Source organism: Rhinolophus ferrumequinum, chromosome X, assembly GCF_004115265.2.
Source record: "Rhinolophus ferrumequinum isolate MPI-CBG mRhiFer1 chromosome X, mRhiFer1_v1.p, whole genome shotgun sequence".
Classification (NCBI taxonomy): domain Eukaryota; kingdom Metazoa; phylum Chordata; class Mammalia; order Chiroptera; family Rhinolophidae; genus Rhinolophus; species Rhinolophus ferrumequinum.
The window spans coordinates 83772356-83844444 of record NC_046284.1 but is presented as its reverse complement, the minus strand read 5'-3'; the positions used below and the strand labels follow the sequence as shown (position 1 = coordinate 83844444).

Here is a 72089-nt window from a genome sequence, read left to right as displayed (position 1 = left end):
CAATAACAGAAAGATACGTAAACAATCCCAAACTACTTGGAGATTAAACATCTAAATAACATGAGTTAAAGAAGATGCATCAAGAGAACTTTAAAAATATTTTGAACTAAATGAAAATGAAAATATAACTTATTTTTTTAATTAAAGTTTATTGGGTGACAATGGTTAGTAAAGTTACAAAGGTACAACTTATTAAAATGTGTGGGATTCACTGAAAGCAGTGATTAGAGACAATTTATAGCACTGAATGCATATATTAGAAAAGAAGAAAGACCTGAAATCAATAATCTAAGTCTCCACCTTAGGAAACTAGAAAAAGGAAAGCAAGTCATATCCAAAGAAAAAAAGAAAATAATAAAACTTAGAGTAGAAATTAATGAAATTTAAAACAGAAAACCAATAGAGAGAAAATCAACAATATCAAATTCTGTTTTTTGAAAAGGTCAATAAAATTGACCTGGCTAAACAGCTAGCCAGGTTAACTACTAAGAAAAAAAGAGAGAGACAAAACCAAAATCACAAATATCAGAAATGAAAGAGTGCACATCACTACTGATCACATGGACACTAAAAAGAAAATAAAGGAGTATTATGGATAACTGTGCCCACCAATTTGATAACCTAGGTAAAATGGAACAATTCTTCGAAAGACACTATCTACCAAAAGTCACACAAGGAGAAATACATAATCTGAATAGACCTACATCTATTAAAGCAATTGAAGCAATAATAAATAGATTTCTAAAACAACATTTCTAAAATGTTGGGTTCACTGGTGAATTTTACCAAACATTTAAGGAAGAAATTATGCCAAATCTCTACAATCTTTCTCAGAAAATAGAAGCAAAGTTACTACTTCCTAATTCATTCTATGAGTCGAGCAATACCTTAACACCAAAACCAAACAGGAAATGGGAACACAGGTCAATACCTCTCATGAACATAGATGCTCAACAAAATACTAGAAAATTGAATCCAATAATATATAAAAAGAATTATACACGACAGCCAAGTGGGATTTATTCCAAGTATGCAAGGCTGGTTCAACATTTACAAATCAGTTAATATAATCCACACATCAAAAGTTTAAAGAAGAAAAATCCTATAAGCATATTAATATATGCAGAAAAAGCATTTGAAAAATCCAACATGCATTTATGATAAAAACTTTCATCAAACTAGGTAGAGAGGGAAATTTCCTCAACTTGATAAAGAATATCTACAAAATCCCAGCTAACATACTTATTAACAAGAAACTAGATGCTTTCCCCCCTAAGATGAGCATATCCACTATCACCTCTCTTACTTAACTTTGTACTGGAAGATCTAGCAAACAGAAGAAGACCAAAAGAAAAAAGAAAAGAAAGACATAAAGGCAAATAAAAGGTATACTGTTTGGGAAGGAAGAAATATATCTGTCTTCAGTCGCAGATGACATGATTGTCTATACAGAAAATTCCAAAGAATCAACAACCACACACACACACACACACACACACACACACACACAAAAGTCCTAGAACTATTAAGCGATTATAACAAGGTTGCAGGATACAATGTTAATATACAAAATTCAATTGCTTCTTAAATACATACAATGAACAATTTGAATTTGAAGTTAAAAATAAACACCATATACAATAGCATCCCCCTAAAATGAAATGCCTAGGTATAAATCTAACAAAATAAGCACAATATCTATATGAGAAAAACTACAAAACTCTGATGAGAGATCAAAGAACTAAATAAATGAAGAAATATTCCATGTACACATATAGAAAGAACCAATATTATCAGGATGTCAGTTTTTCCCAACTTAGCCTTTAATTCAATGTAATCCCAATCAAAGTAACAGCAAGTTATTTTGTGGATATCGACAAACTGATTCTGAAATTTATATGGAAAGGCAAAAGACCAGAATTGTCAACATAATATTAAAGAAGAACAAAGTTGGAGGACTGACACTACCCAACTTCAAGGTTTACTATAAACCCACTGTAAACAAGACAGTATAATATTAGCAAAATAATAAACGAATCGATCAATGGAACAGAAGAGAGATCACAGAAATACACCCATACAAATACAGTCAACTGATCTTTGATAAAGGAGCAAAGGCAATTTAATGAAGAAAGGACAACCTTCTTAGAAAAATGATGCAGGAACAACTGGATATCCACATGTAAAATAAATGAATGTAGACACAGACTTTATATCTTTTACAAAAATTAACTCAAAGTGGATCATAGATCTAAATGCAAAATAAAACTACAAAATTCGTAGAAGATAACATAGAAGAAAAATCTAGGTGATCTTGGGTTTGGCAATTACAATACCAAATGCATGATCCATGAAAGAAAAAACTGATAACTTAGACTTAATTAAAATTAAAAACTTGTGCTCTCTAAAACACAATCTTTTTTCGCCCCCTTCTTCCGCCTCCTCCCCGCCAACTCCAGGTTCAAGCCGTTGTTTCTCGGTCTAGTTGTGTAGAACACAGCTCCCTGGCCCATGCTAGTGTTATAAGCCTTGGGCTTCCACAGTGAAGTCAACCGGCAGCTCACTGGCAGCTCTGGCTGCTCACCGCAGCCCAGCTCCAGGGATAGCCATTGTTCACAATCTTAACAGTAGAGGGCGCAGCTTACTGGCATGTGGGAATCGAACCAGCCATTTCAGTGTTTGGAGCAGGGCACTCCAACCACCTGAGCCATCGGGCCGGCCCCTAAACACAATCTTAAGAGAATGAAAGGACACGGCAAAGACTGGGAGAAAATCTTTGCAAATCACATATACATACAATAAAGGACTGGTATCCAAAATATACAAAGAAAAACTAAACAATAAGAAAACAAACAACCCAATTAAATATAGGCAACAGATGAACAAATATCTTACCAACCAAAATGATGGCAAGTAAACGTGTAAAAAGATGCCCAAGATCATATTTACTCAGGGAATTGCAAATTAAAACAACAATGAGAAACCACTACAAACCTATTAGAATAGCTAAAATCCAAAACACTGCCAAATCCTGGCAAGGATGTGGTGTAACAGGAATTCTCATTCATTACTGGTGAGAATGGAAAATAGAACAGCCAATTTGAAAGACAGTCTGGCAGTTTCTTACAAAACTACACATAACCATACAGTATGATCCATCAATTGAACTCTTTGGTATTTACCAAAATGAGTTGAAAAATATATCTACACAAAAATCTGTACATGAATGTTTATACCAGCTTTATTCATAATTGCCAAAACTTGGAAGTAACCAGAATATCCTTTAATAAGTGAATGAATAAACAAATTGTGGTGTATCTATATAATGGAATATTATTCAATAATAAAAAGAAGTGGGCTCGGCCGGGCCGGTGGCTCAGGCAGTTGGAGCTCCATGCTCCTAACTCCGAGGGCTGCAGGTTCGATTCCCACATGGGCCAGTGGTCTCTCAACCACAAGGTTGCCGGTTCAACTCCTTGAGTCCCGCAGGGGATGAAGGGCTCCGCCCCTGCAACTAAGATTGAACACAGCATCTTGAGCTGAGCTGCCTCCCGGATGGCTCAGTTGGTTGGAGCGTGGCTCTCAACCACAAGGTTGCCAGTTTGATTCCTCGAGTCCCGCAAGGGATGGTGGGCAATGCCCCCTGCAACTAAAGATTGAACATGGCCCCTTGAGCTGAGCTGCCACTGAGCTCCTGGATGGCTCAGTTGGTTGGAGCGTGTCCTCTCAACCACAAGGTTGCCGGTTCGATTCCCGCAAGGGATGGTGGGCTGCACCCCCTGCAACTAGCAATGGCTGCTGGACTTGGAGTTGAGCTGTGCCCTCCACGGCTAAGATTGAAGGGACAACAACTTGACTTGGAAAAAACGTCCTGAAAGTACACACTGTTCCCCAATAAAGTCCTGTTTCCCTTCCCCAATAAAATCTTAAAAAAAAAAAAAGAAGTGGGTTATCAAGCCACAAAAAGACATGGAGGAACCTTAAATAAATATTGCTAAATGGAAGACGCCAATCTGAAATGACTACATACTGTATGATTCCAACATGACATTCTGGAAAAGGCAAAATTGTGGATCAGTGTAAAAAGATCAATGGTTGCAAGGAGTTGGCAGAAGAGAGAGGGAGGGAGGGAGGGATGAATATATAAGTGGAGCACAGGGGATTTTTAGGGCAGTGAAACTATTCTGTATGATACTGTAATGATGAATACATCTAATACATTTGTAAAAACCCATAGAAATGTCTAACACAAAGAGTAAACCTTAATTATAACCTACAGACTTGAGTTATTCATAATATATTGATATTGGCTCAAAAATAATAACAAATGTACCACATAAATACAAGATGTTAGTAATAGAGGAATGGGGTTGTGAGGGAGTATATGGGGACTCTTTAATTTCTGCTCATGTTTAGGTAAACCTGAAACTGCTCTAAAAAGTCTATTAAAATTTTAAAATAAAATAAAAAAAACAATTTACTTCAATATAATATCTCCTCTGAGATAGTGGTAAAAAAAAACTTTCATGCATTCCACAAATTATGAGTATCTGCTATCTTCCTGGCACCATTCTCTCTATTCCTAGGTTTCCCAGTCTGAAAAGGGGGGTGATAACAACAGCACTACCTAATAAATAATGAGAATTTAGGAATTTTGAACTGGCATCATCTTCTCTGTTCCTAGTGTCCACTGTGCTTACTTTTGTCATTGTTCTCCTGATAATAATCCAGAAATTACCGGTCTCTGTGTATCTATGTTCATTAATCTGAGAAGTCATTGAAAAGTGGGACACAGCCTGCGTCATATGTGTCCCCATAATTTGGCACATAGTCTGGAACCCAGTGTCCAGCAGGTGCCCAGTAAACATTCATTGTATAATAATCATGTGGATGACCCATGATCTGATGATAATCACCCAATAAAATATATCTGTTATTTTATGATCAATTTCTTCACTGGGAAAACTCCATGATAAATCAATGAATACAGGCTATCACAGTACTCAGTTTACCTTCGTTTAGAGAAAGTTTATGTACTTGATCAGTGCTATGTTTTTTTTAAAAAAAATCTAGTACCAGCACATTCTGGACTTTTTAATGTACAATTTCATAATTTACATGGGATAGTCTGTTATCCTCTGAGTCTATGATTTGACCTTACAGTTGGACTTCACTTGGTAATTCTCTGAAAACTTATCAAATACAGGACGTGGAGTACAGCATAGGGAATAGTCAACGGAATTGTAACAGCTATATACGATGTGAGGGGTGTAAATGTCTAACTATTACATTGTTTTGTACACCTGAAGCTAATAAAAAAATGATTACTTGTTCACATGGTTTCTCAAGTAGTTTTTATTTTCTTTCTTTTTCTTGGAGAAACAGTTAAATGAATATGTGTCTGACAATTATTTTATTTCACAGAGAAAAGATATATTTCATTCAGGTTTACAGTGATAGGAACAAGGATGTCAATTCAAAGAAGAAAGTAATGGTCATGTACAGGTGAACACTCCAATCTTAACAAGAAAGAGACAGCTCTCCCACCTTTATCATGATTTTGGAATAGCCCTTCTCTGTCCATTTATCTGGTCCACTTCGTCTGTGTCCCTCCTTAGAATTCCCACTATAGTCTATACAGATTTCTATTTCAGAGCCTATAGTTTCTTTCTTGTTCCTAATCATTTACCTGTCTGCCTCCAACACAAGATTGTGAAATCCATGATTATGATAGACCAGGCTGCATTGGTCTTTGCATATCCAGGGAACAGAATATTTCTAAAAATATGGGGAGCATAAGTGAGTAGTTGCTGTTATAGCAAATTAATATTTTTATAGAGACCACAGATGAAAAAGAAAACAGCCACTTTCAATAGGGACTTGATAGAGCAAATGCTATTTTGTAGGCATCATTTCTATGACTTTTGAGATCAGGTTCCAAGCAAACTCCTAGGAAACTGTGAGGCTTTCTGGGAGAATCTCATCGACAAAAAAAGTTTCAGCAGCCTCACCTGGCATTTAGCAATACTCTCTTTATAAAGCCTAACTTAATGTAGTTTTTTCAGCAGTACCTCAGTCAATCATTTATGTAATATAAGGTTTGGATTTACTTGCAAAATCTACATTAATATTTCTTAATAATTTAATTTATATTGTATCATCGTTTACTCAAATAAATTCAATGAAAAAAAATTGTGTATCACTATTAAAAGTACAAAACACACATTATGTGCTATGGTAAGTATTTTTAAAAATGAATTCAATGAAATACAAAAATTATAAAAGTTTAAAAATTAAGCATATGAATAACAAACTGAATTAATTTTACTTTTACCAAGCAGTCTGTAAATACTATGTCATTTCATCTTCATAACTATATTTTGAACTTTGTGTACCATTCAATTTATCTTGGTTGCCACCATTTGTCTGAGTGACACTCTGGAAACCGCAAACTTAGACAAAAGAACAAGCACTTTGAAATTAGACAGACTTGGGCGTTAATCTTAATACTTGCCATCTATAGCTAATCAACCTTGTAAATTATAAATATGCCCACTACTCTACATTACAGAGGATGAAAAAACAAGTAAAGCAATTAGCACAGTGCCTGAAGAGCAGCAACACTAAAAAATACCAGCTAGTATCACTGCCATTATGGTTCAATAACTAAACTCAATAACATTGACATTTTTAGATAACATTTTCCATGCATTTTCTCAGATGTTTGAATCCATCTTTTATTGGCAAGAACATTTAGTCTCAGGGAAATTAAGTGATTCATTTTCTTGTGGATTCTACTTCCTAATTTCCCCCCCCTTAATCCCCAGCCTATATCCCATTCTACTTCCAGCCATTATGCACTATACCAAGTTCCCTGAACCCAACAAGCTCTCTCTCACCTCCATATCCACTCTCTCTTCTGTGCACATACATGCTGGATGATTCAACACTTGTTAATTAATCAAGCATTCATTTCTCCGCAATCTTAAATTTTATGCATCCCCTGGTGCATTGTCTGTCTATTCACATTAGACTGAAATATCGATGAGAGTAGGGGATCTGACTATTGCACTCACAGCCTATAGCAAGTAACCCACAAATATCTGTTAGATTAATTACCTGATCCTTGAACCAATCTTGGATATGCAGTCTGGAGCATATGGGGCTCCAACTCCAACTTGAACTCTGGGTAACATGGAAACTGGACAAGTTAATCTTTCTGGGAAGGCCTATCATCCAAAGAGGCCAATACAACCAAGACTCAGGCTTCTAGAGTCAAACCAGGATGTAATTCTTCCCCATCTCTTAGTAGTTGTATGACTTTGGGGATGCTGCTCTACTTTTTAGAGCCTTGGTTTCTTCCTCTCATTAGTTATCTTAATGAGATACTTGGAATTGCTTAACACTTTCATTCATTCATTCGGCATACATTTATTGAATGTCTCCTATCCAATAGACACAGTTTTAGGTGTTGAGCCTTATTCATAAACAAGTTATAGCTATCAGATCACAGTCTGATGAATGAAGCAGACAAATAACTGTTTACAGCACAGTGCTGTTAGAGCCATTATCAGGGAAGAACAGGGTACTAGCAGCAGTGGTTGTAGGAGTAGCTGATGCTCTTCACTTCATGTTGTTTGTTTCTAATATTAAAGTCCTGTCAGTCGCCAAGGCCTGAGGCCTGCTTCTGGAATCATTCTTCATGTTCCCATTTTGCAAGTTCTGGGATGCTGTTGAGCTGGCCTTGACTTGAAAAGGCTAATGGTGTAATCCTGAGGTTCCCCAGAGGTGGGTCTTATTGACAATCAGAAGTATTTGATAGTAACGATAATTATGATAAAATCGCTACCACTTGATTTCAAACGGACTTACAGATTCTCATTTTACTCACTGGGTTATAATCCATTGTTATACTCATTCAGAAATTGTCCCATTTAAAAAAAATACTTCTCTGCCAAGCACATTCCTAAATGACTTCAGTACTGCATTTAAATCTTACAAGATACCTATGACAAAAACACTACCTTTATGCCAATTCCACGTCTTGTGTAACTGAAGTTAAGGCAAATACAGAAGATTGCAAAGTCATACTACCAGTAGAGAATGGTGGTTAAAAGCACTCAATACTCAATACCATTCTACACCAAAAGAAACAAAGGATCCTTGAGAAAATGGTTGATTCCAGGATTAGAACAGGGAAAGTACGAAAGGAGCCAGAAACATCTTCCTGTACCAAAAAAGTGTTCAAAGAAAAATGGGGACATATCAAAAGGATACAGAATCAAGATTCAAAGGGATTCCACTAACCAAATCTGGGCAAGTTTTAACATCAAAATAAATCATGATGGTAATGAGTTAACATATATATATATATATATATATATATATATATATATGTTAGTATATATAATATATATATATATACATAATATATATGTATGTATCCATGAGCCCATACTGATATAAATGGAGACATTGCTAATTAATAAATGAGTGTGAGAGAAAAGGTCTTTACTATAGACTAACTCCATCTAGTAAACAGGGGAAAATGATGGTGTTAGAAACACGTAAGTTTTCAACCATCATATATTAATGATTTAATGCAAAATTCATCAATGGATGATAGAACAGGATATACCCATAGTCTATCTCCCCACAAAATATTTAAGTGAACTACAGGAAAATATTAACTTTACATTGGAGTAGCCTGGTGAATACAACCTCAACCAAGTGGTGAAGTAAACATCACCAATTACACAATAAATAAATATCTTATGCCAACTGATATAATGCACTTTTCATTATATCATGAAGAAAAGTTATATCATTATATCATGAGAAGGATATATATCACTTTTGTGGTATTCCTCGCAAAAAAAAAAAAATTTATAACCTGAATCTAACATGAGGATAGAAAATCAGGCAAACCCAAACTGAGAGACAGTCTAGTGAATGACCCATGCTTTTCAAAGCTGTTATGATCATGCAAGATAATAAGCTGGAGGACTTGTTCCAGACTAGAGAAGACTAGAGTGAAATAATAACTAAATATAATGCATGATATTGGAATAGATAGGACAGAAAATTACAAAATTTCTCATGAATGACATTGTTAATTGGTCACACTTGAATGAGGTCTGTAAATGAGACACACAATAGTACTGTATTAATGTTAATTTCCTGATTTTGATAATTGTACTATGCTCATGCAAGCAGATATCCTTGTTCTCAGGAAGGTACACTACATTATTTAGGGGAAAAAGGACATGTCTGCAGCTTACTCTCAAATGGCTTAGAAAAAACTTATATGTATTTGCATCTGTGTGTGGTGTATGTGTTAAGAGGAAAAAGAAAGACGGAAGAAGGAAGGAGAGGGAGAGAGAGAGAGGAAGAGAGAGAACAAATATGTAAAATGTTTACAATAGAAGTATTTGGGTGAAAGATAAACGGGTGTTCCTTGTACTATTCTTGCAACTTTTATGTAAATTTGAAATTATTGCTAAAGTAAAAGAATCTCCCCAACAAAAAGTAATGTGGGTCGTGGATACTGACTGAGATAAATTCCTGGCTACTTCATTTATTGGCTGTGTCATCACAGAAAAATTAACCTCTGAATTCAAGGTTTTTGAGCTGTACGTAGGGATAATCATTGAACCCTCCTAACTCCTAGAGCCATGGTAAGAATTACATGAGATTATCTCAGACATAGGAAATACTCATTAAAAATTAAGGCACTCTGATGTTTTTGATTATTTTTAAAGTCTGTAAAGTACATCATTAACCTAGACATTTGTGGTCCCCAGTACTCAGATCTAACTGTGTCACTGAGGTGCCCGCCAGGGGTCAGACTACATGCGCTTGTGGGGGCATACAGTGCTCAGTAAAAGGTAGCTTCCATCCTGACGGTAATTATTAATCCCAACATTTCTGATCATAATATCTAGCCTCTTACCGCTCCATTTAGCTGCTTAAGTGTGTTCCTGAGGCCAAACCAATCCTCACATTAACATCTAGAATGTACTAAAGTCACCAGACTTGTGCATCATGCCGTCGACATTGTTCAGGGAGAAGTGAATTATCGTTCACCCTTCTGACTAGCACAGTCAGTGTATCACAGTAGCGGTATCTATCACTTATTGAGAGGCTACAAAGTTCCAAAGTTCCAAATACAACAACCCTGGGGAGTAGGTTTTTAATTTATCTCTATTTTTGAAGTAAATACACAGGCTCAGAGACATAGACAGACCTGCCTCAGATCACAAAGCCAGTAAGTTGGCACGTGGAGTATGGAGTATGGCAAAACCCATGCCTTGCTAACCTGAGCTGTCTTCAGTTCTACCAGTGTACACGATCATTAAGCATCATCTTCCCAACTAGTCTCTCTCATCACTGAAGGTGGAGAACACCATTTAGCTCTCATGCATACCCCGGTATCTAAGCACTCAGTAGGTACCCAAGTACCTACTCAGGAAGAGAGTTGGTCTCTTTAATCTGGGAGGAGGGTGTGCCTTTAAACATTTCAAGGAGGCTCTAGAAACCAGTCGAATAAGGTGGTTTTCTAAGTGTACACTGAAAACTCAAAGTAAAGATGTAATGCCACGAAGTTAAAGAGAAAACTGAACTAGATAGTTTAGTGTTGTTTACACACCCTGTTTCCCCGAAAATAAGACCTGGCCGGACAATCAGCTCTAATGAGTCTTTTGGAGCAAAAATTAATATAAGACCCGGTATTATATTACATTATATTATATTATACTATACCCGGTCTTATATTAGAGTAAAATAAGACCGGGTCTTATAATAATTCTTGCTCCAAATGACGCATTAGAGCTGACTGTCCAGCTAGGTCTTATTTTCGGGGAAACGTGGTAGCTGGTAAAGCCATGATGTGCAGCAAGGAAGAGATTCTAAACAATGATGAGGATGGTCGCTATCTCTATTGAGGAGGTACAGTTATGGTTAGAGAAGGGGGCATCATGGGCTCTGCAGTTTTAATATTTGATCGCATTGTTTTGGGTGGTGGTGAATAGGTTTTCACTTTATAAGTGTTCATTGTTAATCTCTCTACATGTATTTTACCCATGCATATATTATTACAAAACTGAAACCAACAAAGAGAATAGGAAGGGCCCAGTTCAGAGAAACACCAAGATTTGAATAAAGGTATTAAAATGGCTACATGAAGAAGGTATCAGTCAGAACAAGTTGGTTGGTCAGTAATGAAAGAAAATACTTTTCATGCCCATCCAAGTCCTGTGTGGCGAAGAGAAGTCTCTTCCAAGTGACAGTATGTCTGGTCCCATTGTCAAAGCATTACCTACTGTAAGATGGACATATGGGGTGATACTCACTTCATGGCATTCATTAACAGTGTTTCTATGAAAGATGTCCAGTCTTGCCCCACTCTCTTTCATTCTGGTCTGGATGATAAATGATATGAACTGGTTTGGATGATAAATTATATGATCACACTGCTTAGTTAGGAACACTGATTCTAAAGCCATAGATTCCAGTCCTGGGCTTCTCATTTAAAGCTGTTGTCTTGGACAAATTACTTAATTTCTGTACTTGTTTCTTCATATGAAAATGGAGGTAATCACGGCACGTATCTCAAGGTGTTTTGCTAACCAAATGAGGTAAAGCATTTAAACAGACTACAAAAGGAATTGCTAAATGTGGTAAATATTTCATAAATATTAGGTGCTATTAAATCTGCATGCCATAAGGTGCAAAATTCCCCTCTGCAGCAAAGAATGTAAACTGCTTGCTGATCTATTTTACCTTTTCACACATATAACCTTAAAGGTCATTAGTTACATGCAAGCACAAAAGTGAAATTATTCAGAGCTCCATATTATAGGTAAGAAAACAGGGAAATAGAGCATTGAGCAAAGATACAATAGGAATTTTAAAATAAATGTTAATTTATGGACTGTGTCAATATGCTTGGTGTAATTTGTAATTTTATGTATTGACTTGACTGGGCCCCAGGGTGCTCAGATATTAGGTCAAATATTATTCCTATTTTTCATCTGTGAGGATGTTGTTGATGAGATCAACATTGGAATCGGTAGACTAAGTAAAACAGATTGCCCTCTCGAACGTGGGTGTCCCATATTCAATCCCCTGAAGACCTGAATACAACACAAAAGCTGACCTTCCCTTAAGCAGGAGGGAACCTCTCCTGCCTGACTGCATGAGGCAGGACATTGGCCTTTTCTTGCCTTTGGACTTGAACTGAAAAATTGGATCTTCTTCAGACTCGATCCCAGCAGCTTTTGAACTGGAAGTACACCATCGGCATTCCTCGTTCTCCAGCTTGCTGATGGCAGAGCTTGGGACTTTGCAGCCTGCATAATCACGTGAGCCAATTCCTTATAAAACAATCTCTTTCTGTCTTTCGCTCTGCCTAGATACCCTAGTGTTCTATTCCTCTGGAGAACCCTGACTATAATACATTCGGGAAGGTACAGGCCCTTTGTTGAAGCAAAACTACATGATGACGTGATGTAACTCAATAAAAAGTGGGCAGGATGCTCACAGAAATACACACGATCAGGATCACAAAATAGGGTTTTCATAAATAATTAACTGATGGTTATTAGAAGTTATGGTAGGGGTAGTGAAAACGCGCGGGTGGGGTCCTGACCGGTGGTGGCGGCGGCGGCGGCAGCGGCAAAAAAGGCGATGGCACCCACAGTTCCGGGCACGCAAGGGATCCCATGGCAAAACGAAGAGCACAGAGACCAGGAGGGCCCAGGTTAAGAGGCACAAGATACAATATATCCAGAGACCAACTCCAGACCAAACCACAGTACCACCGGGTTTGACCTACAAGACATACACCCAGAGGGAATTCTCTGCAGGCACAAGAGCCCATAGAGGCCAAACCACATTTAAGTGGTCAACCCTCACGCAGCAGAACACCCTGCGGTGGGCAGAGCCAAGTCTCACAACAAGTCAGCCTAGGAGTTAACCCCACCTACTCACAAGCAAAAAGCAATTAAAGATCTTCTTGAACAGGACAATATACACAACACAAGAGTCACCTTTGAAGCACATGCAGAGGAGAAGAACAAAGTACTGCAAGTCAAATATAAAGGACACATACTACATAAGATAACCTAGCAAGAATGAAGACCTCTAGGGGATCTACCTAATATATCAAAGCAAACACAGAGAGTCAGCCAGAATGGGGAAACAAAGACACACGTCCCAAATAAAAGAACAGAAGAAACCTCCACAATTGGAACCAAATGACGCAGAGGTAACCAACCTTTCAGAGACAGAGTTCAGAACACTGGTGATAAGAACGTTTAAGGAGCTTAGAGAAGACATAAAGAAGGATGTAGAAAATATAACGAACAACCAGTTAGAACTAAAGAACACAATTACCAAAATTAAGAACTCACTTGAAGGAATTACCAGCAGGTTAGATGAAGCAGAGGATCGAATCAGCGACTTAGAAGACAAGGTAGCAGAGATCACCCAAACAGAACAACAGAAAGAAAAAAGAATAAAAAACAATGAGGATGGCTTAAGACACCTCTGGGATAACATCAAGTGCAACAATATATGCATCATAGGAATCCCAAGTGAAGAGAGGAAGCAAGGGATTGAGAACATATTTGAAGTAACAATGTCCGAAAACTTCCCCAACCTGATGACGGAAACCAACATACAAGCCCAGGAAGTGCAGAGAGTTCCAACCAGGATAAACCCAAACAGGTCCACACCAAGACACATTATAGTTAAAATGGCAAAGCTTAAAGACAAAGAGAGAATCCTAAAAGCAGCAAGAGAAAGACTGAGGGTTACATACAAGGGAACTGCCATAAGACTATCAAATGACTTTTCTACAGAAACATTGAAGGCCAGGAGGGAGTGGCAGGAGATACTCAAAGTGATGGAAAACAAAGGCCTACAACCTAGATTGCTTTATCCAGCAAGGCTATCATTTAAAGTTGATAGAGAGATAAAGACCTTTCCAGAAAAAAATAACCTAAAGGAATTTATTACCACCAAACCAGCATTGAAAGAAATACTAAAAGGGCTTCTGTAAATAGAAGAAAGATCAAAACAATCTAACTACAAATTTAAAAATGGCAATAACTATGTACCTATCAATAATCACTTTAAATGTAAACGGATTAAATGCTCCAATCAAGAGACATAGGTTGGCTGACTGGATAAGAAAGCAAGACCCTTGTATATGCTGGATACAAGAGACTCACCTCAGAACAAAAGATACACTCAGGCTGAAACTGAAGGGTTGGAGTAAGATATTTCATGCAAATGGCAATGAGAAAAAAGCTGGAGTTGCAATACTTATATCTGACAAAATAGACTTTAAAATGAAGAACATATTAAAAGATAAAGATGGGCACTATATAATAATAAAGGGATCGATCCGACAAGAGGACATAACCCTAGTAAACATCTATGCACCCAACATAGGAGCACCTAAATATGTAAAACAGGTACTGACTGACATAAAGACAGAGATCAACAGTAACACTATCATAGTAGGGGACTTCAACACACCTCTGACAACAAGGGACAGATCTTCCAGACAGAAAATCAATATGGAAACAACAGCCTTAAATGATACATTGGACCACTTGGATTTAATCGATATTTTAAGAGCATTTCACCCCAATGCTGCAAAATACACATTTTTCTCAAGCACACAAGGACCATTTTCCAAGATACACCATATCTTAGGCCACAAAACAAGTCTTAATAAATTTAAGAAAATTGAAATCATACCAACTGTCTTCTCTGATCACAGTGCTATGAAATTAGAAATAAACTACAGGAAAAAAAACTGGAACACACACCAATTCATGGAGGCTAAATAACTTATTACTAAATAATGAATGGGTCAAGCAGGAGATCAAGGAAGAAATCAAAAGATATCTTGAGACAAACGAAAATGAAAACACGACGACCCAAAATCTACGGGATGCCGCAAAACCAGTCTAAAGAGGGAAATTCATAGCATTGCAGGCCTACCCAAATAAACAAGAAATATCACTAATCAACAGTTTATCTTCACACTTAAGGGATCTGGAAAAAGAACACCAATATAAGCCCAAAGGGAGCACAAGGAAGGAGATAATAAAGATCAGAGCAGAAATAAATGAAATAGAAACCAGAAAAACAATACAAAAGATCAATGAATCCAAGAGTTGGTTCTTAGAGAAGATAAACAAAATTGACAAACCTTTAGCCAGACTCATTAAAAAAAGAGAGAGAGAGGACCCAAATTAATAAAATCAGAAATGAAACAGGAGAAGTGAAAACAGACACCACAGAAATACAAAAAAATTTAAGAAATTACTATGAGCAACTATATGCCAACAAATTTGACAATCTGGAAGAAATGGACAATTTTCTAGAGGCGTACAACCTTCCAAAGCTAACTCAAGAAGAAACAGAAAACCTGAATAGACTGATTACCACCACGGAAATTGAATCAGTAATCAACAATCTCCCAACAAACAAAAGCCCTGGACCAGATGGCTTTACAGGTGAATTTTACAAAACGTTCAAAAAAGAATTATCACCTATTCTCCTCAAGCTCTTCCAAAAAATCCAGAAGGAGGGAAGACTCCCAAACACTTTTTACGAAGCCACTATCACCCTGATCCTCAAATCAGACAAAGACACCACAAAAAAAGAAAACTACAGGCCGATATCTCTAATGAACATAGATGCAAAAATCCTCAACAAAATATTAGCGAACAGAATTCAGCAATACATTAAAAAGATCATACACCATGATAAAGTGGGATTCATCCCTGCTATGCAAGGGTGGTTCAACATCCGCAAATCAATTAATGTGATACACCACATTAACAAAATGAAAAATAAAAATCACATGATCATATCAATAGATGCAGAAAAAGCATTTGATAAAATCCAACAGCCATTTATGATAAAAACCCTTAAGAAAGTGGGAATAGAGGGATCATATCTCAACATAATAAAGGCCATATATGAGAAACCCACAGCTAACATCATACTCAATGGGGAAAAGCTAAAACCATTCCCCCTAAGATCAGGAACAAGGCAAGGTTGCCCACTATCTCCGCTTCTATTCAACATAGTGCTGGAAGGTCTAGCCACAGCAATCAGACAAGAAAAAGAAATAAAAGGCATCCAAATCGGTAAGGAGGAAGTAAAATTATCATTATATGCAGATGATATGATACTATATAGAGAGAACCCTAAAGACTCCACCAAGAAGCTATTAGAGCTGATAGATGAATTTAGTTAAGTAGCAGGATACAAAATTAATATTCAGAAATCAGTTGCATTTGTATATACCAATAATAAAACATCAGAAGGAGAAATTTAAAAACAATCCCATTTACAATTGCTCCAAAGACTATAAAATACCTGGGAATAAATTTAACCAAAGAAGTAAAAGATCTGTACTCAGAAAATTATAAGACACTGAAGATAGGAATGAAAGAAGATATAAATAGATGGAAACACATATCATGTTCATGGATAGGAAGAATTAATATAGTTAAAATGTCCATACTGCCTAAGGCCAAATACATATTGAACGCAATTCCTATCAAACTACCAACGACGTTTTTCACAGAAATAGAACATATAATCCTAAAATTTATATGGGACCATGAAAGACCCCGTATAGCCTCAGCAATCTTGAGAAATAAGAACAAAGTGGGAGGTATAACAATACCTGACTTCAAATTATACTACAAGGCTACAGTAATCAAAACAGCATGGTACTGGCATAAAATCAGACACATAGATCAATGGAACAGAACAGAGATTCCAGAAATAAATCCATGCCTATATGGCCATTTAATCTACGACAATGGAAGGAAGAATGTACGGTGGGGTAAAGACAGTCTATTCAATAAATGGTGCTGGGAAACCTGGACAGACACATGCGAAAAAATGAACCTGGACCACCTCCTTACACCACATACAAAAATAAATTCAAAATGGCTTAAAGACTTAAATGTAAGATCTGAAACCATAAAATACCTAGAAGAAAATATAGGAAGAAACTTCACAGACATTACCCGGAGTAAGATTTTTACTGATATATCCCCTCGCGTGAGGGAAGTAAGAGAAAAAATAAACATGTGGGATTACATCAAACTAAAAAGTTTTTTCACAGCAAAGGAAACCATCAATAAAACAAAAAGGGATCCTACTGAATGGGAAAAGATATTTGCCAATGATATATCTGATAAGGGATTAATATCACAAATCTGTAAAAAACTCACTCAACTCAACTCCAAAAAAATTTTACAAAACCTTCAGACCCAATTAAAAAATGGGCAGAGGACTTAAGGGAGACATTTTTCTAAAAAGGACATACAGATGGCAAACAGACATATGAAGAAATGCTCCACCTCACTAATCATCAGAGAAATGCAAATAAAAACCACAATGTGATACCACCTCACCCCAGTAAAAATGGCTATCATAAATAAATCAACAAACAACAAGTGCTGGCGCGGATGTGGAGAAAAGGGAACCCTTGTGCACTGTTGGTGGGATTGCAGATTGGTGCAGCCACTATGGAAAACAGTATGGAGGTATCTCAAAAATCTGAAAATGGAACTACCCTATGATCCAGTAATTCCACTCCTAGGTATGTATCCGGAGAAATCCAAAACTCCAATTCAAAAATCTTTATGCACTCCTATGTGTATTGCAGCACTATACACAATAGCCAAGACATGGAAACAACCGAAATGCCCATCGGTAGATGACTGGATTAAGAAACTGTGGTACATTTATACAATGGAGTACTATGCAGCCATAAAGAAGAAAGAAATCTTACCATTTGCAACAACATGGATGGACGTAGAGAACATTATGTTAAGTGCAACAAGTCAGACAGAGAAAGATAAGTACCATATGATCTCACTTATATGCGGAATCTAAAGAAAAGAATAAGTGAATGAACTAATCAGAAACAGTTCTGGAGACAAAGAGGAAAAACTGAGGGTTGCTAGATGGGCGGTGGGGGGTGGGGGTAAGGGGGAAGGTGAGGGGATTAGAAAACAGTCAGTAACCAAAAGATGGCCACGGGGTTTGAAAATTAATCTGGGGAACGTAATCAATAATGTTGTAAAGATTTTGTAGGGTATCCGATTGACACGTGTCCCATTTGGGAGACCATCTCAGGGAAGATGTAGATGCCTGATCACTGCACTGTACACCTGAAGCTGAGCAATAGTGAATGCCAACTATAATATTATATATATATATACGTATATATATATGTATATATAGGTATGTATACATTTACAAGAGGCAGAGTACAGCATTGGGAGTGGAGATAGTGGAAATGTGATGGCTCGGTGCGATGTCAGAGAGATAGTGGATGGGGGGCGGGGTGTCCACAGTGTGAGGGATATAAATGATAAACGTCTAAGTAAAAAAAAAAAACTGATAGACACAGACAATAGTTTAGTGGTTACCAGAGGGTAAGGGGGGTGGTGGGAAATGAGAGTAAGGGGGGTCAAATATATGGTGATGGAAGGAGAACTGACTCTGGGTGGTGAACACACAATGTAATTTATAGATGATGTGATACAGAATTGTACACCTGAAATCTATGTAATTTTACTAACAATTGTCACCCCAATAAATTAAAAAAATAAATTAAAAAAAAAGCATTGTCTTTTAAGTGACTAAAATATAATGGCTTTCTAGACCTGTAAAAAAAAAAAAAAAGTTATGGTAGGCACAATTCTAAAAGTGGCCTCCTGATATTTTTCCACCAGTCTCAGGACTTAGAATGAGTTGCCACAGGCATATGTGTGTTAGGTTACATAGCTAAAGGGATTTTGCAATTGTAATTAAGGTTACTAAACCGTTGGCCTTAAAATAGGGAGATTATCCTGGATTATCCGAAAGAGCCTAATCTAATCACAGGAGCCACTGAAAAGCACACGGTTTTCTCTGGCTAGCAGTAGAAGAGAGAGTTGAAGCAGAAGAAAGACTGGACACAACATTGCTTGAGATGGAGGGAACCACGTGACAAGAGATACGGGCAGCCTCTAGAATCTGACATTGGTCCCTGATGACATCCGCAAGGATGTGGCGTCAGTCCTGCCACCACAGGAGCTGAATCTGCCCATCACCTGAATGAGCTGGGAGGTAGTCCCCCCACCACCACCCCAGAGCCTCCAGGTAAGACCCCAGCCCAGGTGACGCTTTGATTACAGCCTTGTGAGACCCTAAGCAGAGAACTCATTTGATCCATGGCACACATCTGACCCATGGAAACTGTGAAATAATAAATATGTGTTGGTTTAAGTGGTCAAATTTGTGGCAATTTCCGACAATTTCCTATGCAACAATAGAAAACTAACATTTACGTTATTAGTGTATGAATCTGTTGTGGGTAAGATAATTCTCTGTACTATCCAACAACCTACTGAAGAGGATGAGGAACGATTTCTGGCCCGGCCATAACCACGTGTTGCTCTGAGGTGCAAAGTAAATAAGCACGGCCAAAAGCACAGTGCTGATTTCTAACTGTGGAGTGGAGATCAGTTGCAGTATGGAGGCATGAACAGACAGCTTCAAGTGTGACAGCAACAGTGAGAATACTTTCTTACGCTGGTTGCCATAGTCACTGTGAAGGGCTTGGATGCTGGAGCTGCCCATTGTGTCCATGCCCTATAGATAAGGCAGAACATTCAGTTCCAGGGTTCTCCTTGGGGCAACAGCAGACAGGCACAGTCAGGGAAATTGTAGGTAGTAACTCTGAATTAAACTGAAGTAAATTATTATGCAAAATGGTCTGATGTCACAGACATTCTTTGAGGCTTTAGAGTCAGACAGACTGGCTCCAACACTCTGTGATCCTAGCTGCGTTCTAGAAGTCTAATTTATTAATTATGCATGCGGGTGCAGCTGCGTGTGTGTAAAACACCCCCTTGATAGACAATTTTGACAAATCTTTACAGACCACTGGGGTTAGGATCTGCCTGCTTGGTTTTCTTTTTTTTTTTTTTTTTTTTTAATTTATTGGGATGACAATTGTTAGTAAAATTACATAGATTTCAGGTGTACAATTCTGTATCACATCATCCATAAATCACACTGTGTGTTCACCACCCGGAGTCAGCTCCCCTTCCATCACCATACATTTGATCCCCCTCACCCTCATCCCCCACCCCCCAACCCCCTTATCCTCTGGTAACCACCAAATTACGTTCCCCAGATTAATTTTCAAACCAGTGGCCATCCTGTGGTCACCAACTGCCCTCCAATCCCCTCACCCTCCCCCCCACCCCCGACCCCTCCCGCCCATCTAGCAACCCTCAGTTTTTCCTCTTTGTCTCCAAAACTGTTTCTGATTAGTTCATTCACTTATTCTTTTCTTTAGAATCCGCAAATAAGTGAGATCATATGGTACTTATCTTTCTCTGTCTGACTTATTTCGCTTAACATAATGTTCTCTAGGTCCATCCATGTTGTTGCAAATGGTAAGATTTCTTTCTTCTTTATGGCTGCGTAATACTCCATTGTATAAATGTACCACAGTTTCTGAATCCAGTCATCTACCGATGGGCACTTTGGTTGTTTCCATGTCTTAGCTATTGTGTATAGTGCTGCAATAAACATAGGAGTGCATAAAGATTTTTGAATTAAAGTTTTGGGTTTCTCCGGATAGATACCTAGGAGTGGAATTACTGGATCATAGGGTAGTTCCATTTTCAGATTTTTGAGATACCTCCATACTGTTTCCCATAGTGGCTGCACCAATCTGCAATCCCACCAACAGTGCACAAGCGTTCCCTTTTCTCCACATCCGCGCCAGCACTTGTTGTTTGTTGATTTATTGATGATAGCCATTTTGACTGGGGTGAGGTGGTATCTCATTGTGGTTTTTATTTGCATTTCTCTGATGGTTAGTGAGGTTGAGCATTTCTTCATATGTCTATTTGCCATCTGTATGTCCTTTTTAGAAAAATGTCTCTTCAAGTCCTCTGCCCATTTTTTAATTGGATCGTTTGTTTTTTTGGAGTTGAGTTGAGTGAGTTTTTTACAGATTTTTGATATTAATCCCTTATCAGATATATCATTGGCAAATATCTTTTCCCATTCAGTAGGATCCCTTTTTGTTTTACTGATGGTTTCCTTTGCTGTGAAAAAACTTTTTAGTTTGATATAATCCCACATGTTTATTTTTTCTCTTACTTCCCTCGAGCGAGGGTATATATCAGTAAAAATCTTACTCCGGGTAATGTCTGTGAAGTTTCTTCCTATATTTTCTTCTAGGTATTTTATGGTTTCAGATCTTACATTTAAGTCTTTAAGCCATTTTGAATTTATTTTTGTATATGGTGTAAGGAGGTGGTCCAGCTTCATTTTTTTGCATGTGTCTGTCCAGGTTTCCCAGCACCATTTATTGAATAGACTGTCTTTACTCCATCATACATTCTTGCTTCCATTGTCATAGATTAAATGGCCATATAGGCGTGGATTTATTTCTGGACTCTCTATTCTGTTCCATTGATCTATGTGTCTGTTTTTATGCCAGTACCATGCTGTTTTGATTACTGTAGCCTTGTAGTATAATTTGAAGTCAGGTATTGTTATACCTCCCACTTTGTTCTTATTTCTCAAGATTGCCTTTGCTATTCGGGGTCTTTTATGGTCCCATATAAATTTTAGGATTATATGTTCTATTTCTGTGAAAAACGACGTTGGCAGTTTGATAGGAATTGCATTGAATATGTATATTGCCTTAGGCAGTATGGACATTTTAACTATATTAATTCTTCCTATCCATGAACATGATATGTGTTTCCATCTATTTATATCTTCCTTCATTCCTTTCTTCAGTGTCTTATAATTTTCTGAGTACAGATCTTTTACTTCTTTGGTTAAATTTATTCCCAGGTATTTTATAGTCTTTGGAGCAATTGTAAATGGGATTTTTTTTTTAATTTCTCCTTCTGATGTTTTATTATTGGTATATACAAATGCCACTGATTTCTGAATATTAATTTTGTATCCTGCTACTTTACTAAATTCATCTATCAGCTCCAACAGCTTCTTGGTGGAGTCTTTAGGGTTCTCTATATATAGTATCATATCATCTGCAATGATAACTTTACTTCCTCCTTACCAATCTGGATGCCTTTTATTTCTTTTTCTTGTCTGATTGCTGTGGCATGGTTTTCTTTACTAAGCAGCCAGATCACCTTGCATGATCCCTGTAACCAGAGAGCCTCCCACAGTGTGAGGAACATACAGAGTTTCTGACTTTCATCACAGCACCCTATATTCAGTAGCTTCTAGTACCCGTGCATTGTTGGCCTTTCTAATAATCTCTCTGGGCCTCAAATGTCCTCACAGTGGAAGAACTTTTGAAATTCCCCTAGGTTTTGCAAAGACAAAATAACTGATGCACAAAATTCATTTTAAAAATTAGCTGGAGGAATTAATGTATATAAGACTGGTAGTTCGACGAATTGTTTTGGTGAAAATCATAAATATTCAGGAATATGGAGTCAAGTGTGAGGGCCCCAAAACAATGGAATTTTCAGGTACAGCCATGCATGTTACAACTCTCAAGGACTCAGTTCCCTGATCTGACTCCTGCACCCAGTGCTTCTATTCTTTCTCCGTCCCATTCTTTGTCTCCTCTTCCACTTTTCCACTCTGGTACCACAAATGTACCCTGTGGAGACTTCTAATTCAGAAATTACATTTCTTTCCTTCTGTTTGTTTTCTTATGAAATACTGAAGGACTGGGACCTTGTTTTATTTGCTGTTTGCGTATCCTGTATGACGCACACTACAGGAACCATGGTAGGTATTGCAGGAGGTTTGCTGAATTCATTTATTTCACACAGAAACATTGACAGCAAAAACACCCACTTCCAACCTGGAGATAGTACAGTAGATGTTTTCTATATAGCCACTATACACGTGGTTTCTGAGTATCAGGTGCCATGCAAACCCTTCTAGAAGCTAGGAGGTGTTGAAGGACTAGAAATCCGGTTCATTTGTCCATGTGCCTCTACATGGCACATAGTTTTCAACACACAATACGGCTTAAAACAATTCCCAGAACTCAGTCATGTACAGGTTTTCCACTGCAAATTCACCCTTTTGCAAATCAAATTCATCCTTTTGCAGATCAAATTTTTCCACAAAAATGTTTACTTAATCTTTGTAATAAAAATAATTCCAATGTTAAGTTATTGTTAAAATTAAACATTTATTGCCATGTATTTAATAATAAACATAAAATACTTCTTTAACATCAGAAATACTTATTTACTTACATGTAGCTTCATTTATAACGGTTCTCCTGCTGCTGCTCATGGTAATTTCATATACATAGTCATAAAATAATTATGACAATCTGTAGGAGTAATAGTTGTAACGGAATGATTAATAACATCTAGTAAATGTTCATGGTTTGATAGATCAGCCAAAATATTTCTTGCACAGAACTTAATTTTTGAAAAACGAAGGTGCGATCGAAAGTTAATACACCAGCTCCTGTGACCGTGCCAACGTTTAGAGGGTGAAATGTTCCTCTAATTGCAGCAATAAACATTCAGGGAACGCTGTGGCATGAAGTAATTGCACATTCTACGGTTACTTCAAATATTTTTCGCGAACTTCTTCAGAGATTATTGCAGAAATTGGATGAAGATAATCTGGAGGAAGTGTGGTTTGTTTTGGACAATGTAAGCCTCCCCAAAACCCAGGAAGTGCAGGATCTTGTTGGGCAGACAAGACACACTTTATTATTTCTACCACCATACTCTGCAATGATGAACCCCATTGAGGAAGTTGTTTCAAAAATTAAGTCCTGCGCAAGAAATATTTTGGCTGATCCATCAAATCATGAACATTTAGTTAGATGTTATTAATCATTCCGTTGGAACTATTACTCCTACAGATTGTCATAATTATTTTATGAATATGTATATGAAATAACCACGAGCAGCAGCAGGAGGACCGCTACAAATGAAGCTACATGTAAGTAAATAAGTATTTCTGATGTTAAATAAGTATTTTGTTTATTATTAAATACATGCAATAAAACGTTTAATTTTAACAATAACATTGGAATTATTTTTATTACAAAGATTAATAAAACATTTTTGTGGGAAAATTTGATCTGCAAAAGGATGAATTTGATTGGCAAATGGGTGAATTTTGACTGCAAAACCTGTATATGCCTTTCCATACTTGACACCCCCAACCATAATGTTATTATAAACTTAATATTTTATGTAAAGGAAAAGGATTATTTATCATAGTAAAACTCTAAAAATAGAATGATGACATAGCAATGGAATGGAATTTGAAATTTTACATTGGTGATCTTCAAAAAACACTAATTTTTTTTTTCAAAATTTTTTTAGGTGGGTGTGTTGACCAATGCAGGCAATGAGCCATGACAGCAGTTCTTCTAAATCCCAGCTCTGCCACTTCCTAGTGGTGTGATCAGGGGAGAAAGTTACCTATCCTCCTGAGTTTCAGTTTCCTCACTTGTGAAATTGTAATACTAGTATTTATTTACAGGGATTTTATGAAAGTTACCAATGAGACACATAAAATACCTCTTACATAGTAAGCCCTCACAGATTTTTTTGTTCTCTTCTAATATTGTAGTTAAGAAAAAAACAGGATTCCTTCACAAAAATTTTGAGAATTGCATGCATCAGAAAGTTCACTCAAAGCAATAAGTCAAGGATGCTTCCTCTGAGATGTAGGCTGGTAGTAAAAGTGTTAGACCAAAGTTGAAGTGAAGTTTAGAAACTGAGAGTCTAATTGACATCCTATCCTAGGTGATACAGTAATGTATTTTGAGAAGACTGCTAGCAAAACCACTGACTTTCAAACTTTCCTTGAAATAAATAACCCAGAAGAAGATGGAAAAAAAGAAAAGGAAAAGCTGTTTTCCTATCAATCGCGAATTCCAGAGAATGAGGCCAGCTCGAAAGCCATGCTCACAGTCGCTCTACCATGGTGCGTCTTTCCAGAACAGGCTGATTTTATTGGGGGTACCTGAAATCTTACTGTGAAAGAGGGAAATGTAGCCATTTTCCTGACCCCCTTTTCTGATACCAAACATACCTTTTATGTGCCTTGTTGTCTTCATCTAAGGAGCCTGTGAAATCTGTGCAACAGTGTGGTGACCCTGAGAAACCTGTTTTGCCTCTGAGGGACTGGGACTCGTGGTGCTCGGGCCTGTGGGTGCACAGTGTCTTGATAAGCAAAGAATCTTTCCTCCTAGGCTGCTTTGATATCTTTGTGGAAGGGAAGGGCGTCCTGCCAAGAACAGTATTCTCACACAAGGAAACTAGCTCTGCAACAAAGGACTCTCGTCAGCATCCACAATCATCAAAAGTCACAAAAGAGTTGTAAATAACAATTATTTCTGTCCTTCACAAGGACTCTAAATAGTCATCTTTCATCTGCCACAGCAGAAATGTTGAATATACCAACCTTTGTCCAAAGGAGCTGGGAGAGATCTCTGGGACGAAGAGCTTCTAAAATGTTAGGAGATGGGATGAAAATGATGCAGAGCTGTATCAAAGACAAAAGAGCTGGGAGTCAGACAGGACTCCTGAGGGCAAGTTATATGGGGGTCTGTCTACACTGCAGTCCTTAAGCGGTGCTATCGTTGAGGTGCCCTAAGTTTCCACCTCATGTGGCTACCTACTACCTGTCAGATCCTGGGCAGTTTACATAACGGTCTTGATCTCAATATTCTCCCTTAGGAAAATGGAAATATTTCCTTTGAAGGGTTTTTATTAGGATTAAATAAATCCTAATAAAATTAGGATTAAATTAAATTAATTAAGTTAAATTAGGATTAAAGACGATCAATGAAGTGCCCATCATTATGTACTATTAGTTAAAATTAATCTCAACTTTTATACTCACAGAAAGTGAGTCAGACTTCTGGCCCTCAAATGTCTCCCAGCTCACTAGCAGAGTTTTCACGGCAGCTGATACATGCATGGTGCTGACACAGATGACACCTACTGAAATAACTGCAATTGGAAACAGAATGTTTTCCCTATCAGTGTCACTTTCAAAAGATTCATTCATTCATTCATTCATTCATTCACTCACTCATTCAACGAATATTCGGCAGTGCCTTTCCAGCTGTATCAGAAAGTGCCCTGGATATGGGTTGACAGACCAAGGAAACAAGGCCCCTGTCCTCAAGGGTGTCCCAGTGTAGTGGGAGAGACAGACACGTCCATCACATCAACAGATATTGCCTGGACACTACAGTGTTTCCTCAGCAAAGTCCTGGGCTGCTTGAGATATACCAGTGAGCAAGAGACAAAGATCCCTAAGATCGGGTAGCTAGTATTCAAGAAGGAGCTATAGAGGAGCAAGAGATAAGCAACACACATAACAAAGAAGTAAACAACATAGTTAGGTGATAGTGGTGTAAAAAAGAGATAATTTAGGCCAAAGTAAATGGGATCAGGAAAGTGAGTGGGGGTGGTAAAGATGAGTGCACTTAGCAATATGAAGTATGGTGGCCTGGGTAGGGCTCTTTGGGGAGGTGAAAACTGAACAAGGCCTTCATGGGAGGGAGGAAGTTAGCCAGGCCGGTGTGGGTGAAGAACATTCCAGGCAAAGGGTGAGTTAGAGCAAAGGTCCTAAAGAGGGAGTCTGGCTGACATGATCCAGAAACTGCAGTCCAAGGAAACTGGAGATGAGTGACTGAAGGTGAAGCTGGTAGGGGTAAAGTCAAAGAGGAAACAGGACCCAGGTCTTGTAGGACCTTGAAGAGCTGTGTGAGGGTTTAACATTTGACTCTGATGTACAAACAGAGGAGCACTAGAAAGGGTTTAGGTGCAGAATTAGAAGTCTGTACCGGGGACGGCATCAGTGAAAAGGATGACACCGCAGTCAGGGAACTAGAGGTAGTGACCAAAACAGCAAGAGGAATCAGGAAGTGCTGCCTTTTTGAGAGGGTGGAAACATTCACCTGGACTTGACATCTGTCCAACTTTGTGTTCAAACCCTTGACTGCACATCCGTGCCATTACTCAAAAAAATCACAAAATTAGAAGTCCTGTATTCATCCCAAGAGTCATCGATTAATCAAAGAGAAAAAATAGGGAGGTATTTTGAATTCAATCACTTTGTCTTTGAGTAATGTTTTTTTTTACTGAATTACCTAATACAGACCCACTATGAAGCCACTTCTGTGGCTGAGGAAAAAACAGTGTCCAACGTACACGAAGACAAAGAATTTAGGAACACGTAGAGAGTGACCTGAAAGACACAACCCACCAAACCTCCCCAAGTGAAAACATATGTATGGAGCTGCCTATGTGGACTCATATTTCATTTTAATGTCTAATAAACAATTAACAGGTACAATAATAACTATCTTCTGTGATCCACATAATTTCCATCATCCTCTTTCATTCAGCCAACTCCCACGACGATGCTTCTAAGGTTGCTGTCCCTTTCCAATCAGCCTGCTCCTTTCCTAGCTCAGAAAAAAATGCAGAAACATTATCCCAGTCTCGTTGGTCTCAGAGCAGATCCTCAGAGCAGCTTTAGAATATTACATAGAAGCTATGTTCTCCTGGGTGCCTGGATCTTCCAGGCAGGAAAACATGAGACAAGAGGAAGTGTGTACCAAAGCAATGGCATGTGCTGTGCATCTCAGCAACTCTCAACATACGTGAAATCTGTCATAGTGAATGGGAGAGGATGACCTTTGGAGTCAGGCAGACCAAAGTGTGAATCTCAGCTCCATCGCTTACTGCCTTACTTACTTAAACACATCTCAGCCTGTTTCTTAATCTGCTTAAGAGGGATTTTGATACTCATTTTCCAAGTTTGCTGGTAAATAAAAAGTAAGTATGTAAAATAAAACATACCACCAAAACCAAAATCCATGCTGACAATGATGACAAAATCGACTATCTTCTTTTCTCTATCACTTAATTTCATTTGATGCTTGTCGGGGAAAATTGGACTTCAAGTTGTTGAGTAACATGTCAAGGTGACACAGTTCACTGATGGGAATGATACAGGCACTCAGGTGTTCTTTTCACTATTGTGCAAGTGAACATCGAGATGGAAAATACATTTCTCTGAACTGAGTGACTCTTAGCAAATGAACACCTTTCCTAAAAAGTCAACTCTGACCATTATCAATAAATGCCACAAAAAACCATAGCTCTTGATGAAAATAATCCTTTTGACAAGACATGGTGACATTGTGAGGGCACAGGCTATCGAGACAAGAAGACTTTAATTCAAATACAAACTCCACTCTAAGCCTTCTCGTCTATGAAATGGAAATAACTGCCTCCTTAAGATTTAATAGGCTGTCAGTTAAATAGGATACAGGGCTCAACACACGGCCCGGCACATACACTGTACGCAGCAAATATTACATTTTGTAACCTCACCCCTTTCCTACTGACTCCAGGCAAAGTTCAATGTCAACCTCTTCAAGCAGAGGTGAAATTTCTACTGTGAAAAACATTTTGTCTCTCTTTATTTTTGGTTGGATTTTCATGGATGGCAATTAATTGCTGTGTCACATAGCTTTTGATGCATAACAAACCACCCCAAAATTTAGTGACAATCGGTTCACTGTCAGCTTGGGTGAAGGGGATACATGGGCTATGGGCTTCGCATCATCCACCAAGCCCGGGATTCTTCACATTGTTGTCATCTTGTTTGAAGAGCAGCAAGAGAGGGAAAGGAAACCCCAGTGTGCAAGCACTTTTTAATTCTCTGCTTGCTTCACACTTGTCATTGTCCCACTGGACAAAGTTCCATCTCCAAGGCCATGGACAATGTGGGAGGAGATACAGGCAAGCGTGAACGAATTGCAGTTGTTACTGTGACAGGCAACTGTTACAATGGTTCACCAAATCACCTTCTTCATCACTGGAGAAATACTTAACTACAGACAAACCCGGCAGCGGAATGCTAGTCTCTCAAAAACGATTCTGACTCTTCTTTAGAAAAAGTCGTAACTGTCTTGTGCTATTATTAGAATAGGTGAATGATACAATTATTTTATGAAATACTGGGCGGGGGGGAAACTAATTTCAAATTTTCCTTGGCATTGGACTAAACCTGTAAGTTGTGGATCTCTTTATTTAGAAACACACCGTGCATGTCTTTGCTAGTAGGAATCTAGCCCATACCATATTCCATATTATAATGTTGCTATTCCTCTCCCTTCCAGTAAACATGCCCCCAGCAGAGGCATATTGCACAGGCATAATCTGATGTAGAAGTGATGGAATAGGCTAGAAAATGGCCCTAGTGGTGAGACAAGGAGATAGTACCTGGTAATTGTGAAGTAGACTTGTGACATGGCTGGGGCCTGGTTGGATCACCCCTGCCCCCAAACATCAGCCCCATCTCCCAGGTTTGCTAGACTTCCTTTTGATGTATTGAAATCATCTTACAAAACTGAGTACAAGGTTAACATTTTCTACTACAATGTCCTAACCGTATTTTTGGGGATCTGTATAATTTATTTTGGGGTAGTTGATATTTCTACTGTGAATGTCATGATTTCCCCATTCCATTTTCTGTATGAGTATTGCTGGAATACATGAAAGCTCTTGGTATTTTAAATACTAATATTTCACTCTGCCATTTAAAGGAATTTATTTTTTATACCGTTTCTTAGGTGCTTCCCAAGAATTCATTCATACCTGCAAATAATTACAATTTTGTCTTTTTTTACCAAAATGATACTTTTTTTCTCTTTACAATCCCACTACACTGGAAAGAACATCTAAAACAATATTTAATGATATTGGTGATATAGGCATATCTGTCTAGATTCTGATTGTAATGGATTTTATCCTAGTGGTTTATCATTGCTTGTGTGTTTGTGAGTATGGACACACTGAGGAATAACAGCCTGCTAAAATCTATGTGTTTTTAATCATGAGGTATTGCATTCCTTCACATGTTCTTGATCATCCACAGATTGCTAAAATATGGTCAGTAGCAGTGGTGCCTTTATTGGTTGAAGTCATCCCCTGTATGTGTCCACCTTATCATGTCCTTCATATACGACCCATACAGTTTTATCACATTATGCTCTAGACCTTGCAGGTGTCTGTAGCCCCTGGAAACAGGATCATTTTTATGAGCTATTTTGGGTATACATGGAGTGGAGAAGACCCTGGGAAGCTGAAAACTAACTTGTTCTTTAAAAACTGGACTGTATGTTTCATAACTACTTTCCACTTACATTTCAGTCAATTTCTGCTTGATGAAGGAATATGTCATTGGAAGAGTGAGTTTTTGTGATCCTGTTTGCCTGATGCCAGCAGTCTGTTGGTTAGAGAGAGACAAAGATGACTCAGTTGCAATATGGCAAAGTTAGGGGACATCAGAGGTCTTCTCCATAAGGCTACTGTTAGAGCAAGGAAACAATAAAAACCATTTAAAAGGAGAGGGAAGGCTTTAGGTTGTTGAATTTTTGCCTAGAGGAAAGATGGCCTAGAGGACAGGATGACCAAACAGAGAGGACAGAGAACACCAAATGGTCTTGTTGCCATCCCACACCAGGAGACTTCTGAAAATAAAAATGTAGAATATGAAGGGATTTCCATAGCCGTGTTTTCCAAAACCCCAACCAGCACTCTTCCATGAGAGAGAGAAGAGTGGAGATTCTTGGGATTTAATAACGCTCTACTTGGGGTGTTTCTCCAGATGGTGGGTGAATATGACTCTAATGCATTTAGGTGAGGAGCTTACCGATGAGGAAACTGAGGCAGGGGGCGGGTAAGATGTCAACAGGGGTTGAAGAAAAGTGTACGGGCTGTGCCAAGATGTCTGGCTAGATGAAGAACCTGTTGAAGAAATAAAACTGCATGATATGACTCAGCAAAGATTAGGTAAAACTGATCCAAGAATACCGAGGATCCTTTGGACAGATCGGGGCCTCGTTATGAATAAGCCAGTACCATTCATTATGGGTGATGATGAAGATGCACTTGACCCTATTGTGTGGAGAACGACTGCGTGTGTCTCCTGAACCTGGTGGGCGGTGAGGAAACGTCCCGCGGCGCCACAGCCACGTTTCGTTCCAAGGTACACGTGGAAAAGTCCCGGCCCAAGTCACAATGCGGTGAATTTAACTCCACGTGAAGGAGATTCCTAGCTGGAGAGCTGCCGGGCGCCTGCGCGGTGGGCCCCAGGCGCCCGCGCCGCAGGAGCCGCGAGACCCCGACACCCGCCCCCGCCCCTCGCCCTCCAACGGGAACGCGCACGTGGAAAGGGAACGCGAACGCGCACGCGATGGCGCCTCACCTCCCTCTCCCCTGCCGGGGCGGCTGAGAAGGCGACGCGCGCGAGAGCCGCGGGTGGACTGCGTGTAGATCAGCAGTCCCGGGCGGCGGCAGCGGCGGCGGCGGCGGCGGCAGTGCCTCCACCTCCTCCACTCAGGCGTCTGCACTGGCGACCCCCGCCGCGGAGGGGCGGACTGACTGACGTCCTCGCCGGCCGCCCCCGCCCCCGCCCCGCCCCCGCCCCCGCCCCGCCCCCGCCCCAGCTTCTTTTAGGTGCCGGGCTCCCGGGCTGAGGCGCTCGCTTCTGTTTCCCTGCCCCTCGCCGTAGCCCTTTCTGTCCGCAGCACCTCGGCCGGCGGCTGCGGCGGCGACCCGAGCAGAAGCGAGCGTGGGAGCAGGCGGCCTGAAGGATGAAGTGCAAGCCCAACCAGACGCGGACCTACGACCCCGAGGGCTTCAAGAAGCGGGCGGCGTGCCTGTGCTTCCGGAGCGAGCGGGAGGACGAGGTGCTGTTAGTGAGTAGCAGCCGGTACCCGGACCGCTGGATCGTGCCGGGCGGGGGCTTGGAGCCCGAGGAGGAGCCGGGCAGCGCGGCGGTCCGAGAGGTGTTCGAGGAGGCGGGAGTCAAAGGGAAGTTAGGCCGGCTCCTGGGCGTCTTCGAGCAGAACCAAGATCGCAAGCACAGAACGTACGTGTATGTCCTGACTGTCACTGAGATTCTAGAGGATTGGGAAGATTCGGTGAGCATTGGGAGGAAGCGAGAGTGGTTCAAAGTCGAAGATGCGATCAAGGTCCTCCAGTGCCACAAGCCCGTGCATGCCGAATACCTGGAGAAACTAAAGCTGGACGGTTCCGCCACCGGTGGAAACTCCGTGGCCCTGTCCGTGCCGGGGAGCGACCCCTAGTATGTACCGCTCCTGCACAGACCTCTCTGCTTTCCGCCTGCCCTACAACACCTAGTGCCCGCGCACCTCTGGTGACATGTGCGGGCTCCCCGGGGGAGGGAGGCTCCTTTTGTTTCCATGGCAGACCCCTGAATCACGCTTGCAAACTGCCTCAGTTGCGAGGCAGTGTTTTCGGACAATTTGCACGTTTTTCAGATGCTTTTGAAAACCGCTTCTTGGTAGCGCTGTTTGACACAGTTGGGAAAGCCTGAGCCACTTGGGTTTTTCTTTGAAAGTGTCTTAACTGCTCTCCGAACCCTTGTGTGTGTGTGTGTGTGTGTGTGTGTGTGTGTGTGTGTGTGTGCGCGCGCGCGCGCGCGCGCGTGCTCTGTGGTTGGTTGGTTTTGGGGGGTTTTTTTGTTTTGTTTTTTCACATTTCACACGTGTGTGTGTGTGTGTGTGTGAGCGCGCGCTTGTGTGCGCATTTTTGGTACCAGTTTTGTGGTTTGTAGTGAAGGCCTTTAAAATCTGATCACCTTGGTTATGTGGCATCTTTTATTAATTTTTTTTCCGTTTTCTCATTCATGGCGTTAGCCCTTGTCAGCAAGCTCTTTGGTGGGAATTGGTTTAAACAATCAGTTTTGAATTTTTAAAAATGATCGAAGAAATTTGACATTTTGTGCCCTAACTGCACTCGACCATAATTTTGTCTCCAGAAACGTGATCTAATTTGCCCTTTTCAGAAATTTTTGTATTCATATGTAAATAATTTGATACGCAAAAATTGTTCACAACTGGTAATTTTTCACTGCCCACTTGAAATGGCCATTCCCCATATAACCCAAATGTAGTTTAACAAAATGGTACTTTCAAAGTACGTATTTGTCAGGAAGGTATTGTTAGCCATATATATCTTATCATGAAAACTGTATTCATAGAGTATGATGTAGCATGCTGAAATTGCAGCTCTCATTGCCCCTTTCTCAGGACCCTAGAACTACCTTGGTTCTCTCAATATAAACTAGTTTTTGAAAGGAAGTTATTCCGCATATTTGAATTTAGTGGCATTCCATTTAAACTTCCTGACTGCCATTTGGCACAGGAATGGGATCTCTATGGTGATTACAACCCAACTGAGTGAGGTTCCTTTCTTGATATTCAACTGTTAAAGACTTTCAACGTGTTAGGACACCTAAACAATCTCTTAAAGTTTGAGGCTGTATGTTTTGTCCCACAGGACAATCTTTTTGGGGGTGCCAAATTAAAAAACCTTGATACTTGCCTGAAACCAGGAATCCCATCTCAATTGCTTAGGAGTTTTCTGGAGCTACCTTTATTCCCCCAGCCATATCAGCGGTTTGGTAGAGGGAAAACCTACTTTGTGAAGAGGGTAAAGGTCATTCCATGTATAACACTTAAACACTTTTCAAATATTCTAGTAAATAATGAATAGAAAATAACGGTCATTTAAAATGTTTTGTTCCTCCTCAAAGTAACCTGTTTTTAAACACAGTTCCTCCTAAAATTTTAAGAGTTACCCCGTGTTAAAAATTTAATGTTTTACTGTTGTGCAACATACGTATAGAACAATGCATACATCTTAACTGTATAGCTTAATGAATTTTGACATAGTTAACACATACATGTCACCAGAATCCAGATCAAGAAATTAACGTTGCCTGTAACTCAAAAGCCCATTGCATTCCTCCTCATAATCTGTACTCTGCCCTCCTATCTTTTAAGACCATAGAATAGTTTATGTTTTTGAACTTTATATATTGAATTTTAGAATATATACTCATGTACTGCTCCCTTGTGTGCTTTGTGTTTTATACTTCAAAATACTCAGTTTTTCTCCATTTGGTTTGCATTGTAATTCTACGAACTATTAACATTTTTCTATAATTACTGCTAAAAAGTCGGCTTTGTTGCACTTGCTAAAGAAATTTGGTGCCACTATTTTGAAAACATACTTACTACATATTTAAGTACAGATAAAGTATAAGTTTTAGTTCATAAGACATTTTCCATACTAATGCTATGAAAGTAAACTAAAAATAAAGTGGGTTTTCAAAACCAATGACAGTTTCATTATCTGAATTATATAGTTTGATCAAATATGGTTATTGAGGGTTTTTCTGTTTTTCTCTTAAGTATAATGTATCAAATACATATTTGGACACATATTTTCAATTTCACTTAAATTGACTTTTACTATTCATACAATCTCAAATAGACCCAAAGATATTTTTCCTCTGCTAACCTAGTTATTCAAGAAGATTCTTACATTCTACATGAACATTAGCATAGCAGATATACTGGATTCTTATTTTATAGATAATTTTTAAATAAAACTCTTTCCACCTGAAATGCTGTTCACAAATACTTTGGAGGCTTAACCTGTATTTGTTATTCATAGAGGTAATAATGAATCATCTTAATTTGGTTCTTATATATCTGACAAAGGCAAAAATGTACAGTATTCATACTGATCCATTATTAAGAATTATTAGCCTATAAATACATTGTGTTTTTTCCTTTTGTCTTTTTTTTTTCTTTTTTGCCAGAAACATTTAGAATAAGTTGCGCTATTTTTCAGGACTGACCGCAGGTTCATTTAAGTAGTTTTTGTGGAATATTCTCTGGAACCCAGCCTAGTCAGAATATTTTAAAACTCCAAGGAGATTTTTTTTCTCTTCAAGACCAAGAGTCTCAGGCTAAGACCTATGAGCAGAGGTAGTATATAGAAAATTTCTACCACCTCAGCACTCCAAAGATTGATGTACAATTAGGATTTTTTTTCCTTCTAAGAATGTTAAAAAGTCACTTGTACATTGTTTGGTTTTTCAGCCCTCCCCTGGATAAGAAATAAAAAGAGAACTCTCCACAAATAATTGAGGTTTGCAGACATGAATCAGCAATTTATTTTCTGCATGTTTTATAAACATTTTCAGCTGGTCAAATATTTTAATGTTTTAGAAAACAGAGGTTAATATAGATACACAGATATACTGGAAATAATTGGTGGTGTGTCTATAATGTATAAATTTTTTCAAGAAATTGTGTGTGTATGTGCATACATGCACACACAAATAAATAATGTATATTTGTACAGAGCTTTTACTTCTAGGCATCCCATGTGTGGGAGCCACCAAACACGAACAGAGTTTTATCAATATTTCCATGGTACTTGTCTCCTGATAAACTGTTAATACCATATTTAGCAGATTTTAAATGTTTATGGGCAAACAGCACTATGAAAAGTAGAAAGACCACTATGGTGACTGAAGTAAAACATGACATTTTTATGAGAGAGTTTAGATGTGACAGAAACTAAATTGGGTCTTTGAAGTCAGACCTAGGCGTGAAAACTGGTTCCAGTTCTTGCTCACTGTGTAACTTCAGCCAAGTTATCTATCGGATGCTCCATTTTTTTAAATATAAAATTGGAGATAATAAAAATAGGTACTTCATAATCTTCTATGAGAAGCCTTTCCTGACCACCTGGGTTAAGATACTCTCTTCTGTGTGTGTCATGATTCTTACAATTGACTGAACTTTCCTATTTGCATGGCTGTTTGGCCACTAAATGCAAAGTCTTTGATAGGTGGGAACCAACCTGAATTATTTCCATAAGCATCCAGATCATGGAATTTAGGAGTTTTTGTCTTAGATGGCCACCCCCCTTTTGCAAAACTAGTATCACTGGTTTCCTCACTTTTTTATTTCATAATTCATACGTATTGACCTGTAACTCCCTCAGCTGCTTATCCAGACTCACGTTGCATCTGCATTAGGTAACTCTTTGAAGGCTTTCCAAATGTGAAGTGAGTGATGCAGATAATAGGCCCTTTGTACATTTGTTGATTGGAGGAATTGTTAAATTAGTATAAGCCTGCTAATCATATGTTGGGTTGTTTTTCCAGATGAACAGCAAAGATGTTCAGGATTGCTTTGAAAGAATCATTAATGTGAACCATCGAGCAATGGAATTGTCAAGTACAGGTGAACGCTCCCAGGTTTCCTCGGAGATAGCTCATCTGGGTTTCCTCCTACATCTTGGGACAGCCCATCCCTGTCTGTTTCACTGACTCCTCTTGCCCTGGTTGTTGTACTGTTGTATGTGAACAGACTCTTAGATCAGCGCCTATAGCCTTTTGTTGTGCTTTTTTGACATGTCTGCCTTCTCCATTAGACTATGATATCCTTGAGACCAAGGACCATGTTTCCTTACTCTTTGTATATTCCGCATCTGAGACACTACTTGAAATATGGTTGGCATCACTGAAGGTTCTTTGATTTAATTCATGTTTTGTCATCACGATGTGGCAAAACGTTCCCTTTCTACTCTGGCGCTACTAGAGCATATGCTGTCTAGGCACCGTTTGTGTGGCTTTTCTGTATCAGGTGTTTCAGTAACTTTTCAAAGCACTTGTAAGATGTTCAAGGACAAGAATTATTACTCCTATTTCTGTCATACCACACGATGACTAACACAGTTTTAAGATCACTCCATCACGTAGGGCAACATTTTGTAGAATCAGTCCTTTGTGTACCAACTTCAGTGTTTTTGTACTATTGTTAATTTGCTGAAAATTTTATTCAAGAAAATCACTTGCTATATAAAACTAACTATAAAAGTAAATACAATGAATACAAAATAATATTGTGAGTTTTTATAAAAATTTTAAAATGATACACAAATAATAAATTTGATGTTTTTGCAATGCCCTAACCACTTCTTTCATGTAATCTTAACATCTCTTTGAAGAAAAGATTGTTTTCTCATTTTACTGATTCAGTATACTGTATTATTTGATGCCAGAGCCAATAAAGACTGCAGTGTAGGCAGTTTCCAAAGTTAATTATGTCTCTTAGTTTGCCTAGGTTTCTTTTGTATCTCTTACTGATTCAGTCAGCCATAGTTTTCATCCCCTTTTCCAATACACTCAGCTAACTCCTCATCCCACCTGGTTCTGCATGTGAGAGTGCAGAGAACTGAGAGATAGCTAAATGTTGTTACTTGGAAAAGGCATGGGGAGGGGGAACTTCTGTGAAGGGAGAACAGAAAATGAAGGATTAGAAAGAAGACTTGGGTCAGCTGCCTCGGGGAGAACAACTTTAAGAAAAAGACAAAGATGTTTAGAGGAAATTTTGTGGAGTTTTGCCTGGGGGTTTATGATGTCGGCACTCTTCCCCAGCTCCCTACAAAGGCCCCAAAGTGGCTTTTATAAAGGAATGACATGGAGGGGGGGAAGTGCCCCATTTTAGTGTTACATCCTTCCTTATGGTACCAGTGAAATGTATTGATTGTTCCCCCAATCCTTGCAGAATTTTAAATAAAAACATCTCCCCAATTTATTGGGTATTTTTTAGGTGTGAAATGGTACTGTGGTTATGTTTTTTTTAAAATCCCTATCTTTCAGTGATATGTATGTAAATTTTACAGATAAATGATATGCTACTAGTATTTGATTCAAAATCTGAGGGTGGGATACGTGAGCTTATAGATGAAACAAGATTGGCAATAAATTGATAATTGTTGAAGCTGTATGGTGGGTATTTGGGAATTCGTTATACTATTCTCTATACTTTTGTATATGTTTGAGAATTTCCATAATAAAAATTGCAAAAAAACTTCTTCAGCGTTTACTTGCAGTCCCCCCTGTATCCTTAAGACCTAAGTAATAAAGGATAAACCCACAGCCTAAACAGACTCCTCCCCTTCAAAATCTAGGTTTTGTTCCTGAGCTAAACATATTTGCAGACTTAGTGTGCAAATATGTTTAGCTTAGTGTGAATTCGTTCCTTGGAGTTCTCCCAGTTCCACATGCAAAAAGTCTTTTAGCCCTATCCAGATGTCAAACATGACCAGAACACTTTGAACCCCAATGGTAGACATAAACTTGGGTTCCAGATGAGACACACAACACTCCCCATTCTACAATTTATCTTTAAAAAACATCAAAACATTGAATTATTTTTCCTGATTACAAAATTAATTCATCTCAATTTCAGAAAACTTGGAAAATTACCCCAAAAGTAACTGAATCAAAAATAACAGGTAATCCCCCTACCCAGAATAACCAAGTTTGAAAAAGATACACGTGTGTGTAGATTTTCAGCCTAAATATGTGTAACCCAAAAATGAATGGCATAGTTGAGCCCCTTCCACCAGAATATTTCCAAAAACCCATACCCCCTTTATTGTTAGGCACACACCACACAGGCACTTTGCTGTTCCTCAGAATTTTTTAGTAATGCTCCATTACAGAGCCATTACAGAATTTGGGCTACTTCTGTCCTGCACAAGTGCAGCAGGCATGGCACAAAACCTGGGTCTGAAATCCAGACCAAGCTCTACTCACCAAGTCCTGATGCGGGGTGGAATTGGCCTGGTTTTGTTTTGTTTTTATTTGTTTCCTAATTCCCATACAAACTTTCTACTCACCAAACACTGAGGCTGGTGGCAGGGGTGGTAGTGGCATCAATTCAGAGGGGGTGCCCCTTTAATAAATCACACGATTGCGATATATTGGCTAAAAGTAGCCTGCTACTACATTGTTTTTCAGAAAGTTCACTGTCTTCTCTGGAGCCTCAGCAAGCTACCATATCACTAACTCGCTGCAGCCTTGGCCCTCATAAGGTTGCTGCTGTTCTTTTAGGCACAGTGGTTTTCAACTGGGAAACCCCTGTGGAGGCTACAACTCTGGATTTGGGGAATGGAATTCTGTTTTCCCATTTCTACCTTTTTATCCCACAATATGCTTTCATTTTCCTTAATTTCCTACAACATACCAGAGACCAGGCCATAACTTTTAATGGAGTTTTACTGAATTTGACCAGATCATGTGAAGCACATGTATACAAAGAACACAATTTATAACTACCGTGTTTCCCCGAAAATAAGACCTAGCCAGACAATCAGCTCTAATGCGTCTTTTCGAGCAAAAATTAATATAAGACCCGGTCTTATTTTACTATAATATAAGACCGGGTCTTAATATAATATATAATATAATGTAATATATAATATAATACCGGGTCTTATATTAAGTTTTGCTCCAAAAGATGCATTAGAGGTGATTGTCCAGCTAGGTCTTATTTTCAGGGAAACATGGTACCACACAAATCAGATATTTTCTAGGTTTCATTGTTTGACTAGTTCCCTAACATGGCCTGACTCCAAGTGGCCTAGGGAAGTCCCTCCGCCCCCCATTCCCCATCACTACCAAAACTTCAGTTTGTAGATTCGGTCAAGGACAAAGTGGAGAAGGGAAAGCTGCTCCTGCAACTCAATCGCCAAACAGTACTCTAAGTGTCTCAAACTTAATATGCCAGGATTCAAGATGTGAACCTGAAATGAATGGAATGGATCAACAGGCTAGAATGTGATGGATTGGGGATAGAAATTCAGTTTTATATTACTTGAAAGCTCATGCTCTATTAAGACGATGAAAAACAGGACTGGCAATATCTTATAGTGAAGTGCTCCACCTTTTTTTGAGATAGTGAACATGGGAACCATCCCACTATGAAGCCTACGCAGTATAGTGAAGAAGCAGGCTAGGACCTCTGGAAATTTAGACTTCTTTGAGGTCAGTGCTGAGCATGTAGAGGACTCAACAGGATTGTTATCGAATCTCTTTTCCTTTTGTCTATCAAGTCATATTTAGACCTCATTCTTGGGTGTTACAAAGACACAGACTGCAAAGTCAACTCTTAGTAGATAGACCCAATGATGGCATCACACTTCCTAGTAGTCATTTTAGAAATTATCCCAGTCCTGGATTATTTGATTTAGAGTGAGGAAACCTTTCAGGAATACTCTGCTACCCAAGAACACCCTGCTGTCCACGTCTATTTACAAATTACCTTTTTCTAATCATGAATTAATATGTTTTATATATGAAGAAAGATCCTCTATTATGTTCTAATCAATAAAATTTTTTCCATCTAACTTTAACCTGGTAGATAAATAAGAAAGTGCTTGCATTTATCTAGTATCTCCATCCTCATAATTGAGCTTTTGCCGTGATAAAGCTATTCAGAACTTTTAGGCCAAGAATTCTGTTACATCTAGGGATATGTAGATTAAGGAAATGAGACATGGCAGCTGTCTTCATGGAGCTCTCAGGGTATTGGGGAGACATAATAAAATAAGAAATCTCAACAAAATGTACTAAGTGATTTTTTATGATAGTGGAAATTGGGCTCTGCCAGCACATAATAGGGGAAACTAACCTAGTTTATTGAGGAAGGGAGGAGATTCTCAGAGGATATGACACGTGACTTGGCACCTGATGGATGACTAGGACTAAGCCAAGAGGAGTAGTGGGACGGTGTTCCAGAAAGAGGGAAGAGCAGGTGTGAGGTAATGGAAGCCAGATAGGAGCTTGCTCATTATGTCTAGGACATAATCTGAGGGTATAGAGAGGAAAGGAATCTTCTAGAGATGAAGCCAACAGGGTAAGAAAAAGCCAGATTATAGAGGGTCTGATGTGACTCATTCGGGAATTTGAGGAGAGGAGACATAACATCACTTGGTCTGAAGAGTGGAAAATTGTTTGAAAAGGGAGAGAAGATTGTAATAGATATGGTAATAGTCTAGGTGAGAAATGCTGGTGACCTGAACTAGAGTGTTGACCATGATAGAAGTGGACATATTTCAGAAATATATAGGGTTTAAAGGGGCATGAGTTGATTAATCGGATGTGGGAGATGAGAGGGAGGTGAATATCATGGATATATTTAAAGATATTTGGCTGAAGCACCTGAGTCGATGATACCATTCCCTTAGATGGAATCTAATAGAAAGCATTAGTTGTGCAGAGCTGAGAAGAAAATGAGATTAGTTTTGTAACTTAGTTTCTGGTACTCCAAGATTAACTTGGAGATGTACAAAAGGGCAGAGATACACAGACATGCAGCTTAGGAAAAAAGAACGAGCTGGAGGTGTAGATGTTGGCGTCATCAGTAGATGGGCAGTAAATGAAGAGGTGGGTATGCACAAGGCCATCCAGTATAGGGTGTAGAGAGAGGGCAGTGAAGACCTCCCTAAGGAGTACCCACATTTAAGGGTAGGTGCAGGACTTCCAGAATGATTGTGTGAAAATCTTGATGGACCCACTCCCCAGTGAAACACCATTTAATTGGTGACAATTACATGTACTTACACACACCCACACACGCACACCACACACACGCATTTAAAGTACCTAGAAATTGTCATAAGGGTATACAGCAAATGAATAAACCTTTGTTCAAGAAAAACTACTAAATCTCTGTAAAAATAGTGAGAATCTTTGGCATTTGAGCTATAACCAATTTCATCTCCCCCAGCTCCATGTGACAAACTCTACTCCAGATATGGATGTGCCCAAGAAGATGGGGGCTCCCTATCCCCCAGTTTCTAGGCTAGGTCTATGCTTTTGCCTTAGGAGGAGAAGGTCACCAGGGTCTCTTATTCTGTCACAGTCCCGTGTTGCAGAAGTGCTATTCCAGGCAAGCCTGGGCTGGAGAACTAACTCCCAACTATAGGGTGAGAGCTCGGCCTTAGGCATGACAGGCCAAGAATACTGGGATCCAATCTCTTCTGCCCCAGTCCTTTTGTAGAATTTTCTACATGGAGAAAAGCAAGCTGAAATAACCAGGGGCTCTCTGCCCCCAGTACCCAGTGTGGTGTTACTGCAGGAGTTGTGGCCTACTGTACTCATCCCCCAGTTCACGTACAGCTGTCTGGAGTTTCTGGGTGGAGAGGCAGGCTGTAAGAGAACTATGCATAGCAGCTTTGCCTGAAGGGAATGAATTTATTTGGAAAAGAACCTGGAAAAATACATGCCTAACGGCGTTGTTGAAAGCAATGGGCATCTTAACAGTTAAGAATGGTCTGGTTGCTCCCAGATACTAGTAGCAACAAAAGAACAACACTATAAAACAACTAGACTAACGTACACCTAAAGACCACTCTCCATCAAACATCAACATACACATTTATTTCAAGTACATGGAACCTTTTGAAAAATAGGCCATATTCTAGACCATAAACACGTCTCAATAAACAACATCTCCATGTTGCTGAAGAACAATTCCAGCAGATTTAACATCTGAGCACCAGCAGCTGAATAGTAGTAGCTCCCATCTCCTCTAGCATAAGGTTCTGGAAAAGCTCTTCCATTTGATTCAGCAGTCCAGTGGCAGTTCCCATTTTTCTCCACGCGCTACTGTTGGAAAGCCTTAATTACAAACAAAATCTCCTGCCAACCCAGAAAACCTCTCCACAAGTGTAGAAGAGAAAGGAAATAGCTTTATTATTAAATAAATAAATATTACACCAGAATGTGATGTGTATCACAGGGAATCTGCTAAAGAGATTGCAAAGACAGGAAAAAAAAATCTCACCGTTTTACGTAGCCCAGGCAGATACAACCCATTACATGCATGTTCTCAAGATAAACAATGACTTGTCCTCAAATAAGAGGACTTAACGAAACCATATATTACACATAATTCATCTTAAATTCACTTGGTAATTGATGTGGCCATTTGTCTTCGCTAATTTCCTTTATCCAAAGTAATCATAAAACTTAAACCTAACTTTATACCTTAAGTAGTTATAATTTGGAACCACATGCTTAAGTCAAAATTCACAAGGAGATGGAGAGCTAGAGGTGCTAGCTTCCTTGATATTTACATTTCAAAGAGATGGGTCCTGGATCCTTGAGAAAGACATTCCTGGTTGTAAAGCTGGTAAAAGGCTTAGTTAGATTTTCAAAAGATTTACATACATCACAAAGGAGCAGAGGAAGAATTCACAATCAAATGTTTTCAAAAGTATATGCTTTAAGAAAAGGGAGGGGGTATCTCTTCTCCTTTGTGAGCCATGGAAAACTTCATCCCCCCCCCCTCCTTTTTAGATTGATATTTACCCTTGCACCTGCTGTGAAAAATCTATACTTGGCAAGCAGTGGAAGCCAAGTGGCTGACACCAGCTCATACATTCAACTCTAGCTCCCATTCCATAGTGAAAAGGTTTTGCCCTGGGTGAGGAGGGCAAGCCAAAAAATATTGCAGCTCCGGGCCCTGCCTGAGGGGGCTGACATTGTTTGGATCAGAGCATGGAAGAATTTAAGGCCCAGGGCACTTTCTAAAACAATAGAGCAGTCAGTTAACAATTGCAGTGTAATACCAATAGAGGCACATCAGCCTGAAATCTAAAAGGGAGTTATTGAAAGAGATAATCAAAGAGGGACAGGGACCTGACAAAATCTTATTCATCTCTGGTGGTCCACACTGTCTAAAATGCCAATTTTTCAAGAAAAAAAATTACGAGATATGCAAAGAAACAGGAAAGAGTGACTTTTATGCAGGAACAACACAAGCTGTCTTTGAGGGGGCCAGGCAAAGATTGTAAAATATCTATTATGAATATGTTCAAATGACTATAGGAAACCATGTTTAAAAAATACAGGAAGGCATGATGACAATGTTTCATCAAACAGGAAATATCAATAAATAGAAATTGTTTTTTAAAAGGAACCAAATAAAAAATCTGGAGTTGAAAACTACAATAATTGAAATGCAAAAGTCACTGGAGGGTCCTTATAAAACGGAGGCCAGGGATCAAAGTCCAAAAAAAGATTGGACAACAGAAACAGAGGTTAGAATGATGGGTTTGAAGAAGGAAGAAGGGGACATGAGCCAAAGATTCAGGTGAACTTCTCGTTTTGTTCTTATATCGTTTTCCTGATATTGTTAAATTGTTTATCTCTATTCTCTTGCAGCTCTCTAAGCATCTGTAGAAGAATTATTTTGAATTCTTTGTTGGGTAATTTCTGTATCTCCATTTCGTTGTGGCCAGTTAGTGAAGGTGTACTATATTCCTTTGATGGTGTCCTATTTCCCTGATTCTTTGTGATCCATGCAGTCTTGCATCGGTGCCTGTGCATTTGAAGAGGCCTTCACTTCTTCCAGACTTTATGGACTGATTTCAGTAAGGAAAGGCCTTACTGGGTGGGAGAATGTTGTGACCCCCAGGTCTAGTGGTATCGGATGCCATGTGTAGAGATTGTATGGAAGGAACAGCTCCAGGGGGCATGGTGACTTGTCAGCTCAGATCATTGTGGTCCACAGCATCCATACCTGCATGTTCCTTGGCAAGTCGTGTGTGTGTGTGTGTGTGTGTGTGTGTGTGTGTGTGTGTGTGTGTGGCGGGGGAGGCTATAGAGCCAATAAGAGCTGTTGAGGCACTCAGCAGTACCTCCAGGTCCGGTGGCTACGGGCAAGCAGCAGTAGTGGCCAGAGCCAGTGGTGTGTACCTGCTCAGCTGTGGGGGTTAGCTAAAGGTGCCTATGGAGTAGGAGGGGCCAGTTGTAAACACACATGTAGTTATGGGGGCCAGAGTAGGCAGCAAGGGCCAGGACCAACTGCGGGCACACTGTCAGCTGCAGATGATGTAGGATCTGCTGGCAATTTCTGGGTGTAGGCCGGGATGGTGTCTCGTGAAGTCGAAGAATGGACACACGGACCAGGGAGAGGCAAGGAGTTGCAAAAGAAGATAGTTTATTAAAAGCAGGAGAAGAGGTTGCAGCTCCCGAGCAGGAGGTGGTACCCCAAACTGGGAAGCCCACTATTTAAGGCAAAAGCTCTTACTTTTATACTTTCCCTTGCCTGCTTGGGGAAGGGGGCTGGAGCCTTCTGATGGAATTCATCTATTAGGTTTGTCCTGTTTGCCCATACTGAAGGGATTAACGAAATAACCTATTCCTATCTACTAGATCTGCTCCTTTGTTCGTCCAAAAGGGATCTGAGATAATTTATTAACCTCAAGGCATATTCTCATATCTCTGTCCTGGAGTGAAGGAGACATTCCAGAAACTGGAGTTTCAGGATATGGCTGGTTTTTTTGTTCATTCCACCAGGGACCTCCCCGTCTACCTAGTAACATGCTAACTAACCTGTCTCACAGGGATCCTGGCTGTCAGAGTAAACTACTGTGGCTATCAATCTTGAAATGAGCACATGGCAGGGGAGGCCAATGATGGTTCGGGGGTCATGCTGGGTCATAGAGGTGTACAGCTGCAGGGACTAGCAGCAAGTGACTGCAGTGTTGCAGGTCAGTGACAGAAAATAGGGCCTGATCCAGGCCCACAAGCAACTATGGGGGCTCTGGCTCTTGACATGCTTTCCCATGGCTGCACAGTCACTCCCTGGGTGTGTGCAAGGTAATGAAGGCCAGTGACAGGGGTTAGGCTGGGCTGTTGGTTTCTGCCGTGGCAAAAGCTGCTGGGGTCATCTGCAGAGCAGGTCACTGGGAATTGCATTTGCTCATGTTGTGTGGCTGATGTTGGTATACCCTGCTTTTCTTCCTTGTTTATAGCCATGTTTGTATGTCTCAGATTTGACAGTCCCTGGGTGGGGTGTAACTGAAGTGGATCCTTCATGGGGTGCCCCAAAAGGCAGTGGAAACTGGTCTCACCCCTCTCTCCCTTTCCTGATGTATGTGTATATGTATATGTATGCATATACGTATGTGTGTGCGTGTGTGTGTGTGTGTGTATAATGGGGATTCCCATGTAAGTGACAAGCCTCATTTACTGCTTTCAAGATTCTTGCTTTATCTTTGATTTTAGATGGGCTTATTATAACATGCCTTGGAGAAGATCTCTTTGGGTTAAATTTGTTGGAGACTTATGAGCTTCACGAACTTGGCTATCCAAGTGTCTACCCAAATTTGGGGAATTTGCAGACATTATTTCTTTAAATAAACTTTCTGACCCTTTTTCCCTCCATTTCCCTCTAGGACTCCAATGTTGCATAAATTGTTTCTCTTAATGGTTTCCATAAATCCCATAACTTTCTTCATTCCTTTTGATTCTCTTTTGTTTTTGCTCCTCTGATCGGATAATTTTTTAAAAATCTGTCTGCAAGTTCACTGATTACAACAAATTGGATAACCTAGAAGAAATGACTAAATTCCTAGAAACATACAACCTAGCAAGGCTGAATCATAAAGAAATTGAAAATATGAAGGAACCAATAATGAGTAAGGGGACAGAATCAGCAATAAAAAAAACTCCAAACAAAGAAATGCCCAAGACCAGACTGTTTCATGGGTGAATTCTACCAATTATTTAAAGAAAAATTCTTCCAAAAAGTTGAAGCAGAACAAAATTCCCAAACTCATTTTATGAGGCTAGTATAACCCTGATATCAAAGCCAGACAGGGATACTACAAAAAAAGGAAACTCATAGAAACAGAGAGCAGAATGGTGGCTGCCAAGGACTAGGGGGATGGTGGAAATCCGCAGATGTTGATCAAAGGGTACAAATTTTCAGTTATAACATTAATAAGTTCTGGGGATCTAATTTAAAGCATGACAACATGGATGGATCTTGAGAGTATAATGCTAAGCGAAATAAGTCAGACAGAAAAAGCAGAGAACCACATGATTTCACTGATGTGTGGTATATGAACCAAAAACAACAAAAGAACTAGACAAACAAATGAGAAACAAAAACTCATAGACACAGACAGTAGTTTAGTGGTTACCAGAGGGTAAGGGGGGAGGGGCGTAGTAGATGAGGGTAAAGGGGAACAAATATATGGTGATGGAAGGAGAACTGACTCCGGGTGGTGAACACACAATGGGATTTATAGATGATGTAATGCAGAATTGTACACCTGAAATCTATGTAATTTTACTAACAATTGTCACCCCAATAAACTTTAATTAAAAAGTAAATAAATAAATTAATAATAATAATAACAATAACAAAAGAAATATATAAAGCATGGTGACATTATTTTTAAAATACTGTATTGTATACTTGAAAATTGCTAAGAGAGTAGATCTTCAATGTTTTTACCACTACAACAACAAAAAGCGGTAATTATGTGAGGTGAAAGATATGTTAAGAAATCTTATTGTGGTAATTATTTCATAATATATATGTGTATCAAATCATAACATTGTACACCTTAAATTTACACAATGTTTTCAGTTATTTATATCTCAATAGAGCTGGAGGAAAAAAGAATAACGATTGAGCAAATATCAATGAAATAGGATGCAGTAAAATAGTAGAGGCAATTTTTTTTATAATTAATACCGTTTCGTAGTAAAACAATAAAATAATTATTTGAGAAGGTCAATTAAATTGATATATTTGTGGTCAGAATTATTAGAAAAAAGAAAGAAAATCAAATTACTAATATTTGTAAAAACAGAGGAAACATTACCACAGGTTCTACAGCTATTAAAATAATTATAAGTAAATAATAAGAACAACTTAATGCCAATAAATTAAACAACTTACACGAATATACAAATTCTTTGAAAACATTCAACTATCAAAACTCACTCAAGAAGGAATATATAATCTGAACATCCCTGTATGTACTTATAAAACTGATTTTGTAGTTAAAAACCTTCCCACAAGGAAAACTTCAGGACCAGATGACCTTAGTGTTGTGTTTTACCAAATATTTAAGGAAGAAATAATGCTAATTCTACATAAATTATTCCAGAAAATTCAATACAAGATAATACTTTCCAACACACATTACATGATGCCAGCATTGCTCTTATACAAAACCAACGATATTAAAAAAGAAAACTGCAGAGACATATCTATCATGACATAGATTTAAAAATTCTTAGGTATATAATAAATCAAATAAAATAATTAAAACAGGATTACACATAATGACCTAGCTGAGTTTATTCCAGGTTCTCAAATTATTTTTTTTCATTTGTTTGTCTTGTTCTTTTGTTGTTTTTGGTTTATATACCACATGTCAGTGAAATCATATGGTTGTCTGCTTTTTCTGTCTGACTTATTTCGCTTAGCAGTATACTCTCAAGATCCGTCCACGTTGTCACAAATGTTCCTATATCATCTTTTCTTACCGCCGTATAATATTCCATTGTGTATATATACCACAACTTCTTTTCAAATTAATTTTAAGATTTGAAAAACATTTGATATAATTTACCAAATTAACATGTTAAAATATAAAAATAATACATTCATCAAAATAATAGACATTAAACATTTGACAAAAATCCAACACCTTTTTTTGGGAAAAGCTTTCTGTAAACTAGGAATAGAGAGGAAATTCTTCAAACTCATAAGTGACCTGTGCAAAAACAAACAAACAACGAATATCACAGATTATAGTGAAAGTCTGAATATTTTGTCCCTAAACCCAGGAAGAGTACAAAGGATATCTGTTTTCACCACTCCCATTCAACATTGTACTAGAGATTCTAGCCAGTGTGTGCAGGTAGAAAAAAGGAATAAAAGGTATCCACATTGTAAAGTAAGAATTAAATATTCTTTATTCATAGATGGCTCTATCATCTAAACAGAAAATCCTAATGAATGGACAAAACAAAATTACTAGAACAAATCAGTGAAGTTATTACCAAGCTTGAGAGATGCAAGGTCAATAAACACAATTCAATTATATTTCTATATTCTAGTAACAGAAAAAATAAAAATTCGATTTACAATAGGATTTATAAAAATATGGAATACCTAGAAAGAACTACAACAGAAGACATGTACCATGTTTCCCCGAAAATAAAACTGGGTCTTATATTAATTTTTGCTCCAAAAGATGCATTAGGGCTTACGTTCAGGGGATATCATCTTGAAAAATCATGCTAGGGCTTATTTTCCGGTTAGGTCTTATTTTCGGGGAAACATGGTAGGTCGTATCTATAGAGTGAAAACTATAAAACATTGCTGAAAGAAATTAAAGACCTAAGTAAATGGAGAAATCCATATGGATTGAAAGACTTAATACTGCTAAGATGTCAATATTCCAAATTGATATATAGATTAATCATAATTCCAATAAAAAATTATTTACATTCATATGGAAATGTAAAGGTTTTAGATTTTGAAACAATTTTGAAATGATGAACAAACTTGGGGAATTATACTATTTGACTTCAATACTCACTATATAGCTACAGTAATCAGAAAAACATAGTACTGGCCTCAAGCTAGAACAATAGAAAGTCCAGACATATACTGACATATATATGGTCAATTGATTTTCAACAAGGTGCAAAAGCAATTCAGTGGAGAAAGGATAGACTTTAACTGATGGCACTGGAACAATTGAATATCTATATGTGAAATAAATGAACTTCAATCCGTAACTTACACCATATGCAAAATTGGATCTTATATCTATAACTAAGACCTATAACTATAAAACATCTAGAAAAAAATGTAAGAGATCTTTGAGGCAAAGATTCATTAGATACAATACCAAAATCATGACCAATGAAATACAATTTTGATAAATAAGACTTCATCAAAATTAAAAACTACTCTTTGAGAGACACTGTAAAGACAATGAAAAACCACACCACAAACTGGGAGAAGATATTTGAAAATCACATATTTGATAATGGGTTTCTATTCTGAACATATAGAGAAATCTCATAACTCAACAGTTAGAAAATAATCACTTGCAAAAATGAGCAGTGTTGCAGGTACTGCATAAATGAAAATATGTTAATGACAGATAAGCAATGAAAGAAATGATAAACATCATTAGTCATTAGGGAAATGCAAACTAGAATCACAATTAGATATTAGAATGTGAGAATTTTAAAAATATCTGATCACACCAAGTGTTGACAAGAATAAAAGGGAACTGGAAACCTCATATACTGGTTGTGAGAATGTAAAATGATTCCACCACTTTAGAAACCATTTTGGCAGTTTCTTAAAAAATTAAACATATACCTACCATATGACCCAGTCATTCACCTCCTAGGTATTTACCCATGCAAAATAAAAGCATATTTCCATACAAAGACATACAACAATATTCATAGTAGTTTTACTTGTAATATCCAAAAATTGGAAAGAACCCAAATATCCTTCAACAGGTAAATAGATAACTCTTGGTATATACATTTAATACTACTCATCAATAAAAAGGTGTAAAATACAGATATATGTATATAACGACATGGATGAATCTCAAAATAATTATGCTGAGTTAAAGAAATGAGACCCCAAAAATGTAAATACCATGTATATAAAATTCCATGTATATAAAATGTTAGAAAGTGCAAACTAATACGTAGTGACAGACTGCAGATGATTGACTGCCTAGGAACAGGGTGGGAGTATGGGAAAGAAAGAGGGAAGAAAAATTTTGATTGTGGTGATGGTTCATGGTGTATACTTATGTCAAAATGCATCAAATTATGTACTTCAAATATCGGGAGTGCCAAAAAAATGTATACAAGCGGACACTTTGGTCAATGTTGCTCAAGCAGTAGTTCGCTGTAATCAGAGGTGTCTGGACTCTGATGGTAACCACTTTGAGCACCTCTTGTAATTGCAGGAATCAAATGTGACTTGTATTCATCTTTTGTTATCTGTATATATTGAGTATTACAATTTTACGTAATAGTTTTTTCCTTTCTTAAAATGTGTATACATTTTTTGTCACCCTCTGTATACGCAGTTTATTACATCTTAAATTATACTTCAATAAAACTGGGGTATTCCTTTGGTAGAAATTGATAAATTGGTTTTAAAATTTATATAAAATTCTAAAAGCACTAGGATAGCCATGACAACTTTGGAGAAGCAGAAACTGTCTTCAAGACTTATCCTAAAGTAATAGTAATCAAGATAGCATGGTGTTAGCTCTTCGATATTCAACAGAGAGTTTATAATAGATTAACACAGATATGTTCAATTGATTTTCAACAAAACTATAAAGGCAATTCAGTGGGAAAAGATTAGCTTTTTCGACAAATGTTCCTGGAACTAGTAGCTATCCAATCCAAAAATAAAAAACAAATGTTGACATATACCTTGAACAATATTCAAATATTAACTCAAAAGAGATCATAAAACTAAATGTGAAAGCTAAATGTATAAAATTTCAAAAAAGGAGAAAATCTTTGTGACCTTCAGTTAGGGAACGATTTCATAGATATGATACCAAAAACAAGATCCATAGAAGAAGAAATTGATAAACTGGACTTAACTAAAATTAAGAATTTTTGCTCTTCAAAAGACACTATGAAGAGAATTAAAAAAACAAGCCACAGAGTGGGAAAAGATATTTGCAAATTGCATATCTGACAGAAGGTTTTTGTCCAGAATATATAAAGAACTCTCAACTCAAAGTAAGTAAACAAACAACCCAATAAATAATTGTGAAAAGTTTTGACAAATCAGCATATGAAAAGATCTTAAACAACATTAGTTATTAGGGAAATACGTTTAAAATACATTGAAATACCACTATAAACCTGTTAAAACGTCTAAAATGTAAATCTCTTCCTTTCACCAAATATGGATAAGGAGGTGGAGGAATTGAACTTCCACTTTCAGTGGAAATGTAAAATGGTATAAACAGTTTGGAAAACAATTTTAGTTTCTTAAAAGTTAAATATATCATATGACCCAGCCATTTCACTATTAGGTATTTACCCAAAAGAAAAGAAAGCGTGTCTATACAATGAGTTGTACATAAATGTTCACAGAAGTTTTATTTTTAACACCAAAAACATGAAAAAAATCAAATATCTATCAATGTGCATTTAAATATACAAATTGTGGAATATCTGTACAATGGAATACCACTCGGTAATAAAAAGAATGAACTATTGATACACACAACATGGATGAATCTCAAAACAATTATGAAAGAGACCAGACCAAACGGTGTATACATTATATATTTAAATATATATAAAACTCTGCAGAAAACGCAAAACAGTATATAATGACAAAAGCATGTCAGTGATTGCCCTTGGATTGGGCCTGGTGGGGAAGGACATAAGGGAACTTTAGGGGTTAATGTATTTGTTTATTAACTTGACTGTGGTGATGGTTTCATGGGAATTACATGTCTAAACTTATCAAATCATACATTTAAATATGTTCCTTTATTTTATCTCAATTATACCTCAATTAAGCTGTAAAGAAACTAAAAAGGTAAAGGAAGAAAGAAGGAAAGAAGAAAGGAAGGGAGGGAGGAAGGTTGGGAGGGAGAGAGGGAGGAAGGAAGGAAGAAAGGAAGGAAGGGAAGTAAGTGAGAGAAAGTAAGAAAGAAAGGGAGAAAGAAGGAAATAAATAAAGGCGAAGATAAAAAGAGAGAAAGAAAAGAGAACAGAAAAGAAAGAAATCCTAAAGGTTTTTTATGAGGTCTGGGAAACATTACCCTTATTTAAGGTATTTACTGAAAGCTGTACTACTTACTATACAAAATGCAATAGAAAAAGGAATTGGAATATTTTTCACTCAGCAACTCACAGCTGAATACCAGAATGCATCTGGCACCAGTTATACAAAAGATGCACATATGTTGTCTAAATAGATAGTATCTATAGAATGATCCCCAGATTGGAAGGTAGATATTTTGGTATAAATGTCACAAAAAAAGATTAATTAACTAATTAATTTGACAATTATTCAGTGGCTCTCCCCCACCATATTTTAAGCATTAGCCTGGATTCTAGCTCTGGCACTGACCAAGGAAGCATGATCTTTATCCTCAAGAATCTCACATTCTATTGAGGAAGGCAGTCACATAATCTGAGAAGCTTGATAAACATCTGTATCTGTTAGATTAGATGGTCTTTGAAGGTACAGTGTATTGACATGAAAGTAAGTGGAACAGGAGAGAAGAAAGTGAAATTGACTGGAGATGACTGGTCATGGAAGAAGAAGGAACACCAGGAGAGCAGGCTTTTTATGTGTGAAAGTGCTCACTTGAATTTCATGATTCTACTGACTTTTTGGTTCATATTTTCAATTTTGCAAATGTAAGATCAAATGATATCTAAGCCTTTTACCTATAAAACAAAATATAACAGTTTTAGCAGTAATTAGCTGGTTTCCTGTCATTCAACAAGACATCCATTCCACAAATATTTTTTGGGGGGGAGCTATTTAACATCAGCAACACTGTGTTTGGGAAGCCTTCAGTGCCATGCCCAATGCAGTCCCACTGTAAGGCCAGATCTGAGGCTGAGGGAGTAACAGAAGGTCCTAGTTACATCATGAACCTAAGATGTCAGAAATACACCTTTTTTCAATTTTTAAAAATGTATTTTTCAATTACCATTGGCATACAATATTATATTAGTTTCAGGTGTACAAAACAACATGGTGATTAGACATTTACCTTTCAAAGTGATAACCCCAGTAAGTGTATTACCCATCTGAAACTCTACATAGTTATTACAATATTATTGACTATGTTCCCTATGCTGTACTTTACATCCCTGTGACTATTTTTTCAATTATAGTTGACATTCAATATTATTTTGTACCAGTTTCATGTGTACAGCATAGTGGTTAGACATTTATAAAATTTATGAACTGATCTCCCCAATAAGTCTAGAACCCACCTGACACTATACACAGTTTTTATATTATTGACGATATTCCCCATACTGTATTTCTCATTGCCACGACTATTTTGTAACTAAAAATTTGTACTTCTAAATGCCTTTACCTTTTTATCCAACCCCCCAAACCCCTTCCCGTTTGGTAACCATCAGTTTGTTCTCTGTATCTATGAGTCTGTTTCTGTTTTGTTTGCTTGCTTATTTTGTTCTTTATATTGCATATATATATATGTGTGTGTGTGTGTATGTATACACACACATATACGTATATATGTGTATATATATATATATACATATATATACATGATATCATATGGTATTTGTCTTTCTCAGTCTGACTTATTTCACTTAGCATAATAACTCCTAGGTCTATCCATGTTATTGCAAATGGTCAGATTTCATTCTTTTTTATGGCAGAGTAATATTCCATTGTATATAGATAGGTACCACCTCTTCTTTATCTAATCATCTGTTGATGGGCATTTCGGTTGTTTCCATATCTTGCTTATTGTAAATAGCACTGATGTGAACATAGGGGTGCATATATTTTTTCAAATTAGTGTTTTAGATTTCTTCGGATAAGTACCCAGAAGTGGAATTGCTGGTTCATAAGGTAGTTCTATTTTTAATTTTTTGAGGAAACTCCATACTGTTTTCCATAGCTGCTGCACCAGTTTGCAATCCCACCAACAGTGTATGAGGATTCCCTTTTCTCCACATCCTCACCAGCACTTGTTGTTTGTTGATTTATTGATGATGGCCATTCTGACAGGTGTGAGATGATATCTCATTGTGGTTATAATTTGAATTTCCTTGATGATTGTTGATGTTGAGCATCTTTTCAAATGTCTATTGGCCATGGGTGTATTCTCTTTGGAGAGATATCTATTCAGGTCCCCTGCCCATTGGTTATTGGATTGTTTGGGGGATTTTTTGGTGCTGAGTTGCATGAGTTTTTAATAAATTTTGTATATTAACCCCTTATCAGATGTATCATTCGCAGATATCTTCTCCCATTCAGTAGGATGTCTTTCCATTTTGTTGATGGTTTCCTTTGCTGTGAAAAAAATTTTATACTTTGATTTAGTCCCATTTATTTGTTTCCCTTGCCCGAGGAAATATATCAGCAAAAATATTCCTAAGAATAATGTCTACGAGTTTACTTCCTATATTTTCTTCTAGGAGTTTTATGGTTTTGGGTCTTACTTTTAAGTCTTTAATCCATTTTGAGTTTATTCTTGTATATGATGTAAGAAAGTGGTCCAGTTTCAATTTTTTTGCATGTATCTGTCCAGTTTTTCCAACGCCATTTATTGAATAGACTCTCTTTATCTAACTGTATGTTCTTGCCTCCTTTGTCATAGATTAAATGACCATGTAGGTGTAGGTTTATTTCTGGGCTCTCTATTCTGTTCCATTGATGTGTGTGTCTGTTTTTTTGTCAGTACCATGCTGTTTTGATTACTATAGCCTTATATTAGGTTGGTGCAAAAGCAATTGCATTTTAAAAGGTTAAAAACAACAGCAAAAACCGCAATTACTTTTGCACCAACCTAATAGTATAGTTTGGTGTTAGGCGGTGATACCTCCAATGTTGTTCTTCTTTCTCAAGATTGCTGTGGTTATTCAGAGTCTTTTGTGGTCCCATATAAATTTTAAGATTATTTGTTCTACTTCTGTGAAAAAATGCTGTTGGTATTTTGATAAGGTTTGCACTGAATCTATAGATTGCTTAAGGTATATGGACATTTTAATAATGTTAATTCTTCCTATCCATAAGAACAGTACATGCCTCCATTTATTTATATCTTCTTCTGTTTCTTTTTTCAGTGTCTTATAGTATTCTGAGTACAAGTCTTTTACTTCCTTGGTTAACTTTATTCCTAGGTATTTCACTTTTTGATGCACTTGTAAATGGGATTGTTTTCTTAATTTCTTTGACAGTTCATTATTAGTACATAAAAAGGCAACTGATTTCTAAATATTAATTTTGTATCCTGCTACTGTACTGAATTAATTTATCATTTCTAATAGTTTTTAGGTGGAATCTTTGGGGTTCTTTATGTATAATATCTTGTCATCTGCAAATAATGACAGTTTTGCTTCTTCCTTTCCCATTAGGGTGCCTTTTATTTCCTTTTCTGGTCTCATTGCTGTAGCTAGGATTAACAATACTATGTTGAATAACAGTGATGAAAGTGGACATCATTGTCTTGTTCCTGAACTTTAGGAGAATGCTTTTAGCTTTTCCCCGTTGACTATGGTATTAACTGTGGGTTTGTCAGACATGGCCTTTATTTCGTTGAGATATGTTCCTTCTATTCCCACTTTGCTGAGAGCTTTTAGCATAAATCGATGATGGATTTTGTCAAACGCTTTTTCTGTATCTACCGATGTGATCACATGATTTTTATTTTTCATTGTTTATGTGGTACATCACATTAATTGATTTGCAAATATTGAACAAACCTTGTATCCCAGGAATCAATCCCACTTGATCATGGTGTATGATTATTTTACTGTATCACTAAATTTGATTGCTAATATTTTGTTAAGGATTTTTGCATCTCTGTTCATTAGGATGTCGGCTTGTAGTTTTTTGTTTGTTTGGGTTTTTTTTGTAATGTCTTTGTCTGCTTTTGGAATCAGAATATTTGTGGCCTCATGAAATAATATTGGGAGCCTTCCCTCCTCTTGAATTTTTTGGAATAGTTTGAGAATAGGTGTTAATTCTTTTTTGAATGTTTGGTAAAATTGACCTGTTAAGCCATCTGGTCTAGGACTTTTATTTGTTGGGAGTATTTTGATTACTGATTCTGTTTCATTAGTAATAATTAGTTGGTTCAGATGTTCTGTTTCTTCTTGATTCAGCCTTCGAAGATTGTATGCTTCTAGGAATTTATCCATTTCTTCCAGATTATCCAATTTGTTGGTGTATACTTGCTCGTAGTATTTTCTTTAACATTTTTTGTATTTCTGTCATGTCAGTTATCACATCTCTTTCATTTCTATTTATTTGGGTCCTCTTTTTTCTTCATCAGTCTGGTTAAAGATTCATCAATTCCATTTAGTGTTTCAAAGAACCAGCTCTTGGATTCATTTATTTTCATTTAGTTTTTTTGGCCTCTATTTCATTTATTTCTGCTCTGATCTTTATTATTTCCTCCCTTCTACTCTGGGCTTTGTTTGCTGTTCTTTTTCCAGTTTCCTTAAGTGTAAAGTTAGATTATTAATTTGAGGTTGTTTTTTTTCGTTTGTCTCTTGAGGTAGGCCTGGGTTGCTATAAATTTCCCTCTTAGGACTGCTTTCTCTGTGTGTCTCATAGATTTTGGGTCATTGCATTTTCATTTTCATTTGTCTCAATGTATTTTTGATTTCTTACATGATCTCATTGTTAACCCATTCATTATTTAGTAGCATGTTGTTTAGCCTCCATGTGTTTGTGTGTTTAGTTTTTTGTTTTTGTTTGTTTGTTATTGATTTCTAGTTTCATACCATTTCGGTCAGAAAGAACACTTAATATGATTTCAATCCTCTTGAATTTATTGAGACTAGTTTTGTGGCCTAATGTGTGGTATATCTTGGAAAATGCTCCATGTGCACTTGAAAGGAATGTATATTCTGCTACTTAATGTGAAATGCTCTAAAAATATCAGTTAAATTCATCTGGTCTAATGTGTTGTTTAGGCCACTGTTTCCATGTTGACTTTCTGTCTGGAAGGTCTGTCCATTGGTGTCAATGGAGTGTTAAAGTTCCCTACTATGACTGTATTACTGTCGATCTCTCTTTTATGTTGGACAATTTTTGCACTATATATATATGTGTGTGCAAATATATATGTGTGTGCATATATATATATAGTGCAAAAATTGTCCAACATAAAAGAGAGATCGACAGTAATATATATATATGCACACACATATATATATGGTGCCAAAAAATGCACACACATTTTAAGAAAGGAAAACTGTATTAAAATTGTAATACTCAATATATACCGATGAGTAACAAAACATGAATACAAGTCACATTTGACTTCTGCAATTACAAGAGGTGTTCAAAGTAGTTACCATCAGTGTCCAGACAATTTTTTTTAATTAAAGTTTATTGGGGTGACAATTGTTAGTAAAGTTACATAGGTTTCAGGTGTACAATTCTGTAATACATCATGTATATATCATATTGTGCGTTTACCACCCAGAATCAGTTCTCCTTCCATCACCATATATGAAGGTCTGACAATTAAGTTTGCAAACATGTTGCAACAATGTTGCTAACCTTTTTTGATATCAGACAGATTATTCATCATGAATTTGTACCAACTAGACAAAGAGTTAACCAAGTTTACTATTTGGAATTGCTGAAAAGGCTGCTGAAAAAGTTAGACAACCTGAACTTTTCACCAACAATTCATCACAACAATGCACAAGCTCACAAGGCACTGTCTGTGAGGGAGTTTTTAGGCAGTAAACAAATAACTGTATTGGAACACCCTCCCTACTCACCTGATCTGGCCCCTAATGACTTCTTTCTTTACGCAAAGATAAAGGAAATATTGAAAGGAAGACATTTTGATGACATTCAGCACATCAAGGGTAATATGATGACAGTTCTGATGGCCATTCCAGAAAAAGAGTTCCAAAACTGCTTTGAAGGATGGATGAGGCACTGGCGTCAGTGCATAGCTTTCCCAGGGGAGTATTTTGAAGGTCACGGTAGTGATATTCAGTAATGTAGCACTTTCCTAGGTTGTAGGATGTACCACTTTTTCTAGGATGAGTTCTTGAACTTAATTGTTCAACCTCATATTTGATCCCCTTTTCCCTCTTCTACCACCCCCCTCCCTCTTTACCCTCTGGTAAGCACTAAACTGTTGTTTGTGTCTATGAGTTTTTGTTTCCTTGTCTTGTTCTTTTGTTGTTTTCAGTTTTATATCCTACATATGAGTGAAGTCATATATTTCTTGACTTTTTCTGTCTCACTTATTTTGCTAGAGGGGTCATGGGGTGGTAGCCTGTCCCTGTTCTCCTTCTTCAAATGAGTAAAATGGGCCCATTACATTGATGACATGATGTTAACATGTGAAGACTTGCCTCTGCTGCAGGGCACTTGTCAGGCTTTGCTGGAACATCTGTGAAGAAGAGGATTGGCCATAAATTTGTGGGAGTCATTTGGTCAGGTAAGACACACTGTGTCCCAGAAGCCATAATTGGTAAATTATAATTTTCATGTTCCAACCCCTAAAATCATGACAGAGGTGCAAGCTTTTGCAGGGATTTGGGGTTTATTTCCCACCTGGCACAGTGCCTCTGTCCCTTATACAGCCTGATTTAAAAAAAAAAGAAAGGGTGGGTGGGTAGGACTGGAGATGAGAGCAGCTGCCACCTTGAGAAGGCAAAAATACTATTGAAGCAGATTGAAGCTCTGGGCATCTCCCAAGCAAGGCTACTATTTAAATCAGATGTGTCTGTGACTCCAGGAGGTAGGAGTTGGGCACTGTGGCAGAGACGACAGGAGGAGAAAGTACCTGTAGAATGTTGGTCCCAGCTATAGAAGGGGGCAGAAATACGATATGTCCCCATAGAGCGCCAGGTCCTAGCAGTGTACACAGTGCTCCTCCAGGCAGTCTCTCATGAAGTAACAATATATCATGGTAAGAACTTCCCTTACTATCAAAGCATGGGTTGAGAATATGTTTCATTTACTCACTTCTGCACTTTAAGTGGCATGCCTATTTGCAGCAGAGGAGTACCCTTTGTGCCAGCCTACTGTCTCTAAAAACGTAGGTGCTACATGCCCTTTGAGGATGTAAATACTCCAAATGGCCCCACCCCTATTCCTGTGGCAGCCTCTGCAGCCAGTGGAGAGTAAGTGAAAAAATTCCTGCTGATGCCTGGTATACAGATGGGTCTAGTTAGGGCAACCTGACCACTTGGACCGCTGTCACTATTCTGCCCAACACTGACACCATCTGGATGGAAACAGTAATGAGCTGCAGCAGCCACAGGGCTGAACTCAGAGCCTTTTGACTGGTGATCACTAATGAGAGCCTGGCCATTAACACTTTGCAGGGAAATTGGGCTGTTCTAAAAAAATTAACCCTAGGACTTAGACAGTGGGAAATAGAGGGGTGGGTGGTCATGAATAAGCCCTTGTGGATTCAGGATATGTGGAAAGACATTTGCGTCTGCCTGCAAGAGCCTGAGGCAGTCCTCACTATTTTCCACATCCTAGCTCATATGGCACTGACACACCCTAGCAATCAGGAAGCTGGTGCCCTAGCTCAGGTACAAGCCCTAGCAACTGACCTTTCAGCAGATACAGTAGATTGGATGCATAGGAAGAGTGGCCACTGTAGCACCATATATTGCCAAGGATGCTGGATTGGCCTTGAAATACAGTAAGTTGGTTAATGCAGTAATTGCTTGTCCTTTATGTTCTAAACAACACCAAAGGCAACTGTCAAAGGAGTCTGGGACCATTCACTGAAGTTCCCAACTGATGAGGGATTGAAAAATTGATTATATGGGCCCCCTCCCTCTGAGTGCTCTAAATATGCCTTGGTTTGTGTCAACTGGCAAAAAATAACTCTCCAGAAAATCCACCAAAAGAATGGTTTATTTGGGAAAGGAAAAAAGAAACAAAGCCACCAAGGAGTGTGTATACACACACTCACCGGCCAGTGTCCCAACTGGCTGCCCATGTGGAAAAAGCCCTGAGACCAACATGGCTTCCCCCTTTATTTGCATCCCTCACCCAGAAGTTACCACAAAGTTCAACAGGAAGTCAAGACGAGAGTTAACAAGGGGCCCAGCTCCACCCATAGTCCTCCCAGCTCTATGGTTAAGCATCTTAAGAGGCTAGTTCACTTTCATCATTTTTGTGAACACCTCTTCTGGCCTAACCCAAGCTTTCCCTTATCACTGTTTAAACCAGGCTATCATCATTAGGGGATCAGAGAAGCTGAGTACCATTTATAGATACCCACATCAAATAGGCAGTTATCTGGGATCACATTTCAAAGTTCATGATATACAAGTTTGGGCAAAGGAATATGACATTGAATGGAGGTTCCATCTCCCCTATAACATTCAAGCAGCAGAATTGGTACAAAGGAACTAACAGGTATAACCACTTTGGCCAGGTGGACTGAAGTACTGTCCCAGGCTTTGCTACATTTGAATGGTCAACCAGTAGGGCCTATTGCCCCATATGCCAGACTGGGGACCCGTACCAAAATACCTAATACTATAAAGGTACCGTGTTTCCCCGAAAATAAGACCGGTTCTTATATTAAGTTTTGCTCCAAAAGATGACTAGGGCTTATGTTCAGGGGATGTCACTCTGAAAAATCAAGCTAGACCTTATTTTCCGGTTAGGTCTTATTTTGGGGGGAAACACAGTATGTAAATCATGGGAAATAGCCCTTGCCCCCACTTTCACCATGGATCGACATGCTATGCTGGTAAGAACACCAAGCCCCATCATGCCAGGAAAAGGTGGTATCTACTGGAATTTGCAATGGGACATCCCACTGGGTGGATGAATTTCTTCACATCCGACGACAGGGAACTACTCAATCTTCACTGGGATCCTGTAGTCCTGCTGCAAGTCGGACCTATTAAAATGCACTATGCCTGGAATGAAACACGCACCACTGAAAGAGGGGGAAAGGTGGGGGTCCTGGTCTGGTATATCCTGCCCCCAGTCCATCTTCTCACACCTGACAGTGCTGCCTTCCCCAGCCAACATGTATGGTATGCACAACCAGGTTAAGTTCCTAAAGCTGCAAGTCTCCCTCCCCTCAGGGCCAGATGGGCACGTTCTATTTTCCACTGGTATGATCACCTAACCTGTCTTTGTTCCCTCCATTGTCCTGGAGGACATTATAGCAGAGAAGCCCTTGCTAAATTCACCCAGCAAGCCTTAAATGATAGAAGCCCACAATTATGAGAAACTGCTGGAGGTGGAATCACAATTCAATAGGAAATGAACAAGAGAGACTAAGGAAATGAGGTCTAAAACGGTGCTGTACACACGTCCACAATTGTAGCTGAGCACCTGAAATGTGTCTAGTCAGAAATGAAATATGCTGTAAGTGTAAATTACACACCAACTTTTAAAGACTTAGTAGGAAAAAGTATAAAATACCGCATTAATAATTTTATAGTGATTACATTTGAAATAATATTTTGAATAGATGGAATTAAATAAGTTTAACGTCATGTGTTTCTTAACACATTTTTTAATTTGGCTACTAGAAAACGGTAAATTACATGTGTGGCTTGCATTATATTTCTGCTGCACAGATCTCCATATTACTGAAGCTTAAGATGCCTTTTAGTCATCTCAAGTGGAGAAGTCAATTAAGTTGCTGGATATACATGACTGGAGTAAAGGGGATGGGTGGAAGTAGACACAATTTTTTGATTCATCAGTTTAAAACATACAGGTTTTCCCCGCTATTCAAAAGTAGAGCATTCCTATGAAAACTTTCGTAAGCTGAAATGGCATAAAATGAAGAAGTAATTACCATTAATTTAAATTGAAAATCCTCTTCAGATTTCTTGTGGTTATAGAAAACAGGTACTAATGTAGGTCTTTTGTAAAAGCAAAGTGGCATAACAAGAACTTTTGAAAAGCAGAAGATACCTATATTTAAAAACATGAGACTAGATGGGATCTCCTAGGAAATAAATGTGTGTAAGAAAAATAAAAACTGAAGCCTTGAGCAATCCAATACTTAGAGGTGTGAAAAATGAGAATGGTCTAGGAGAATGTCGGGTGAACACAAAGAGAGCAGTCTTTAAAGACTAAGGAAAAACATGCATCAAGGAAAATGGAGTGATTACTGTGTCAAATGCTGCAAAAGGTCAAATAAGATGAAATCTAAGATTTATATGTTGGATTCTGCAGTATGGAGGTTTGCTGTATGATGGCATTTGGTACTTTCACAAGGAGGGAGTATTAGAAGGACCAAAGTTTAAAAGAAGGAAAAAGAGTCTGTAGTCAACAGGGGCTATGTATATTTTAGTATTGTGGGCTTGAGTTAAGGACATTGGATTAAAGTTTACTTCCAAGCAGATCAAATACCCAGGAGACCCAAAAAACATTAGCATGAGGTAGGGTGAGGGCATCTCTAATTCAGCCCACTGAATGCTGGCTTACTGAAGGAAGAAACCCAACCTGGGACCTAAAATATTGCTTCCCTCAACGTCTGAGATATGGGGGTGTGTGATTCAAGCCATGTCCAGGACATGGTGTGGATTCCTAATATATATCCCTGGGTGTCTCTACTCTGTGGGGCTGGATTACGGAGCTAATTATACATACAGGCCAGTTGCTAACATTTGTAGTATGTCTGGGGCAAAAGTACAAATGAAGGCCCGTGGCCTATGTGCTTGATCTCTCCCGAATGCCAGCTATGTCCTACATCAAGAAGTGCCTCACATCTAACCCTGAAAACACCTCAGCCTATATGGTACCTCCAAGCTCTCTCTGCCCTTCACTTCTGCAGTGGTCACAATTTGGGCCAAAGAGTGTGCATATCATAGGCCTAGACCTCTCTTCCTTAGGAAGGAACTGGAGAATAGGGCTTTACAGCACCTGGAAACAGCCTCAGCGAATGAGAGAACCTGAAACATTTTCTACACAAATTGTAGGGTGTTGGCACATTTCACTGTCCCTGTGGATTCCTAGCTCTGCGGTGCAAATACAGCAGGAAGAGGGCCTGAGCAGGAACCTCTAAAATGTGGAGCCCAGGAACTGGGCCCTTCTTGGCCACGTCTATGCCACTACCAGCCACGTACCAGAAAAACAAAGAGAAGAGAAATAGGGGAAAGTGGGCAGAGGAAGTTCCTTTTGCTGATTTGGTATATACATATACACATATACAGAGGGTGCTGAAAAAAGTATACACATTTTAAGAAAGGAAAAAATTGTATTAAAATTGTAATATTCAATATATACCGATAACAAAAGACGAATACAAGTCATGTGTATACATTTTTTTGGCACTCCCAGTATATATCTATGGTCTCCTGCCATGTTTCCACAACTTAACATCTTGAAAACCAGCTGAGGTCTGCTGTGTGAGGTCTGCTGTCAGAATTTCATTACAGAACTAGCAGGAAAATGTAGATGGAAAATGAAGAACACAGAAAACCATATCACCAGTTATTCCAAAAACTGGATATATATCCTGTTCACAGCATGGTATATGTCCATCCAGTACTCTCCAAACATGTACACACACACACACACACACACACACACACTCACTCACCCTTGAATACCTGCTCACAGACTTACAATTTTTAAAAATGAAGTATCATTAACATATTTTTCCACTGAATATCTGACCATTTTCACATCAATCATTAATCTTGAATCACTCTCCCAGGCCTTTCCCTCCCCGACAGACCTCAGGAGTCCCTGTTCCTAACACATGAACTTTTTCCTTCTCTAGAAACTCAGACGTTCTCCCTTGGGTTCCAGACTCCTGCTGTTCTCTCCTTCCTGATCCTGAGTCTTCCAGCACTTCCTATTCCCATCTGGGGAGAAAATATCACCCCCTCCCACCCCCAACATACACACAGGGTCATGCCTTGTCTCTTTCCTAACCCTAGATATTTCCATCACCCCTCCTTTCTCCAGCCACCTTGGGTTACCCTGTCCCCTTTTCTTGTCCAAGTTGCAAATAACCTATGCTAAAAGGGTATATAACATATAAATGGGAATTTCCTGCACAGAATTCCACTTTAGACAGTGGAAATAAATAATTGCTAGGATAGTATTTTATTCCCTTTCACTTTCAAAGAATCAGCTAGCATGCTCACGACTTTCTTTAATCCTGTAAATAAGACATAGGATTAACAGTTTGGGGACAATTAAAAAAATGCTCCATTTTAAAAATGAAATAAACATTTTTGTTTTATTCATTCAAAAATTTCATTATATAAAAGTAACTTAGAAAAGGAAAACATCTCAGCTTAGGGGCAAAGGCAGGACTTTTTGAGAAAGAAGAGGGCCTAGAATCAAGGGTCAACAGCAGTTAAGTGCTAGGTAGTACAGCTAAAAGGAAGAGTGGATTCAAAACTGCCTCTCCAAACACAGGCTTCAAAACTACTCACGTTGGTTAAAGCCTGGAACACTTGGAAAACTTACAGGTAACTGCAGGAGCAGGCAACTCATTAGGAGAGTGGGTGTTGGTTCATGTCTTGGGGCTCATGAGGATGCACTTAGAGGGTCACAACACAGGAGGTGTAGGGGGTGAAGGGATACTCCCTACTTCAGCCTGCTCTCCTGGAGAGATAGGGGTCAGGGCATCAACCTCCGGCAGGAAGGCACGCCTAAGGCTAGCAGGGCTAGGAGTGGAGATGGAGCCCAAGCCACAAAACTTAGGGGAAGAGGAGCTCTGGCCAGAAAAATTAGTGGGGGAGGAGGATGGAGAGGGGGAAGAAGAGGAGGAGGACGGCGAGGGGGAGGAACTCTCACCAAACTGCTCAGGGAAAGGAAAGTACCTACCAGGTGGTGAGGGTGAAGAGGCACGCATACGGACCGCATGCCAGCCAGGCTGGGAAGGAAGGCTTGGGACCTCAGGATCAGGAACGCCTGAGTTGCTTGGGAACACAAGCCTTCCTAAGGCGGACCCCGGGGAAGGAGGACTCTGGCCAACAGGCGCAGGGAGAGAGGGGCGGCTGGTAGGCAATGATCCTCTCTGGGAGGGGCGGCTCAGGCGGACAAAGGCTGGAGTGGTACCCCCGCTGCGGAGGGCAGAGCTTAGCGGGGTGGTGCGGCTGCGGAGGGCAGGGATTGGTGGGCTGGTGTGGTTGCTGCGGGCAGGGCCTGACCCAGATGCACACATAGGGGAAGCAGCGGCTGGCTCAGAAGCAGCGCATCCGAGAGCATGGCCTGGCCTGGATGCGCGGGAGCGAACAGCAGGCACTGGTGCGGATCGACGACTGCTGGGAGCAGGGCCTGTCCCGGGTTCACGACGGCGGCGTGCTGGGCCTGGCTCTGGTGCACGGTGGCGGCGGATAGCAGGGCCTGGCGCAGTCGCACGGCGGCGGGCTTGAGGGCCTGGCGCGGATCCAAGGCTGCAAAGAGCAGGGCCTGGCCCAGATTCATCGCGGAGCGGTGCAGGGCCTGGTGCAGGTGCACGGCGGCGGCGGCAGGATGCAGGGCCTGGCAGGGTGGTGCGGCTTCGGAGGACAGGGCCTGGCATGGCTGCTTCACTGGGGAGGACAGAGCCTGGTGCGGAGAGCAGGGCCTGGCTTCCGAGGGCTGGGCCTGGCTGGGATGCGCGACTGCACGGAGAAGCCCGAGGTGCAGGGCGGCAGCGGCGGCTGCTGGGCTGAGCCGTTGGAGAAGATGGCGGCAAAGGCGCGGAGCCCTCAGGCTCGGGAAGCTTTGGAGCCCCGACAGCCTCTTCGCCGCCGGGTCGCTTCCGCCCACGGCCTTTCGCTGGGCTCCTGGTCTGGGTCGGACGCCCGCCGGCCTGGCCAGCGCCGCTCGTGGCTTGCCCCCTGGCGTCTGCGCTCGCCGCAGGCGCCGTCTCGGGCCTCACGCATCTTAGCTCTGCGTGGGGACTCGGGCTGCCCGGGTGCTCAGGACGACCCCTCGACTGCACGCAGTCCATGGAGGGCGGCCCTGGGTCCTCCGCAACGATCAAAATGGCACCGGGTGCTGCCACCGCGCAGGAAGAGGCACCTGCTGTGACAACTCGCGGGGCGCCGCCACCTGACAGAGACCGGTCGCTGGAGACCGTGGGGATCCAGGTGCCAGTGGGGACCCGGTTGCCGGTCCCGCGGGCGTCGCCAGGAGCAGGGGTGACCTCATTGTTCGGCCCTGCGGGCACCTCACCCTCCTGTTGCTTCAGCTCCTTCTCCCAACACGACGGGGTGGCCATGATGCCAAGTTCTTCCTCAGGGACTGCAGAGCTCGGCCATGGGTGCTGCCTGGGTGGAGCCCAAGCTGGAGGAATGAGGAGGGTGGGTGGGCCCATTGGAGTGTCTGCTTTTGATTGGTGAGCTGGATATCATGTGACTATTGCCGGAGGGCGGCAATCTAGGTCTCTCTGGCGGTGCAGGCAGGTGTGCTCCACCCCCCTCCACCTGACCTTCTCTCCCCTCCCTTCTCCAGGAATTCGCGAGCCGGTCAGTGACGTGAATCCTCCATCCTTACCACGGCCCTACATGGGTGTGTTTTGAGGGATGGGGCTTAAGCGGGGAGGATAGCCCTATAAACAATTCCAGTTTCCCCGAATCAGCTTAGCTTGTCAGTACCATTCTGCTGGCTCATCCTCAAGCGTTGGCTTGAAAGAAATACCACGCTGGCGGACAGGAGATATCTCCGAGCCAGGTGTCCATTCTGGAATCTGGTCAACACATTGGGGCCCTGCATGACCCAGAGGGAACGTCCTCAGAACCACTACGAGCATCTTGATGACCCCACACCGGGATCTGTTCGCAGAGCGGCCTGAAGGCAATGAAAGGGGTGGGGCCCACACTGTCCTGGCTCGAGATGTTCAGCGCTGCTGCTACGCACCAGAGGGGCGTGGGGTTGAATTTCCCAGTAAGATGCTTCCCCTGCCTGATCTCCTGAAGCATGCGCTGCAATTGCCTGGGATTACGGGTGATACTATCTTTAAATATGCATCATCATTTGTATGGGCTGCATAGTAATCCGCTGATTTGGCTCTCTCTCTTGTTTCCGTTAGTGTAAATATGCTGGGATTCACAGGCGTGAAGTTCAATGTTTGGACACTGATTTTGTCATTAGTACCACAGGGCCACATGTTCAGTACTCAAACAGAAAAACAAATGTAGGAAAATTAGAACCTAAATTCCCACATACCCACAGGCAAATAATGGAAATGTTTATTTTTTTTTGTAAAATGGCCATAAATCATTCCTAGTTCTATTGTTTTTATACAAATTGAATTATTTTTGCATAAATATTGTTTTGTAACCAGATTTTGGGGTCCAGAAAACTTTGCATGTCAATATTTAAACTTCCACAAGGTCATTGTGTAATTACAAAATATTCCTTTTATGGAAGAAGCTTACACTTGCAAACATTGCTATATAGATCAACAGTTACATTGTTTCCAACTTTTCACTCTATAACATACCAATATGAAACATATCCTTTTTGCTAAAAATTGTTCATTTCCTCAAATGAGATCTTGTGGGTATAATTCCCAGGAGAGGACATTTTTGGTATATTTGTAATTCTTTGATCAAAATATTGGTTAGTGGTTCTCCTGAAAGTTGCTTTTGTAGCAATTTTGGCAGAATGGAATGGGATATTTATTGGAGTGGATAACCAACTAGACTGAAACGCCACTCAAAAACAGAATGGAGTGGTATTTGGAGTGTTAAATAATATGGAGTGGGAAATGGATTTGAAATGGAATGCAGAATGCAATGAAATTGAGACTGATTCTAGTGAAAACTGGAATAAAATGGAGAATGAGATACGGACTTGAGCAGGATATGGAATGGAAAACTGAATGGAAAATGATGGGAAAGTGGAATGGAGTATCAAATGGAAATAAATATCTAATGGCATAGGGAATAAAATTAAAACACAATGTCATATGTAGAAATGAATGAAATTGAGTATAATGTGAAATTAAATATTAAAGAAACTAGAAGGAAATGAAAATTGAAATAGGAATGACTATAGAATGGAATAGAATATGCAATGGATTGAAATAAATGGACTGTGAAATATGCACTGTAAATTTTAAAATACCATCAAATAAAGGAATGAAGTATGGAACAAAATACAGAATATAAGGTTATGAATGATGGAATAGGAATTGAATAAAAATAGAACATGGAAAATGAAATACTAATGAAGTACAGGATGGACTTAAATGAAGAATAAATGAATGGAATGTCTTCTGCTCATCCACCATTCCACAATAGAGTGATGTGGAACAACGTCCATTTTATTATGTTCATGGATTTTGTAGGGCTAGAATTCCAATAGGAATGGCTTGTCTCTACTCCACGATGTCTGGGGCCTCAGCTGGGAAAATTTGAATGGCTGTGATGTCATGAGGGAAGGATAAAAATGATTCCTAGATTTTGGCCATAGTGTCTAGGTGAATGGTGGTGCCACTTCGTGGAATAGGTTAGTCTTACAGATTGGGACACAGTAGGAATCAGTGATCCTGTCCTGACTATGTTGCTCACTACACTCCCTGTAGTTGTCCTACTCATTTAGGGGTATGAACCCCAACTTACCTCATAGCCATTCTCTTAATTCTATCAGTCAACTTTTCAGCAGTTTCATGGATCCAGTTTTCCTCCTGGGAATCATTTCAGTTTACTCTCTAAGATCTTTCCTCCTTTCTGGAATTTCTGGGCCGTAGTCATGATTCATGATCCTTGACTTAGTAATAACTAAAATGCCCCCCATCTACCCTTGCTCTCTTTAGTACATACACACACACACAGACACACACACACACACACACACACACGGTCTGACAATTAAGTTTGCGAACTTATTGCAATGATGTTGCTAACCTTTTTTGATATCAGAGGGATTATTAATTATGAATTTCTACCAACTGTACACACAGCTAACCAAGTTTAGTATTTGGAAATGCTGAAAAGGCTGTGTGAACAAGTTAGACAACCTGAACTTTTCACCAACAATTCATGCCTTTTGCATCATGACAATGCACCAGGTCACATGGCACTGTCTGTGAGGGAGATTTTAACCAGTAAACAAATAACTGTATTGGAACACCCTCCTTACTCACCTGATCTGGTCCCCAATGACTTCTTTCTTTACCCGAAGATAAAGGAAATATTGGAAGGAAGACATTTTGATGACATTCAGGATATCAAGGGTAATATGATGACAGCTCTGATGGCCATTCCAGAAAAAGAGTTCCAAAATTACTTTGAAGGGTGGACTAGGCACTGGCATCGGTGCATAGCTTCCCAAGGGGAGTACTTCGAAGATGACCATAGTGATATTCAGCAATGAGGTATGTAGCCTTTTTCTACGATGAGTTTTTGAACTTAATTGTCAGAACTTGTGTGTGTGTATGTGTGTGTGTGTGTGTGTGTGTGTGTTTGTGTATAGTCTTCCACTCACTGATTTGCCCTTCTCTAAGATCTCAAACTTTACGCTAGGGAAGTCCCTCTGTGACTCTACGGCCATGTGTTCAGTGCCCTCTCCTTTTTCTTTTCCAGTGCTCCTGTTTAAGAGATAGTGTAATTGTATTCATATGCTCATCTGAAAGGGTGAGTTTTGTTCTCTCATACTTTATATTCTGAATGTTTTCAATGAGCATGCATTACTCCTGTACTCAGAAAAAAGTAAAACTATTTGCATGTTTAAAATGATTTTAATGTTTAATTAGGTTTGTAAAAAAAAAAAAAGCAGTCTATCTTATATACTAATAGATGAGGTTATACATCCAGATTCTTGCCAGATGGAAAGTTGATGATACATATAAAACATCTTAAATATGTCTATTTTATGCTGCAATTTCTCTTTTAGGCATTAATTCTAAAAGACACATATATATTCACAATGTGATATGCTAAAAGGTGATTTTTTTATACTGTGATTTATTTTAAATAATCTGAAACAACCTCAATTACCAATAGGATACTGGATATCCATAGAATAAACTTATGCAGATTTTACAGGATGTTTTTAAAAAAAATTAACACCAGGAAAAATTGGCTATACACAAGATGTACTTTATTTACTGATCTATATTTACATCTGTCTATTCATTTTTACATCTATCTAGCTTTCTGCATATAATATCATTCACTATAGTAGTGCATTTGTTCTCACCCAGGGCCATTTTGCCTCCAGGGTGGGGTGGGGACATGGAAATGTCTGGAGATTATCACAACTGGAGAAGGAGAGGTGCTATTGGCATCTAGTATGCAGAGACCAAGGATGCTTTTAGTCCCTTTAATGTACCAGAGACCCTCTAACAACACAATTATCTGACTCAAAATGCCAATAGTGTTGAGTCTGACAAATCTTACCGTAGAGCATTTAGATAATTCAGAATAGTTTAAGACAAAATTTAAACCACAGATCTACCAGAGGTTGATAACTATTGTGAAAAGTTTGATATGTGTATGTTAAATTTTCTGTAATAATTTTGTGCTTTATGAACAGCAAAAAGTATGTTTTCGAAAATGTCTAACTAATACATTGTTTGTACACCTGAAACTAATAAAAAGTAATTCATTTAAAAAATTCATTCTGTTTCAAAAAACTGCAAACGTTTTTCCCATATGAAACGTGCTAGTCATTGTTTAAGAAATTGTATAAGTTAAGAATTGTAATTGCAACTAATTTACGTGAAGAATATTTCACAAATAAGAATCCATCATCTCCTAATTCTCAACCTTCTGATAAAAGCATCAATTTCAAAATATTTATATATTTGGTTAAAATAAAGAAAATTTGTGACATCATAAAGCAATGTGTCTGATATAACCAGGTCATAGTAATTTGGTTACCATCCAGTGATTGGTTTGTGAACAGACATTTCCCAGTTTTAGTTAATATGATATAAACATAAGTTCCTTTAGTGTCTTTGGAGAAAGGTTTCACAGCTTTTTAAAAAATAAAAGAGACACAACAAGTTGTTTACATAAAATAAAGAATGTATATATCACATATTAAAATTAATAGATGAATTTAGTATGATTGCTGGGTATAAGGTAATTATAAAATTGAGTTGTGTTTCTATATACAGAGGGTGCCAAAAATGTATACACATTTTAAGAAAGGAAAAATCTATTAAAATTGTAAAACTCAATATATACTGATAACAAAAGATGAATACAAGTCACGTGTGACTTCTGCAATTAAAAGAGGTGCTCCAAGTGGTTACCATCAATGTAATTTTAATACAGTTTTTTCCTTCCTTAAAATGTATGTAGAGAGAGGACGTCATAGGAATGGCGGCAGTGGGGCGCACTTTCTGAGTTTTCCTCCAGATCGTATTACAAACGGGACCTATAAGCCATCAAAGAACTCTTTGCTCATCACACAGAACAGCTAAGAGACTCGTGGAAGGATTACTTGAAGGTGCGCTAATTGGGCGAGCAGGGGAAGGAAGGAAGGGAGCGGAGTGAAAACACGCGGGCCCGCGGCGGGGTCCCGGCCGGCGGCGGTGGCGACGACAGCAGTGAAAACCGTGGTGGAACCCGCAGTTCCAGGCACACACGGGATCCCAGGGCGGAACGGAGAGCACAGAGACCAGGAGGTGGGCTCTTTCCCTGCATCCCACGGCTGATTTCTCCCTCCGGGAGGGCGGCTACTGGGCCCTAGGGCGGACAAAGAACACAGACTCCATACCTGGGCCTCTCCCCTCTTCTTTTCCAATCCTACACCCGCCCTTCCAGAGACTTAAACTGGCCCCTGAACTGAGGAGTAGTGTCAGATTACAGAGGAGCCATAGTAGTGCTCAGGCTCTGGGAAGAATGAC

The 72089-nt window shown here is 39.0% G+C and overlaps 2 protein-coding genes across 2 annotated transcripts; one reads left to right on the top strand and one right to left on the bottom strand.

The window, feature by feature from the left end:
• Positions 1 to 31549: 31549 nt before the first annotated feature.
• NUDT11 (nudix hydrolase 11) lies at positions 31550 to 37742 on the top strand. Its single transcript, XM_033104903.1, has 2 exons — positions 31550 to 32208; positions 36115 to 37742. Coding segments are annotated over exons 1-2 (495 nt in total). The 5' UTR covers positions 31550 to 31714; the 3' UTR covers positions 36116 to 37742.
• A 27102-nt stretch (positions 37743 to 64844) lies between these two features.
• LOC117015945 (EZH inhibitory protein-like) lies at positions 64845 to 66602 on the bottom strand. The gene has a single exon (XM_033094918.1). It carries the CDS (start codon positions 66600 to 66602, stop codon positions 64845 to 64847), a length of 1758 nt encoding a protein of 585 aa, XP_032950809.1.
• Positions 66603 to 72089: the final 5487 nt, after the last annotated feature.

Excerpts from the sequence above, each read along its gene's own strand:
- NUDT11 (XM_033104903.1), top strand. The coding sequence starts at position 31,715 with ATGAAGTGCAAGCCCAACCAGACGCGGACCTACGACCCCGAGGGCTTC.
- LOC117015945 (XM_033094918.1), bottom strand. The coding sequence starts at position 66,602 with ATGGGCCCACCCACCCTCCTCATTCCTCCAGCTTGGGCTCCACCCAGG.